At 33.8% G+C, this 72,089-nt stretch overlaps 2 protein-coding genes across 3 annotated transcripts; one reads left to right on the top strand and one right to left on the bottom strand.

Annotated features, from left to right (window-relative positions):
• Positions 1-24,372: 24,372 nt before the first annotated feature.
• On the bottom strand, positions 24,373-25,206 carry LOC149556584 (replication protein A 70 kDa DNA-binding subunit C-like). The gene has a single exon (XM_089829914.1). The coding sequence runs from the start codon at positions 25,204-25,206 to the stop codon at positions 24,373-24,375; it is 834 nt and encodes a 277-aa protein (XP_089686040.1).
• An 11,179-nt stretch (positions 25,207-36,385) lies between these two features.
• LOC149556583 (ZIP metal ion transporter family) lies at positions 36,386-52,027 on the top strand. 2 transcript variants are annotated; one of them, XM_089830974.1, is made up of 5 exons: positions 36,386-37,968; positions 39,987-40,271; positions 50,456-50,584; positions 50,682-50,779; positions 50,870-52,027. In XM_089830974.1, the coding sequence occupies exons 1-5, from the start codon at positions 37,495-37,497 to the stop codon at positions 51,684-51,686; spliced, it is 1,803 nt and encodes a 600-aa protein (XP_089687100.1). In that variant the 5' UTR covers positions 36,386-37,494; the 3' UTR covers positions 51,687-52,027. The 2 variants fall into 2 exon arrangements, with proteins under 2 accessions (XP_089687100.1, XP_089687101.1); XM_089830975.1 differs by having other exon boundaries at positions 36,458-37,968; positions 50,873-52,027.
• Positions 52,028-72,089: the final 20,062 nt, after the last annotated feature.

The raw sequence follows: 72,089 nt of genomic DNA, 5'->3' as shown, positions 1-72,089 counted from the left end.
CTTCTCATAGTTATTATCATCTTATAGCTTTCATTTTTTGAGTGCACAATGTCAATATGAGAGCCACATAAGTCTTTTGGAGAAGAAAGCTAGAGCATAATTGTCAAATTAAGAGAGTGTTTGGATTTGTTTGCTTTATTTTTAGCATTTTATCTCAATTTCTTTTATGTTTGGATAGGTTGATTATGCATATGTTTCAAGTTTTATGGTGACTCTTATTATGCATGTTTTAACTCATTTTCTCATCCTATAGGATTTATGTCAAGTGTCACTCACATATAGATACTTAAAGATAAAATGATATAAACATTTATGTATTATTAAAATCATCAAGTTTTTGCCTTCTAGAGAAATAAGTCTTCCATGTTTATTCACAATTACATTAGAAATTCAAGCAATCTATTATTAATAGTTGTTATACTTATCCACCCCCTTAAATATTGCACAAAAAAAAGAACACAACTACTAGTTTATTTATTGTTAACCTTCAAGAACATTACCCAAATCATATCTTGCTATCGACACAACCATTCCACCTAGTTGAGATTCAAGTGCTAGTATATCACGAATCAATTTGGATTTCAAAAGTCACCCTTACCTGATATCAAAATTTCCTAATTGAGATTCAAATGCTAGTATATCATGAGCTGAGGTCACCATTACCTGTTATAAGATTTTTCTTATGATGATCTGGTTATTTTAATGCCTTTCATTCAACACTAAAAATAAATTTTAGCTGTCCATTTTTTTCTAATGCACAAATAATTTAATTTTAATTTTAAAACATATAGTATTATATAATTGCTACATTAATTCATATGTTTTATATAAAAACGTTTATTTGTAATAAAATAATGTAAAATTAGAAAATAATTATAAATTTACTTTTGATAGGTGATAGGTCAAAGCCTAGATTATTTATTATTATTAGATAATTATGTCTTGAGATTAATTTAGTCGATAGGCTAAAAAGTTGTCAACCTCTATTTTGGCTAGAAAGTTGTCAACCTTTGACCGGTAAATTGTCAACCCTTGTTGTTAATAATTTTCTAGCCGATTATCATTTCATTCCATTTTAACTCTTATTTTTTTCTATTTATTTAATTTAATTAGCTATGATCTACACAATTAACTATTATTATTATTATTATTCACTTAAAATTTATAACTATAAAATAATAAGATATGTCATACATTATTTAAATATTTTTATTTATTTAGCATAATTAGCTATTATCTCTAATATTAACCCTTATTTTTAAATTTATTTATTTAACTTAATTAGTTATTATTGGTTGTTTATTTTTTTAAAAATGTTTTAATTTGAAATTATTTAGAATTTAATTTATTGAGATGAGATTTTATTTAATTTTTAATTTTTAATTTATCTCTAATTTTAACTCTCTCTTTTTGCCTATTTATTTAGAAACCTAATTAGTTGCTATCTCAACTTTTAACTCAAATTTTCTTCCTTTTATTCAACTTTTGATTTTTTAAATTGATTGAAGTTTTAGTTTTTTAATTTATTTTTAAATTAGTTTAGCTAATAGGATATTTGTGAGAGTTGCTATTTTTTTAGCCGATAGGCTATATGTGGGAACTTTGTAAATAAAAAAAAATTGGCCCAAAAATTGTGTCTTTGATCAGTAAATTGCCAGCCCTTGTCGTTAATAATTTTTTGACCGATTTTCATTTCATTCCATTTTAACTCTTTTTTTTTCTATTTATTTAATTTAATTAGCTATCAGTTACATTATTAATTATTATTTTATTCTTATTTTTTTCACTTAAAATTTATAACTATAAAATAATAAGATATGTCATACATTATTTAAATATTTATATTTATTTAGCATAATTAGGTTTTTTTTTAAATCAGTAAACAACTAAAGCCTAGATTAATTTTTGTTATTTATTTCAATTAATTATTTTTATGTGTTAGGCAAGAGCCTACAACACATCGATAAATTGTGAGCCTCTCATTAGGGAGGTCTTAGGGTCGAATCCACCTGAGATTAACCCATAATAATAATTATTCTAACAATAATGTAATATGAGTAATAATTAATCTCGGCTTTGGCTGATTACCTATCAAAAAATAAAAATAAAATATTTTTATGTGTTAAGCAAATTCGAACTCAAGACCACCCACATGAGAGGCTCACAAGTTACCATTGTGTTATAAGCTCTTGCCTACATAATTAGCTATTATCTCTAATATTAACCTTTATGTTTAAATTTATTTATTTAACTTAATTAGTTATTATTGGTTGTTTATTTTAAAAAACAAATATTTCATTTTAATTTGAAATTATTTAGAATTTTATTTATTGAGATGAGATTTTATTTAATTTTTATTTATTATTTTTATTTTATTGGTAAGAGGCCAAAGCCAAGATTAATTATTATGCATTATTATTTATTATTATTTTATTAACCACAGGTAGATTCGAACCTAAGACCTCTTCAATAAGAGGCTCACAATTTACCATTATGTTGTAGGCTCTTGCCTATTTTTAATTTTTAATTTATCTCCAATTTTAACTCTCTCTTTTTCTATTTATTTAGAAACCTAATTGGTTGTTATCCAACTTGTAACTCAGTTTTTCTTCATTTTATTCAACTTTTGATTTTTAAAATTGCTCAAAGTTTGAGTTTTTTAAATTATTTTAATTTATTTTTAAATTAGTTTAGCTAATAGGATATTTATGGGAGTTGTTATTTTTAAAATATATTTTAATATTTCTCATATTAATTTTTCATAATACATTTTTTGATGAAGATCTTTCAAAATGGTTATTTTATTTATATATTTAAGCTGGCAAATTTTAATTAGTTTAGTTATTTAATTTTTATAATTTTTTTATATGAGCTATTTTTTAGATGATAATTTATTAGTATATGATAAATTAAATAAATAAATGATATTTATTTAGTTTATTAAAAGAATTAAATATTATTTAATTTAATTTATGCACATTAAATTATATTTTTAAAAAATATTAGCAAAAATCTATCAATTGATTGTTGCAAGCACAAAAGCTTAGAACTGCTAGTGATAATTACTTCTGAAATTTTAAAATTATTATTATTATTTTATTTTATTTTTAAAAAGAGGGGTAAATATTTATTCAATCAAATCTAACATATAGAGCAAAGGCCAAATGTCCACAACAACACTACATATTCTTGTCTTCCGATAACAGCTGCTCAACAATCCCACAATACTCAAAAGGTAACTCATCCCTACCACTAATATCCCAACCATCCACATTCTCTGAAGTCCACTTCACCAAACAATCAACCACTTTGTTCCATTCTCTAGGGATATGATGAAAAGGAGATAGAGTCCAAGGAACTACAAAGACTTAGAGTTTGTCTAACTAAATAGGCTAATTGCCAACTAACATCCTCCAAACTTTGGTTATTCAGCATATCCACAATAATCTGAGAATTAGACTCACAGATGATCCTCTTCCAACCTAAAGAGCATCCTCTCTCAACAACAATCTTAATAAAAAGGGCCTCTACAAGATTATTAGAGTGTTGACCTTTCTAAATAGAGAAGAGAAAAACTATACCACCATCATTTCCTCTACCTATACCCCCAGTACTAGCATGTCCAGGGTTCCCCCGAGAAGAACCGTTCGTCTCAATCTTCAATATCCCAGCTGAGGGAGGAGTCCACCTCCCATCTTGAAAAACCCATTGCTTGACATGGCAAGGTCTTTTTCCAAGAGTGCATCTTCATCGATTATCACCCAGGCTCACATTCCTTACAATAGTATGATCACCAGAATCAATACGTTCAGACATATCACACTTTGCAAAAATAGTCTCTTGAAGCCTACCAAGAATCATCTTCCACAATTGAAAACTTCCTAATTTGAAGTCACAAAATATTATACGGTTCCTCTCCAGCCAAAGGTTCTAAAGAATGAAAATCAGCCCAATCGTCTAGGCTACTTACAGGAAAGAAGTCTTTGTCAGAGGTCTACCCAAAATTTCCCAAAAATTAATTAGAGAGGTAGCATGAATACAACCATGACACCAAGCCTCCCACCATCTATGCCATATCTCTCTCGAAAAGGGGCAGAGGAAAAACAAGTGAGAGGTACATTCCTCATTGTTCAAATAAAGGAAGTAAACAAAAGGTCCCTGAACACCTCATTTGCAAAGATTCTGCCAAGTGAGGCATTTCTTCTAAGCCAACAACCATAAGAAAAAATTACATTTGGGCCACAAAAAGTTATTCAAACCTCCTTCCACCAGTACACCTCATCTGGACCATGTAAGTTCCTGTCAAGTATAGCATAGCCGTGAGCCATAGTAAAATTACCTTTTGGGCTAGGACTCCAAGCCAAAACATCCCTCACATTAAGGGAGCTACAAAACCTACTCTCTAAAGCTTTAGAAAGAAGAACATGATCCTCATTAGAACCACCCACAGGCCACTCCTAAGGGTGCTTCCAGCAAATCACCTCCACCTGATCCATACGCTTGACAATCTTAAAATGCTCCACCTTAAACCATCCAGTATTAGTAAACATATGGAAAAGAGGCTAAACCTAAGGGAAGCTAGAGAGAATGGGAGGGTGGCCGTCCCAAGAGTCCTACCAAAATAGAGCATCTGAGCCTCTGTTACAAATCTAGAAGAGGCCCTCCTTAATAATTTGGGCTCTCTTCTTGAGAGTATCCCAAATACAAGAATATTTACCCACCAAAGCAAGTCATGTCACATCAAGGCAATCAGCACATGGAAAATATTTGTGGGCAAGAATCTTAGCCCAATCTTGATCCTGATCATTGAACCACCGTCAACACAACTTGGCAGCCAAAGCCATGACAACAAGAGCCATTGATCTAAGACCAAGGCCTCTAGCATGCTTCAGCCTACACAAAGACTCCCACTTGACTAAGCTCCACTTCGAGGATAGAAGACTACTAGACCAAAGGAATTTTCAAGATAAAGCATCAAAATCCATCACAAAATTAGAAGGGTGACTTGAACACAACACCTATAAATGGGGAGAGACTACACCACAATCTTTAGGAGAACTACTCTCCCAGTAGAAAATAACCATCTATAAGTCCAGTGACTAACCTTACTCTGGAATTTATCCAAAATCCCCTACCGGAAGTCTCTACGCTAAGATCCCAAGGACAAAGGAACCCCAAGGTACATCAAAGGAAGGGAATCGATTCGAAATCTAAGAATTCTAGCAATACTACTCTGAATAAGCCAAGGAGTATTAAAGAAATAAATGGAAGACTTATCATCATTAATTCTTTGACCTGAGGCTTTCAAATAGATATCCAAAGTTTTCTTGAAATTCACTGCCTCACTGATTCTAGCCATGCCCAACAACTCGGTGTCATCCACAAATTGAAGATGAGAGTAGGAAGGAAAATCATTTTGCCAACTCCAACCTTAGATAAGACCCTGCCTCACCTGAGATTTTATAAATCTGCTAAGACCCTCTGCCAAGATAATGAATAAATAGGGAGATAAAGGGTCCCCTTGCCGAAGTCCCCAAGAAGCAGTAAACAATTTTGAAGGTTCCCCATTAAATGAGAACTGAGAAGGAGGACGATGTCACATAGCTAAGAACCCAATTCACCCACTCCTCATCAAAACCAAAAGCCAAAAGAATTTTTCGTAAGAACTCCCAACTCACAGAATCATAAGCTTTAGCCATGTCAAGTTTAATGAACATAGCTTTCTCCTTAGATGTAGGCATAGAGTGAACAACCTTCATTGCTATCACAACCCCATCCAAAAAAATTCTTCCTTCAACAAAGCTACCCTATTCAACAAAGATCAAAGAACCAAGGAGTGGTTTGAGTCTCTCAGCAATCAATTTGGTGATGATCTTATAGATAACATTACATAATGCTATAGGCCTAAATTGATCCAACTGATTAGCCCCTTCCTTCTTAAGTATGAGAGCCAAGAAGGTAGAAGTCAAAGAATTCAAAGAATTCAGCATTTGTTTGTTTCTATGTGATTAGTGAACCACATCTAGGAGATCAAACTTTATTATTTCCCAGAATTGTTGAAAAAACTCAATCAGAAATCCATCTAGCCCAGGGGCCTTAACTTTTTTCATATTAAACACAACTTTCTCCAATTTAGGCAACAAGATGGGACTTAAGAGGGCCCCATTCATCTCAACAGGGACTAGCATGGGGGATACAATCCAAAATGGCCCACTCCTTGGTCCCAACAGTAAGATCCTCCCTAGTAAAAAGATTAGAAAAATAGTTGACAACTTCCCTAGAAATTTCTTCACAAGAAGAGATCCAAGCTCCATCAGTTGAGATAAGAGAGAAGATAGAATTCCCCTACCTCCGAGCCTTAACCGAGTTATGAAAGAAAGCAGTGTTCCTATCCCCCTCTTGAAGCCAATCAACACAAGATTTTTGCTTCCAAAAAATCTCCTTAAAAGCTCCCACTCTTCAAGTCCCTTAAGAGCGAAGGATTCAGCTTTACTTAGATCAGAAGTCAACCCTTGGTCTCAAATCTGACAAGTAATATTATCCAACTTGGACTGAGCAACTATCTTCTAAGCATGTAGGTTCCCAAAATACTATTTATTCCATCTCTTAAGCCTGTACTTCACATGTTAAAGCCTTTTACTGAAAGTAAACATGGTTGTCCCATGGGTAGGCATCCTCTCATACCACCAATCCAACATAAGGTATGGTAGAGACAGGTCTCTTAACCACATCAACTAAAATTTGAAAGAGGGATTTTTGGTGACTCTATAAGAGGTGATGGAGAGCTTAATAGGCTAGTGGTCAAAGCCTCTCCAGTCAAGAATTTTAGAACTAGTGATCCACCTATTGTTCATCCAATAGCTGGAAACCAAAAATCTATCAAGCCTTTCTGAGATAGCCTCAACACCACATCTTTGATTATTCCATGAAAAAAAACCTTTGGTTGGCTTCACATTAATGAGATTTAAGGAACCAATAATATCCTTGAGCAGATTTGAAGACGAGTCCAGCTTGGCTAACCCCCCTCATTTTTCATCGAGACTAGTAACATCATTAAAATCTTCAACCATAATCCATGGGAGGAATGGGTCCAGGGACTGGATGAATTTGATATGAGCCCATAGATGGGACTTACCTGAAAAGTTAGTAGGAGCATTAATATTGGATAAAAAACACCTTTCTCCAATCTCAAAACTAGAGGCGACCAATGAAATGGAGGACCGATGAGAAATCCACTGTAAGGGGGAAACTTTCCTCAGGTTCCAGAAGCAAGCCACCCCCCACCCCTCCCAACTATTCAAAGAACCCAACCCCTACCAAGAGCCCTGGGGCCAAATCCATGAAGCACAATTAGCCAAACAATCCATTGTAAGCTTAGTTTCCTAAATAAAGACCACATCAAGAGACTGAGATTCAATTAATCTACGAAAACCTTTTGTTTGGGGATTTTGTTCAACCCCCTTACATTCCATGACAAAACAATCATTTATGGGGGTGGGAGAAGTGAGAATCAATGGGTTTCACAAGCCCAAACTCAACCCAAGTATCACCCATGATCTTCACCTTCTCTTGATCAATCTTCCTACCACTCTTTACCAATTTATCTAGAGGCCCCTTTTTGAAGGATCTTTGTTGGATGCCTAAGATAGGAGGAGCTTTATTACCCTTTATATAATTTGAAGTCCCCTTAGGAGTAAGGGAATTAGGAGCCACCAAAATTGAGCCCTTCGTACCCTATGACCCCCAAAGGTCTCCAGAATCTTGAAGTTGAGGAGGCAAATCAATAGCAAACTATCCAGCCTATTGGTCCCTTAAAGATAGAATCTAATCCTCCTTCTGTGCATCTTCAACGTGTATCTCATGTTGACCTTTAGCCCCTGAAAAGAGCTCAACTAGAGTACCTTCCTCTTGGACCAAGTCACCAAGAACATCAAACCTGTTAAAGGTGCCATCACTATGTCTGCCCATCTAGGTTCTCTTCTTACCTTTGCCTTTGTTATGAGACTTAACTTGAATAAATCCCCCACTATCAATAGGTCCATTAGATAAAGGAGCCTTCCCCTTGTCCACCCTAGGAGGTCTGGGGACAACCAAGGGGGAAGAATTATTCCTGGGGCATCTGCAATGTAAATGACCATATTCATGGCAAATTTTGCATCCAAATGGAAGGGTCTCGTAATCTAGTTGTTGGATCTAGGAAGATGCTCCCATGAAAATCTCCATAGAATCTAGCAATGGATTATTTAAATCAACTTCTACACAAATACAAGCAAAAGAAATTACCTTACGATCCTGAGTTTGTGTAGCCAAACCCACAGGTTTTCCAAGAAGTAAATAAATTGAGTGAAGAATATCTTCCATCCAGAATTCCAAAGGAAGCCTCAGCAAGCAAAGCCATGCAGGAACTCATGAGGGGATCTCCTCAACAGAGTTGAAGCCCATGTGCCAAGGCTTGATGAAGAGCCCCACCTGGTTAAAGAAATAAGGGCCTCCTTCAAATGCCTTATTCCTATCCATCATGCTTGAAAAGATAACCAAAAAATAATTATTAGCCGCTAACAGAATCTACATGTCTCATTTTGGGTTCCACACATCGCGTGCCTAGGATTCCAACACAAGCAAAGAAAGGCGAAGGCCCAAAAATTTGCAAATGAGGGAATGATTGCACTAGTATTTGACATCCTTCAAAACTTGCACAAGTTGAATAACCAAAACTAGCTAATCCTTGGATCTCTGCAAACATCTGTTAACTTTTCTTAATCGAAACATCCCTTTTGAAGAGGAATCACCTTCCCCAAATTGGGATTTACTAATCAAATCCTTATCCTTGACATGTAATAGAGAAGATGGCTCACCCATCTCCATATCTTTGAATGAAATCTGAGAAGAGGCTATGCCTCGATCTCGCATGCAAATGAACCAAGATTCAACAAAATGAGAAAGAGATAGGGCAAAAGCCCCACAATTGCAGAACCCCATAGGCCCCCCACCAAGAACACACCTAGGGCAGGTCTCAGATTGAAGGCTCCCACCCATGTGTTGGAAAATGACCAAGACCATTGTCCGACTAGTGCACACCCCTGCCAACAAAAAGACTTCCCCCGAGATCAGCAAAAAAGCTCACTAGAGAGCTCAAACCCAAACACCAAATGCAGGTGTTGCTAGGGTAGGCAAGCCCTAGTGTAAACCAGACCACTGTGCAACTGCATTTTCCTCATTTTAAAAATTATTTTAATAGTTACTAAGCTCCACTTATTTTGATCCAAACCAAAAAGGAAAAAGGTAATTATAACAAACAAACAAAAATAGTTGTAGCTATGAGAAAATGGAAATGCATGTTCAAAATGGTGCTCAATGAAAGTTTGTCTCATAGAAGTAGCTGTGTTGATTTTATGCACTCTCCCCTGCTTCTTCTTTCTCTATCGCTTGTGTTATAAAAAGAAAATAAATAATAATAATTAAATATATTACATCAAATATAATAGAAATATTATTATTATGAACTAATACTAATATAAATAGATTATTTATTTATCTTTAGATTTATAGTAAACATTAACTCGAGTCAGCATGTAGGGACACAAGCCCAACCCCAAAACCTATAAAAATGATAGACTGCGAAGCTTCTTGCTCATTTTATATTCCATCTTATTTCAATCTCTACTGTTTTTTAATCCTGCAATGGCTAAATATGTGAAGATGGTCTTATTACTATGATTATTAGCAGCATCCCTCATGGGAATTCAATATCTAAATTCAACACAGGTGAAAGATTTTTGAACATCTCAAAATGAATGGGGAATGTGGATTCAATATGTTTTAATTTGCTACTTGGTTTTCTTAATCTTTCTCTTTTTGACCATTCTCTTCTATCTTGATCCTCGTTTCTATATTTTTCGAGAAAGTTGGCTTTGTACTGTTATTGAAAGCATGCTCTGTATTGTTAGTCTTGTTATTCTATATTTTTAGTAAAAGCTTGATCTGTATTGTTATTCTTTTGCAGTTGTTAGATTTCTAGCTCCTTGAGAGGCAAAATTTGTAATCTCACTTGTGAAGCTTTTGTTTTTTTTTGGGTTGCACAAATTGAACCATATTTGTTGATGATAATTTGACATAATTTCACTTATCAAAAATACCAAGATGATTTCTCATGTATTGTTCTTGATGCACTTTATTTTTTCTTTGCATGATTTTTCCCAGGTTTCATTTCTTGGTATATTCGTTTCTTATTAAGACAATAATATTTTGATAGATTGAAATAGCTAGACAAAATGATGCATGATTGTGAAAAAACTCATCAAAAAATTATTAAGAAAAATTAATAAAAGAAATATGAAAAAATAGTAACGTCTCTAACAAATATTCTATTACTAAATAAATTATAGAAACTTAAAAACAATATTTTAAAAAAAACTAAAGTAATATGAAAGATAAATTAAAATATAAATCAATTTTTTAAATTCAAATGTTAAATAAGTGGATATCACAAGTAATTGTTTTTTTAAATAAATAGAAAAAGAAAAAAATAGTTAAAAGTGGGGATAACAACTAATAAATATCAAAATAAGAATTAAAAGTAGAGTGAGATAAAAACTGGCCAATCAAGAAGGATTTACTATTTTTCAGCCAAACTAACAACTTTTCTGGCCAATTGACAACTTTTCCTTCAAAAATTCAATTATCGAGAACAAAGTTCCCACAAATAGCCTATCAGTTAAATTATAGAAACTAAAAAACAATATTTAGAGAAAAAACTAAAGTAATAGTGAAAATAATTTTAAATAATTTAAAAACTAAAATCTAAATCAATTTTAAAAATCAAAGTTAAATAAATAGAAATCACAACATGAGCTAATGTTGAGATAAATAAATTTTTTTTAAAAATAAATAGAAAAAGAAAAATAATAGTTAAATGTGGAGATAGCAAGTAATAAATATCAAAACAAGAGTTATAAGTGGAGTGAGATAAAAACTGATCGATAAATAATTAATGGGAAGGATTTACATTTTTTCGGTCAAACTAACAACTTTTCTGGCCAAGTGACAACTTAAAAACTCAATTTCAAAGAACAAAGTTCCAAATAGCATATTGGCTAAACTAGCAGTTGCACGTTTATGTATGTGCAACAATTAGCCGATAGTTAGTATTTGTTGAAATGATTGAAGTACTTTTTTTACATTTTTTTCATTTTTCTGTAACATATAGTTAAATCAAGAAAAACATCATTTAGTGAACGAAATATTTGAATAAATTTGTAAACATCATTGATATTTCAATCTCCTAACAAATTTTGTACACCATATAGAATATGCATATAGCTTTAATTGTAAACGAACTAAATTAATTAATGAGATTTTAGAAGCATGATTATCATGATAATAATATAAGAGTAGAGCAATTCCAGATCTAAAATGGAGCATTCATGAAATAATTCTAACATAATATAGTTGAATAAATATGAAAAAAGCTACAACTTTTTGCTTGTGTTAATTAATCTCTCATGTTCAATAAATGCAATAGACAATAGGTCTATTGTTCAAGAAGAATAAAGGTCAACATAAAATTTTCCTTGCATGATTCCTTTCAAAGGCAATGGAATACTGAAGCTGATCTTTATAACTTATTTAATAAAAGAAAGTATTCAATGCATGAAACATTAATCATGTTGAGTATGGATTGTGAGATGTAACTTGTATACAGGCCATAGAAGTACAAGTGGGTTAACTTAATTTGTAGACGATCTTTAAGAAGTTAAGTTTTTAGTCTTTAGTCCATCCACTGCAAAGGGATAATCTTCAATCGTTAGCTTTTTAGCCCATGAGGCATTGAATCATCCTTCCCTGTCATTCCCCTATTTCATTTCATTTTGTTAATGTGGGTCAGTAAACATGAAGACTAAAGAAAAATTTGGTGTTTAGTTAGTCTTGTTTGTGTGAAAATTTAATCTTGTTTCTTACCTTTTCAAGTGATATTCAGGAAGCGCTTTCGGATCAAATCTCCAGTCTTTGTATACTATAATAGACTATTCCATGTAATATTTCCCAATCTGTGACTAACATCCCATTCATAACAGCAAAGGAAAAAGACAAACAAAAATTTGAATGCTAATACACTCAAGTGTCAAAGGGACATGTAAACCTAAGTCAATTCAAGAGAATTATGCTACCAATTGTATCCATATGATGCGACTGCTAAATGTACAAATAGAGGATGTAAATTATAACCAAGAAAAAAATATTGGGTCACATGGAGGATCCATGAAGAAATGAAGTTAAATAATACCTATAAGGTCATTTCATGATGTAAATAAGGCTATTAAAGCCATACTCTCATACTGAGTTTTGTAACCGAGTGGGCTAATATTGCCATGATGGTAAAATTAGGTCTAATGGCCTAAGTAATTGTTTGAGGATGACTTGAAAGTAAAATTAGTTGTTTGGATTAATATATATGATTATAAGGTCATTGAGAGACTATGACAATGTGATGGGGAGTTGTCGTGTGTTCCAAAGTTGGAAAAGAGTCCAAAGTTGTTAAAATATCATTAAAATATCATTATATATAATAAGTTTTCCATGAAACGGACCAATCCAAAGGTAGTTATATGGGTGGTCATCACTTTCCATAGTTGGTGCAAGTTTATATATGTTGTAAAGGCCCAAGAATGAGGAGAGGAGTGGATGTAAGGAATATAATATTAATAAAAGTTTAATTTGCTGCAAAAAATCTAGGTATGATTATTGATGATAGTCTTCTTTTCAGTGTTTACTTAAGGCTTAAATATTGTCTTTGCAAAGATATTTTTAATTTGTTATATTAAAGTGATGAATCGGCCTTATTTTCACTTTTGTAGCATTTAATTTCATTCATTTTCAACAAAGCTATAGTGATTTCTTTAGAAACTGCTTAAACCCTCTTCCAGGGTAACCCAAGAGGGAAAATAATGTGATTTATTGCAATCCAATGTGGATATGGTCCCCAAAATGTAAAGGTTTATGGGGATAGACGTGTATTATAATTTCCCAAAGTGGTAGGTTGGCATGCACATGTTTTAGATGGAGAAAGAGGTTAGTTGGTTACAACTAAATGTGTGACTATACCAAAAAATACAATCATGGTGCAGGGGGCGTATCTCACAAATGAACCATTGGATCATGCTCAGGTTTGGATATGTCGTTTGTAGCCATGTTTTCAAAGACCTCACTGAACAGATTGGAGACATATTATTTGGTTCAAAAGTTAGAGATGCCTGAGTACTAGTTTATGAAAAAACTAGCAAGTTTCTTGTTGATGGTAAATTTATGTTGGAACAAGATGGGCATTGTTGATGGGACCAATAGAAGAAAATTATGGTCCTAGGTTGTTTTAGGAAATAGGTAATCTATCATAGGGAACCATTGGAAGATCTATAAGAAGTCAAAGTTCATGTGGACAGTGAGTCTCATTTGGTATTAATTTGATTGGATCATCTGAGTGAGTAGCTGAAACTAAAAATCATTTAACAAATTGAAATTCTGAAATGATGAAAAAATAAAGATTGGCTAGACTCATGGTGTCATTCAAATGCTTGTTGCTTATTTCATAAGGGAACAGGTGATAACATGGAGTTCTTTACGCAAAATGTATAATGTGCAAGTTTTTTTTAACATAAAATGGTGAAGCAGTTACAATTTAGAAATTAGACATTCAATGTGGATTAAGGGGGCTGGAATTATGCAGCCACTACTTGAGCAAAAATGTACTATATGTTCGACACATTTTTCATTTTTCATTTCCCCCTTACTATCAGAATAAAACAATGTCCACAATAAATAAATAAATAAATAATTCATTATAGCTAGTCTCTTTTGATACATAGAAAGAAGTGTATTAGAAACTTAAGTCCCCTTTATTAAATGAAACATGTCCATGCATTAGATTCAACTAGGAATGTTAAATGCAAAAAATTGTCCTCTGCGATAGAAGAATTATGAATAAAAATACCATGAGCTCATTAATCCATTAGTGAAGGCATCTTTGCATAACCAATTCCTATTGAGGTATTTGCAATACTTAAAAAATTAGGTCATCTTTACAAATAGAAGAATTCCATTTTCTTTTGATAGTGATTATAAATGAATGGCCTCTACATAGGCAGAAGAGTTTACAGATGACTGATTGAAAATATGATCAAGTTCTCTTTGAAGAGCTTTAATAAGCATATTTTCATAGAGATTACTCCAAACAAATTAATGTATTTTTTCATAACCAATATAAATCAAACAATTGATGAGAATTTTTATGATTTTGAACATAAATCTTCAAAGAAAAATTAGGAATACTCCATTATCTCACTGATAAGGGACAATTCATAATAATGAGAATTTTTTGTCTGTTTTGTCTCTTTAAAACTTGTTGATTCTGCTTGAGTTACCATTTGGTGTGCTTTTCTTAGTTGAAACAACACAACAGATTTTTCAGATTCCAGTGATTGTAAGTTTTGCTGCAAAGTCACAAGTTTAAGTTCAGTTTGATTTTCAAACTCCATCAAAGCGCTCTGGGAAGCATGACGATCATCTAGTGCTAGTAGTCATAAATTTGTGGCATTTTCCATCTCTTTATCTGCTACCTTTGTATGACCATCAAGTTCTCCTCTATCTTCATAAAGCTTCTGCTTAGTAATTTCCAGCTCATTTGAAATAGATGCCTTTCTTTCTGTTTTAGATTGAAATTGAGTCCTAAATTCTTCCAAGGTAGAAGCAACTTCTGACTTCTCCCTCTCCATGTGACCAAGTGCATGTTATAATTGCTTCATCTCTATAATCATATTTTCATTTTCCTCGGCCAATCCTTTATTGGCACTTTGGTTTGTTCTAAGGAAATATTTTTGCTCCTAGGACATCTGCAACATTTGTGTAGTGGCTTACCCACAAGGGGTTCCAAATGGCAAATAGGTCTACTACCTAGGCCAGGACAGAAAATAGTCATTATCCCCTTAATATACATCAGTATACACTCAAATGCTAATAGTACTCCACATTTATTTAGACCATTAATTGGATTTTCTCCTTCTAAAGTCAGAGCGGATTGATGTTGCCCAGATGTTGATGTTGCTGCATATCCAGTCAAACCATGATTTGGATTCCGTCCTTGTGAACTTGGAAAAGTTGGTTGTTAATTCTAAAATGTTGATACTACTCCATATCCATTCATGTGAAGATCAGGATTTCCTCCTTGTGGAGTTTGAAAAAAGGGCCTTCTCATTTGTGAGTGCCTCTATATTTGTAGAGGTGGTCCATTGACCCCTGAATTGTCTAGAAGAGATCTTTCCATTTGTAGATTGTTGTTTCTTTGGTAAGAAATGGATTGAAATGTCTCCATCACTTGATAAGTAGGGCAAGATGGATGTGTCTCCCTCCCTTGATAATCAATATTATGTCACTTGGTTTTTAGAAAATGCATGTTGTTGTTGGTTCAAATATGATGCAGGTCTAGCTCCACCCACATTCTAGTTTGAATATGATGTTGTTCTAGCAGCAGCCACATTCCGGTTTGAATAAGTTGACATTGAAGATGAATAACCAGCTTGAGCCCATGACTTGATTTGTGATTGACTAGACAAGCTAACATGTCCCTACACTCCTCCTGAGATGGATGAATAATTTCGAGGTGCTCTATATTGATTGGTAAAAAGTGAAAAGAATTTCATTAGATTATATTTGCATCCAAAATTTTACCATTCAACTAAAATAATTATGAGATCCCACCCAATTAATTTTTACCTTTGCAAGTTGATGTTGTCATTGGGTAGCCAATGTCAATGGTTGAAGGGGTGACAATAGCTGCAACCATGCTTCTTCCTTCTTCTTGGTACCTGTGTAATAATTATTTTTCATTTTGCAATATCTTTCAAAAGTGAATGGTGGATGTATTCAAAGGTCGTCAATAGATTTCACTCTTGATATTGTTGTAAATGTCAATCCCTGACATTCTCTTTTTCCAATGTCTATTGTAGCCTTTTCTAGGGTGAGTCCCTGGGATTTGTGTATTGTTATTGCCCAAGCCATAGTCAGTGGTAGTTGTGTATGATTCCCTCGAGTAATTGGTGTAATTGGTACATTCATTGGGTTATGTGTATCCCATGGTGGCCCAATGTAATTTTTAAAATTGACAATAACATATTTGGGTAGTTCCGGAGGTTTAGAATTTATATCGTAGACGATTGCTATTATTTTCCAAGTGATCCGTTTACTAATCCAGCTTGTATCCATAGGTTTTTTGTTAACATGATTTGTTGGCCGATGCATAGGAGAACCTCCATTTGAAGTTGATCATCTTTGTTATGCTCATTTGACCTCGGTGCAACAACTCTAGCTACAGAAAGTGTTATTGGGAGGTTCAATTGTTTTAGCATTTTTTTATTATGTAGTTTCACTAATTCATTGGTAGCAAATAAATGGGTTCCTATGTCGAATTCATCCCTCTGTTTGATACTTAAGCATTTGTTTGTTTGATTCATGAGTGTCTCCCAATCATCTTGCAAGGGTTCAACATTTCTAATATGATGTAGGATTTTTCAAAATTGTAGTTGTGATTTTGTTGTCCCTTGTTGACGAAAAATTGTATCCAATGTAATTGCAATATTGAACATTTGCCAAAGCATTATGGCCATAGAGGTTGAAGCATATATTGGCCTATTGAGTACTGGTGGTAGTTGGCCTAAGTCACCAATGAGAATGATAGAAATCCCACCAAAAGGTTGTTGTTGTCTTAATGGAAAGGCCTCACGTAAGTGATTGTCAATTTTTATGAGGAGTTTTGGTCCTAAGAAGCTCATTTCATCTATAAGAATGTATTCAATATGTTTAAAATCTTCTTGGAGGTTTGTTAATGATTGGCCTTGTAACGGATGCATTTCTTTTATTGGGATTCGAAGGCATGTGTGGATTGTTGATGCCCGTATGTTGTAAGCTGCAACTCTTATAGGTGCTAGTGCGATCAATGTTTTCTTGTTATTGTTTTTTGTCAAGTTTATGGTTTTCCTAATGCAGTAAATGAGGTAGGACTTGCCAGTTCCCACTGTTCCTTAGATAATCATTCGCAATGGCTCTTTTTCAAATGTGCTCGTGTAATGTTTTCTGATGACGTCTAAAGCTAATTGTTGTTTGGGGGCAAGAAGGTAGTTTGTTTGCTTTACTTCATAATGGAAAGCATTTTCATTTGTTTGTACTTTTCTCGTAGATATGAAATTTGTGGTTGATTCATGTATTGCATGACAAATGTTGTTTGTATTCCATTGGTGATTAATATCAGTGTCTCATTTTCAAAGAATGTCAAGTTTGTTGATTGTTAAGTTTTTTGAGGCTCCCATTTGGGAGAGCAGCTCCCATTCATATAGGTATGTGTTTTTTTGGACTTCAACATTCTCATTGTCAGTGTCATCACTTTCTTCATTTGTGGGCATGTTTATAATTCTATTAACGTGCCAAGGAGAGTAATTGTCGATTTGTATTGTTCTCCAATTTGATATTATTTCCTCTTTTGTAATGCTAATGTTTTTTAGGATGTTGCAAAATTTTTTGTAAAGCAACAATTTGCTCCAACAAAATGTTTCAAAGTTATCAGCACTTTCTTCGAGAATGCTCTTGAAAACTGGGTACACAGAGACGATTGCATTGGTTTTCCTCTTTTTCCATTGATTCTTCTTTCGGTTCTTAGAGTAAGTGTACATTTGAGTTGTTTCAATGAGTGATAAAGACTCTATTTTAGGGGGGTGTTCTATGTACGATTGGATATATGTGTTTCCTAATTCTTCTCCGTTATCTAAATTGTTGAGTCGATGTAGTACCATTTTGTTGACATTCAATGAAATGAAGGAGTGGCTGCAAATTACAAGAGTCAATTTTTGTAGCATGTGGCATGTCTCTTGTGCTCCAATATCACGATCTACAATGATTCCCATCACAAATTTTTGATATGCTAGTAAAGCATCATCTTTGTTTTCGATTGTATTTGCTATGTTTTGTAATATGGTATTGTAGGTTTTTGAATTTTTTTAAGCTTTTGATGCATATTTTGAGATATAGTTGAGAACTACTCTTCTTGACGTGACAAGTTGGCAATCAACATTTGCTCGCCAAATTGCAAGCATTTGTGGGTTGTGGATGTTTAGGCGACCATCATTTCTTGTTGCATTGTAAGTAATATTTTTTTCATCGTCACATGTTAATGTAGATGTTGGTTGCTCTTTCCACGGAGCTTTGTAGCAGCATTTTGACGTGTTTCCTTGTTTGTGTAAGTATGTTTGATCTGTGCATTTGGTATGCCTCTGTATAGTATTCAATATCTGTTCATAATCGAAGAGAGGATCTATCAATAATATTTGAGGAGTGTTAAGTAAGCAAGGATTATCGTTCTCCACGTGATGAGTTTTGTTTTTTCTTTCTAGTAGTTTACATGGATTCCATGCCAAGACGTAGTTGTCAAAGAAAGCTTTTGCTCAGTCAATGTCGAATTTGTCATTCCAATTAATTCTTTCCATGTTAGGTGCATTTGGAAGCCATATAAAGCCATGTATGTGAGTCGATCCTCTGTGTTGCCACTCATACCTATACCAGTAATTTTTTGCGTGTAATAGTTTTTCTATGACTTCTTCACGAAAGATTGTGAATCTTTGGTGAAGGTATAATGATGTAATATGTGGGTTCTAAACAATATTTTCTATCATGTGTTTTCTTGACATCTGTAATGTTGGGTTTGTATTTTGTGGGAACAAAGTATGTAAGTCTGCCCACTTTGTGTCTACTAAGCTCAAGGTGAAGAAAAGTATAGGTGTTCCTAGTTGGTGTATCATAGTTCTTAAGTTTAGTTGAATTTTATTCCAATAAGCGTGTATTCCTCTTAATGAAGTTCCAAAGTGCATTAGTTGATTGGCCAACTGATTGTTTGGGATGTTTTGTAGGTTGTGGTGGAGCGTTTCAATTATTTTTGGCACTTTTTCTAGAATGTTTGATTTGAGGAAAACAACAACTGTTTGTTGGCTACGATGTCTCATAATTAAATTATAAAGGTAATAGTGAAATCGGACATGGCTTCCAAACTTGTTGTCATAGTACCTCACTAGGTGCAATGCATATTCGTGCATGTGAATATGTTTGGTTCTTGGTTGAAGTGGGAGTGCACATCCAGTTGGAAACAGTGTGGGGAAAGCCATGCTGAATAGCCCCTCAGTGTTGTATTCATTTATTGGTGAGGCATATATTGTGGGCCATGGTATGATTTTGGGTGCATTGGTGTTCAAACCTAGGAAAGACTTAATGGTTTGTAGCTCACGTTCTCCATTAGGTAATTGTGGAATGAATGATGATGAAAGTTGTAATTCAATGTCAACATTTAATGTTGTTTCAATGTCATTAGTTGTTTCAGTGGCTTCAAGATCGATCTGATAGGAGTGCAACTTGTCGGATATATTAGTGGTTATTTCAGGCAATAAGTTTAGCGCATTAATATCAATTTCTATGTCTTGGTAGTATGGATCATTTTTTATTTTGTATTGTAATGCATTTAGATCATTGTTTTTATTAACATAGCAATCATAATTGTTTCCCAATAGATTTGTTCAGCGTATTATTACTAGTTCAAGGTCATCCAACCTTCTTGGTAGAAGACGTGCAATGCTTGAAACATCTTGGGGGAAACTTATAGTGTGTCCACTATATTTATATTGTCCTCCTCTTGCATGTGTGACTTGTAATACAAGGTTTATCTAGAAATTAGCATTTCTTCTACTTGGGTGAGGTTTTTTAGGACATTTGGTTGTTTTCCAGGGTCCAAGTTATTTTCTAGAGAGAAACGATGTATATCTTTTTTTGAGAAGCATCTTGAGCATATGTTGTCTGAAATATTCTTTTTTATTGACATACATATGTACCTTTCCTTACAACTGCTACATGTTATAAATTTTGATAATCCATCAATGCATTCTCGAAATTGTCTCATTGATTTGTAAAATTCTCCCATGAATTTTTGATTAGGCATAACAATAGGCATTGTTGGTTGTTGCAGGTTGATGAAGTTTTCAATGTTGTCTAAATGTGGTGAGAATGGTACTCCATTTTTTTTTTTGTCTTTTGAGTTCATTTAATCTATGTTGGTTAATTACAGAGGCACTATATTGTCCAAAGGTAATGGTTTGGCATTGTGTGAAGTCTGTATCATTATTTTCTGTTATTACAGTTTGTGAAATGTGAAGTGGTGTTTCTTTGTTTGCAGTTGACTTTTGATGTATTCTTTTGTGGCTATGTCTTGTAGAAATTTCTTGTTTGTTTTGATAGTAATATTTTTTATTATACTCTCTCATCTTCTGTTTGATAATTTTAGAATCTGCAAGTTGTTGCTGCATTGTTGAAAGTTTTTGAAAATAATAAAATATCAATTTTTTGTCATAAGTATACAAGATCTATAAAGCTTTCAATAATGCAAACCTTAAATTGATATAGGTAACTATGATAATGTGCATAATTAAACACAATAACTGTAAAAGATAGCAAAGTAGATTTCAATATGTGGATACATATGCATATAGTGAAGAATATTGAGAAGAGAAAGTAATTGAGAAATACAGCTTTATACATACATATATTGCGATGCACTAAAACTTTTGTGTGCACGAAGTATATTTGTTGTAGACTTATAAATGAAATTTTAAAAATGTAACAAATGATAACGTACTGCATTAGTACTCTCTCCAAGGTTTGAACATGTTGACCTCATTTCCTTTCTCATAGTATCTTGCAAATTTTTGTAAACATAATTGGGTATACAAAGTGTTAAGTTACATAGGTAGTTTAAGTTTCTCACATAACATATTATATATACATGTGTATGTGAGTATGCCATATATAAAAAATAAAGCCAACATTTGAATAGCAATAAAATAAATTTTCAAGTAACTAGATGATAATTTGTTGCAAGAATGAGTGATAACTCACAGTAGTTTTGAACCCTTCATCATTGGAAATTGTGGTCTAACCATGGTTGGAATTTTCAGATCTTGTTTTTGTCGACATAATATCCTATATAAAATAATTTATCTATTATAATCAATGTTTGAATCCAAACAAACAGGCCCAACCATTACACATACTGTCAAAATTTATATGAGATTTCTCGTAATCATTGTAGGCACAATCCATGAATACATTATACTAGATTTGGTGTGTATATAGCAGATATAAAAAGGAAGGAGTGAGCAACAAAAAAACCACAGTGATTGCCATAAATAATAAACATCAATACAAATATACAATCAGATTACGACACACCAATAATATATAAGCATTAAGGTGGACAAAATCAAGGACAAGCATTACCTAGTAAAGCATATAATCAAACAGCTGAACAAGAATATATCAATAAATAGTAGATTAAAAATATGTACAGTCAAAAAAGGAACGATCAAGCATCAATTAAAATACTTCATAAGGTATAATCAAATTGAATAGATCTTTTGCCCGACACTACAATGTTGAGTACATTGCCAAAAAGGACTTCTGCCAAAGAAAGAAAAATAAGATTTGAAGTTATGGATAAGATAGATATTTTATTAATATACTGTATGCATATTTAATATTCCTTAAAAAAATTCTTGAGAGTAATCTCGATAATTACTTGCAAGGACATATCCAGTATGGGTCAATCTTCTTAAATACTTCCAGTGAATGCAATAAATGTGAACTTATCGAAATAGAATCAAAGTTGGTTCTCCAATACTTAAATGTTGTAACCCCTACAAGGGATACATAGGATGCATATATATCATTTCAAATATTATAATAGGTGGTGGATAAGTTACATATGGACCAAAGTGAAGTAGGAGGTTTTGTGAACTCGGTCCTTGAAAAAGGATGCAAAGTATGAAAGACGAAAAAATGGACATGATTCAACAAGGTAGAAACTAAAAGTGTAATTTTTAAATATAAAGTAGAAAATGTAGCCACATATATGTGCATAAATGTTACCTTAGCTTTTCTAGCAATATTTGTATGATGGTTGGGAAAGTTGCATTTAGCCCAAAATCAAGCAGTAGACTGGACAGGTAGATCCTTGACAAAGGACGCAACAGATGAAAACCAAATTATGAACAAGGTTGAAGATGACAAAAAGGTATAATGTTTTCATTGGCTACTTTAAAGACAATCATATCAATTAAAAACTTACATGATTGATTTGTCAGAAATATGAACATGTATATGTTATACATAATACATTAATTATTATGATAATAAATGTATTATAGGTGGGAAGTTGCATATAGGCCAAAGACAAAACTGTGCACAGGTGAGTCATGATAAAGAATGCAATGGATGAAAGCTAAAATAAAGGAATATGATTAGAGAAGGAAATATGGTATGAAGTTTGCATATATAGCTGTATGGATAGCATTATCATTGATCAACTAAAGTGTTTACACAACAATTCAATTCCTAAGGTTCAAAATTGATGCAAGCCTATGAGTTTTCCTTATTAGCAAAAAAAATGGAATGAAACACTGTTCTAGTTGGACATAAGTGCTGATGGCATGAAGGAGTAAACTATTGTAGGCACCATCACCAATGATCATATTCATGGATGAGCTTTGTCTCTAGAACTTGATCAAGTGCGAAATGCTGCTCAAACTACTGCTAAGGAAACTTTGGCCATGATATCACGCATTCAAATTGAGAATAGGAGAGATTAGATAGAAGGGAAGGGGTAGAGGGCGTGTAGATGTTTACATTCTATGTGGTTCAGGGTCAGAGGATATAGTAAATGAATATATGCAGCAAACAGGGCTACTTCTGCTTCTAAAATGGCAGGCAATGAATGTCAAGGGGTACGCATAATATTTTTGCTCAGTTTTTCTTTTAAGCCTGGATGAGCATGGGCTGATTGCATCAGAGGAAGGAATATCTTTGCCCATGGACCATATGCTGCCCTTGTGAGAGGAAGGAATATATTTGGCCATGGACCATACGACTGTACTTGTGTCTGCAGAAGCTCTCTTGTATTTGTTTGATTTTCTTGTTAATAATATGCCTGGTTTGATTTTGGAGTTCTAATCTTGTCGCTTTTCCTGTCCACCGCATGTGAGTTGTATGGCTAATGTGGTCTTGTTGACTTTCCTGTGCTAATCTTCAAGTAGTACTTATGCCTAGTTTGGTTCTAAATATGCCATCCTATTGCTTTTCTTGTACATAATATGTACAAGTATTTTTGGAAAACCTGTGAATACTTTTGTCACTTGAACATGGAGGGGAAGGATATGGAACAACTAGAACCATCTTCTTTGTTTAACGATAGAAAGCTAGGAAAAAGGGAAATGAAAGGTTATCATCAACAAGGGCATTATAAAAAAATTCTCTCATTAAACTCCCTATGAGAAGCTCATTGAAAAAATGCATCTTAGTATAGAAATTAGAGGAATCCTCAGCACTGCTAATGCATGAAATGTTGAAAAAATGTGCACAACGAGAAAACTCAACTCTTTCAATTGGGGAAACCTGATTACCAAGGTTGAATAGACATGATGACGACCCCATTTGAACTTGCCAAATTTTTAGTTTGAACAAAAGAAAGGTACATGGGTGATATGTTTACTTGGAGATGTCGTTTTACATCAATTGTGAGCCTTTAAATTGTTTAATTTGTAAGGGATATCCTCAACAACCAATAACACAACAAAAAATACACAAGACACTGAAATTAACATCAAACAGAGACTATCTTATAAGATTTACAATGGAGAACAACTGTGGAAATTAATTGGACTTAAATATCACTAACCTCATACCAATAGCAGTAATGTAATGCTTCCCTTGCGTTAAATAAAATTATACATACATATGAATCCATGTTATACAATAGCTTTATTCCAAATAATTCATTCAATCATGTCCCACCAATACATCAAATCATCAATTTGTAAACCATCAATCATGAATCCATAAAAGGAAGGTATTAAATTATTAATCAATCTTAAATTGGAATAAAGAAAACAATTAAATAAACCAACAATCAATTATTCAAGTGTTAACAATTCAGATAACAATCACTCGAGCATTGACCCCTTGAAGCATAATGTAAGTATTCACTCATCAATTCTGCAAGAAATGATAATAAAAACAAAACATCTAATAAATTAAAATGTTAGCTCATATGTCCTATGTATAGAATTATTATAGAAATGATACTTTGAAAAATTGAAGTTCATAATATTAGATATTGTTTAAGATAAAAAATGGATTACATTGTTCTCCAAATATAGGTCATAAAAGAAATGAGTACCAAGTTTCTTAAGTAGTTATTTGTATGAATAGTTCTAGCCTAAAATCAAGGATAGTTCATAATGTGTTTTATCTCAAAGCAACAATATTTGAAATTTCAGAAACCAAACATTTGATTTCACCTTTGAAGTCCAATTTTGAAGCCTTTGCAATTGTAGTTTTAAATCTTGATTCAAAATTGTAGACTTCATTTATTATTGAAAGGGTGAATCTGAACTTGTTAAAAAACACAGCTTTGATGATGTCTTCAGCACTTGAATCAACTTCAGTGTCATACTGTAGCATATACAACTCTATGGCAGGCATATGCAGTAGGGTTTTCGCTACTTCATCGAAAACAACTACCCAAATATCAGTTGTGTGATCTTGGAGTTTTGCCTGCAAGAGGTATCTGTACTTGCAGTCTGGAATTGTCTTCTCGCATTTACAACAAAACCATGTCTTGTCTAGATTTTCAATGACTTTTTTCTTGCATTCTTTTCCATTCACAATTATTGGGCAAGATGGGTAACAAAATGTATCTTGCTTGATGGATTTGACAGTTGCTTTTATAATTATTTCCAAGGGTTGTTTCATTTGAATGCATTTCTCCAAGACACCTGCAATTGTGAGTGAAATTGTTGTATTATTATTTTTCAATAATATTGGCAATGATGGTATTACAAATTCTACTCCTTCCATCTTGGACCATAGGGCTTCAGCTTCTGGTATGAATGGATCTATTATCAATATGGTTGCTGCTGTAGCATTGATGACCTTTCCCTTGAATTCAAAAATACGCCCATTCCTTATAGCAAGGACAATAATCTTAACAGAATCTTTCAAACTTCGTATTTGTTCACCCTCATTTAGACAAATGGGTCCCCACAAATTGACATCTATTGATGCTAGTGACATGTCCATTAATGTGACACTTCTACGTTGAACCTTACTTGCATCCTTTCATTGAATTATTGAGATATCTCCAACACTGACTACAACCCCAATAATATCAACCAATGTATTGTTTTTTATGTTTGCAATGTCATTAATTGGCCTAAAATTGTATCCAACAGTCCCAATAGCCAACTCATCATCACAGTGTTTCAATATCGATGAATGGTCAAGAGTGATTTCCATGTGGCTATTCAGTTTGTTGTATTGTTTGTTTGCCTCTTTAACTGAACCTTTTGAAATTGCATAGTTGCCACCTATTTGCACTCTTTCATAGTGCAGTTCTGCAATTTTATTGAAGCAAACTATTCTTATTTATGTGTCTTCGTTGTCCAATATGTCAAAGCTAAAAACTTGGCCACTACCTCGATTGTTACTAAATTGTCTAAGCTTCTTTTTCATTGTAACCCTCCCTTTGATAGTCCATCTAGTTTGATATGGATTTAAATCCTTTATGGGACTGATACACTCAGGTATTGGTAGTTCCCTGCGAGGTGTATGGATGCCAAATTTTGCTCTTTTGTTGGACGTGACAGTTGTTTTCTCTTCCACCATCTGTTCCTCTTGAGACTTATATAGATACCTTGGTTTCTCAATGATTTGATTGTCTCATTGGATGATTTGTAGGCTGAAGATAATTATGGTCCTATTAGAAGAGGTTGCAATGATATAGGATTAATTATATATATTATATGTAAATAAATGAAAATGTGTATATAAGTTAAGTTTGAGAATTGGTATGTCTACCTGGAATCTCCTGTTGCCCGACAAACATAATTTGTCAATGATACTATAGATTGTATTTTCAGCGTGTCTGAGAATAACAGGTCATTGGATTTTTCTGGCAAAATTGCAAATTGCATGTGTTTGCCATCAAATAAGACAATCTTGCATTGATCTTGATCTTCAAGGATGGAAATCCTTTTGAATGATAAGATTTGCAAGATTGGATTTGTAACAAGATCTCCAGCATTGATCGACAAAATCGCATTGGTAGTCAATAGTGCTTCTAGTATAGGTTCCTAAAACCAATAATTTGAGTTATATAATTTTTGTTAAGGTGAGATATTGTTAGTATATTACCGTTATAAATGTATAAAAATAATCATTGTTACAAATAATTTCATATTGTTAAAGATTCATATTATTATATGCATGTACAAACATATGCATATAGTGAAGAGTAATGATAAGAGAAAGTAATTGCGAAATACAAACTTATACATACATATATTGTGATATACTAAAACTTTTGTGTGCACAAAGTATATTTGTTGAAGGCTTATAAATGAAATTTTAAAAATGTAACAAATGATAACTTACTCCATTAGTGCTCTCTCCAGGGTTTGAACATGTTGACCTAATTTCCTTTGTCATAGTATCCTACAAATTTTGGGAAACATAATTGGGTAGAGAAAGTGTTAATTACCAACTTACATAGGCAGTTTAAGTTTCTCAAATCAAAAAAAATATTTAAATATATATCTATATGCTATATAAAAATATTAAAGCCAACATTTGAATAGTAGTAAAATAATTTTTCAAAGTAACTGGATGATAATATGTAGGAGGAATGAGTGATAACTCACAGTAGTTTTGATCCCTTCATCATTGGAAATTGTGGTTTGTCCATGGTTGGAATTTTCAGATCTTGTTTCTGTCAACATAGTATCCTGTGTAAATGTATATTAGTAACAAACCACTACAAGTCAATGAATAGTAATAATTTCTTTTACATTCATACAAAAAAAACTCATCAGCAAACTGAACATTCAATTGAACGTATATTTAAATACCTTGAAAATAGAGGATAACAAATTAATTGAAGATCGACTGTAGTTGTTTATAGGGTCTGACTATAAATTGTCAAACTTTAGTATCATATTGAGCCAAGAAAATATCTCATATTGAGCCTATGTCATAGGTACAGTAGTAATGTGTCATAACCCTCTTGGAGCAAGGGTTAATGTAAGGTTGGTCTATAGAGAAAACTTTGTTGAACCATATATTGGACTTGTGTCGAGGAGTTGGAAAATTGTGTAAGACTATTTGAAGGTTGTTAACCTATTTTGTGCTACTATTAATGCCATTAGTAAGGAGATGGCAAAGATTATTCAAGCACTTGCTTCAGATGATATATCCATCAGTGAACAGTGAACAAGAAGGAAATCTGGAAGAGTTGATGGTGTACCGAGTTCATTTTTGGATTCAAAAGACAACAATGCACGACTAGTGGGATGTTTGGGATTTTCCTTAAACTAAGCAGTATCTAAAAAAATCAGTTGTGTTCGAAGGCCTCACAAGTATGGGTCTACTTCTACTGACTATGTGTCAATTCTAGAAGAGAAGGAACTAAAGGATTCTTTGAATGCTGATAATAATGTCAATGCAGAATCATCAAAGGTTGTTGTTAAACATAGGAATAATTTGCAGCAAGACTCCTCCAGGTACGTTGGGCCACCACAACCAAACAATGATGTTGTTGGTTTTGAGTTGGTCGAGCAACATGTAGAGCTTTGTTTGGTTGAGGGGGGAATGGTCAATAATGATGATGGTAGCAATCGTAAATTAGATGGGGATGATTGTTGGACAGTGGAACAACAACATATTCCTCAGAATGAAGATAGTTTGGATTGTACATATGGTGTTGTGGGGGTTAAGGTTGCCAAGAAGAATGAAGATGAAATTCTGGTGGTGAAATCATCAAGGAAAGATGATAGCTTTTGACACAATGGCAATTGATGTTTGCAACAATGATAAGGAGAAGGAAGTTGGAGCTAATGATGTGCAAGCCTTATTCAAAAAAAGAAAAAGAAAGGATATGATTCTATTACTTACTTGGTATCCAAATACATTCATGCTAGATTCGTGTTAAGGTCCTAACTATTAATTCCTTGCTTTTAAATTTGTTAATGTGAGTCGTGCATGTTAGCCAACTAGTGTATGTTGTAATTTCAGAAAAAATGTAACTAATGTTTGGCCCTTTGGATTTTTTCCTCTACTATCCATATGCTTGTGTAGGGTGGGAGCATTTTCTAATAATGCTTTAATATATATTGCTCAATCCATTCATGTCGGATGAATTGATAATAAGTGCCTACAACTTTCCTTGTCAAAGTTTTGAACTCCTTGCTGTCATTTGCATTTTCTGTAAATAAATGATCTACGATTGGTCCATGTTGGTTGTATTTTTTTCAAATTGAGTATGGCAGAATTAATCATCACAGGTGATTATGATTTTTCTCTCTGTATTGCAAAATATAAGTGCATTACAAGTCATGTTATGGATTCAACTTTTTTTGTAGTTTAAAGGTTTATGTGGTCTTTTTTCTCTCTAGGTTCCTCAAGAGACCTCCAAACTATATTTTCCCTTACTGTATCATATTATTATCAAATAAAATAATTATAAGAATAACTATACTATATTATAATTATAACAATATATGTCATCTGGTCAGAACTGGTCATTTCTTGATGGATGGTGGGATGGTCTCTTGGGCGTATTGTCCAAATGGTTGGTCATATACAGCTAGATAAATTGGCCACTTTGCTAGAATGCTTCCAGTATGCTTGTTCTGACAATGGCTTCAAATTTCTTGTTGTATTTGTTGAGGTTACCCCTCATATAGGGACACTGCTTCCGTTGGCTACTGCAAGAATCAAAGAGGGTCAAGCAAAGACCTCTAATTCTCTTTACCTCAAATAACCCTAGGGATCTAACGTAGGAGCATTCCTAACAACTTAAGCTGTGCCCGATTGCATTAGTCTATTGAGCATTTCCAAACCTTGCAGAGCAAATAGCATGGCAGATATGAAGTAGAGCAACATCAAGAAAAAGGCACATGACATCCAAATAGTTCCACTCCAATATTTGGACCCTCGTCACGAAGCGATGATCAAAACATATGTTACACCAGCTTGGGACTTTGGAGGCTAATGCGAACCACTGCAAACCATCAAATATGATATATAGGCATGTTGAGAAACATAGAAGATCAGTAATACTTAGGGAATAGTTAGGGAGCTGTAGAGTAGGAGGATGGAGATTCAAGAGCTTTACATTCTAATATTTTTTTGTAATAAGCCCATGGCAACTATAAGCCTACATGTGGGGTCTATGGGCTAGTTGTAAGCCTAAAAGCATGTTGGTTTGTTTTCTTCAGCATTCAATTCTGTGTTATGTCTTATGTGATTGGTTGCAAGGTTGGACTGCCCATTTTGAACCCTCTAACCTTAAATGCATTAGAGGGTGATCTTAAAGAGTCATGTCTAAGGGAATCCAATCCATGTAACTAGGACCTTGGTGCCCCATGGTTTTGAAAATAATTTATGACAAAGGGCTTAGGATTTTGAATCCTCTTATGAATCTTCATCTCCCATTTCAATTAAGAATGTCCCTAAATCATTCTCCATTAATCATTATGTGTGCCTAGGGTCCCAGCAATGAGCTTTTAACTATGAGGGAAATGGCAACATTATGTTCACCTTACTTCTACTCTTTGCATAATTTTTGGAGGTAATGAGATGGCTCGTGCATTTTAATTCTCTTTGACTTTACTTTTAAATCCATTATTGATGATTGCTAAGGAGCCATCAAGAACCTATTTAAGAAGGCAGATGCATATTCCAATGTCCATGGATCACATTGAAGTGGAGAAATTGGAGGTTGGAGGTTGGAGGCTGTTCATTTGTTGTGAGGTGGTTTGCTAGATGTGATTGAGTGTTGTGTCCCCTTTTTCAATCCTTGAATATTTGGTGAATGGACTTTTATCATAGGATTACAATAGATGAGTTAGTAGATACTTCCATTTTTTAGTTAGAAATTTATGTTGCATTTGATGGATATGGCAGTTGATTCTTGTGTTCTCCAAATGAGCAATGGTAGGGTATTTTAGCTCTGCAATTATGCAATGGCTAAGTCTCCAGTATGACTCAAAGAGTCACCACCAGTGTGTTTTAGGAAAAGGAAAGTTAGTTATTTTAGTATGATATTTCTATTTTATTTTATTTGTAAAGAAGTTAAGTGAGGTTTCATTTTTTTACCAATCTTTCTCTAGCCAAATAAGTACGCAGCGAGCCTTGCACCACCTTAATCAAATTACACACTTGAAAAATGTGTACCTGCAAATAACAAGTGATCATCACAGAGTCAATTGCCAATATTAAAATGAGATTAAGAATTATCCCATCATGGTGAAATATGTATCAATTAATATTGTATATAATTTTTAAGATTACAAATTAATAAAATCTATGAAACCAGCAGTTATGAACAATAAAAGATTATTTTTCTTCTGTAACAAGTCCCTCTAATCAAATAAATAATCATTTTGACTTTCTTAAAATGTTGATGCTCGAGAAAAATTCTACAACTAACTATATATTTGAGACAGGTAAATCCCCTTAATTATTAGTTAGTATTTTTAACAGTTCAATCATATCCATTGTAAATGACAGTCAATGAAAAGGCAAACAGAAAAGAACCATTTTTCCATGGAGTTTCCTTATGGAAAGTAGGGGATCAGGAGAGCCAAGAGCCTAGGTCTATGGGTCAGCATATTGCTTATAGATTGAAGTAAAGGCTTGGCTTCCTTGCCAAGGATAAAGCTCTACTTCAGCAAAGTTAAAATTTTGAACATAGATATATATGTTCTTAGTTTACCTTCTAAAAACAAATATAGAGGTATGACTCAGAGAGTCCACCACCAGTGTGTTTTAGGAAAAGGAAAGTTAGTTATTTTAGTATGATGTTTCTATTTTATTTTATTTGTAAAGAAGTTAAGTCAGGCTTCATTGTTTTACCAATCTTTCTCCAACCAAATAAGTATGCAGCGAGCCTTGCACCACCTCAATCAAATTACACACTTGGAAAAAGTGTACCTACAAATAACAAGTGATCATCACAGAGTTAGTTGCCAATATTTAAAATGAGATTAAAAATTATCCCATTATGGTAAAATATATATCAATTAATTTTGTATATAATTTTTAAGATTACAAATTAATAAAATCTATGAAAACAACAATTATGAACAATAAAAGATTATTTTTCTTCTGTTCAACTGTATGAAACAAATATGGATGTTGTTTAAGAAACACATGACTGGAAAATGCAATGGTTATGGAATGGACTAGTTCCATATAAAATTGATGGAAACAAAATATAGTCAAATGGGAGTGATGATAAAAATCTAACTGATACAAGTTTTGAACTGAATGTAATGATTGAAACAATGAGCTTATGGTAAGGTTTACATATCAATAGTTCACATTACCCAGTTTATGTCTCCAAATGTGAGAATTATTTTTTAAAGCTGAGCATTGGCCGAAGACTTTCCATACCGTTCTGAAACTAAAACAATCCATGGACTTTTTATGCCAAAAAGACTCACAAAAAAAGACCCACAAGAAAACAACTTTTAAAAGAAGAATGGGATAAGTTTCAAAGCCCACCCACTGTTCATTCAGAGGTAATTTGAGAAACCTTACTGAGAATGTTTCAAAAGGATTTAGTGAAGGATGTAGATTCATGGGCTAATAATGTAGATGAGATTGCAAGGGCTGTGTAGACATTGAAACAATAATTTTTAGGACTTGATTGATGACACTATTAAGGAAATGGGTACTGTGGGAAGTAAAGGCTTGGCTTCCTTGCCAGAGAAAAATTCTACAACTAACTATATATTTGAGATAGGTAAATTCCCTTAATTATTAGTTAGTATTTAACAGTTCAATCATATCCATTGTAAATGATAGTCAATGAAAAGGCAGACAGAAAAGAACCATTGTTCCATGGAGTTTCCTTACAGAAAGTAGGGGATCAGGAGAGCTAAGAGCCTAGGTTTGTGGGTGAGGGAACAACAAGTTTAACAGTAGAGTGGGTGGAAGTGCAGTGACAATGTGGTGGTAGGAAGGGTGGTGAAAGTATATATAATACTTGAAAAAATAGTTATGAAAATATGTGTAAAGAATAAATGTATGAGTTGCAAATGTAGCTTTGGCATACTAGGTAAATACTAAAGTTTATAGCAATGAACATTGAAAACATAGTCATGATTGCATTGAACACATTAACAATAATAAGCAGAAATATGTATTAAGAATTACAAATGAAACGCAAACTAAGAACAATTGTTAAAATAATTTTTTTAAATGTGAAAATTACATTCACCAATATTGACTTAAGTGGCGAAGGTGGGTCGGCAAGGAGATGTTTTCCCCAATCCTTGCATCCTGTAGATGTCCCCCATCCCCAAAAAAATGGAAGATAGTTTTATTTTAGGTGGGTGGGAGGTGGGAGGTGGGTGAGATGTCCTTGTGGAATTCTAGAAACAGGCAAAGTGCAGGGAAAGTTGAATATAGATCGAGGGCATATAAATTATTACTTAATTATCAGAAATTTCATTGGATTCAAACCTAACAAGAGAAGGATAGAAATATCAATAGCGCAAGAACAAAATCCACCAGCTCCACAGTGAAAGGATGGATGGGACAAAAGACTCTATTCCACATCAACAAATTATAGAGAATTTTATTATTAATTGATTTCAATATCAAGAGCAAAAGTGTTAGATACTCAAACACCAAAAAAGTTGTCAAAATAAACATCTGAACTACTAACAAGGCGATAATTTGAAAGTGAGTGAACCAAGAGAACATGTAAAACAAATAAAATGCAATCATTCTAAATTTTTATTCGGCAGGAAGGCAAGTGTGCTAGTCTCCAGGGTATATCTTAAAAAATTCTAATTGCAAAACAATAATTAACTGCAACACAATAATTAAGCCTCTTCTCATGGACATGCTCCTCAGTGGATTAAAACTAGAGTCTAACTAGTAAAATGCATCCACTAACCACCAAGGCACTGAAGTGAAGCACATTTATCACCAAGAAGCTACTCTTACGCATAGAGGATTTTGATTTAAGTCAAACTGAGGCCGGAGATGTACAAAGTTGAAGTATCATAGAGAACAACCACGGCTGTGTTTTGACATTGATGTTTTGTAAAACCCATCTTGGTATTCAATGCAATGGAGATTTCAAAAGTTCCCATAAATAATTGACGAGGTACTACTCAATCCAAAATTAACTATATGGCCACTTGTAGTAATGTTACACATTTAAGTTGAAGTATTAGGATATGAATAAGTCACTAAGTACAGAATGCTATCGCCTACGTGATAATTAAGTAGTCAAGAGCAACAGCCATGACTAAATTGAAAAATGAGTGATTCATGTAAGCATTTATGATGATTTCCCATACAGAGATGATAAGGAATGTCCCAACCAGTATTAACTCTAGCCATTCTTATAGTTATTTTGGGTTAAGTTTGGAGCAAGTTCCATTTGCATAGATTTGGTTAGGGACAACAGCAGACAACTATCAATCTGAGTATACCCATTTGATAATTAAGTCACCAAGGCTCATGCAGAATGGTGTTGGGTGAGGGAAGAACAAAGGCTATAATGCAACAATGGAGATAAAATAGTAAACAATCAAGACAACTTAGACGACAACAATAGGATATCATAATAAGAAACCATATGATATGCAGGATGAGAAGGCGAGATTGGCAATGGAAGTGACTCAATTTAAAAGAGAGGCTCAGGAGGAAATCAGTCATGCGGAGACCACTCTGACCTGTTATAAGGATGTGTGCTTTAGAAAAGATACGGAAGTCATGGCTCTCTAGTGTGAGATTGAAGCCTTTAGGCATAGGTTCTTGAGTTATGGCGTCTATGATGATATTGGGTTCAGGTTAAGTGCTAAAAATGGCTATGTGGGTATGCTTAAAAATGACCTTGCAAAGAAGAATTCTTTTAATAACCAAGATGAGTTAGGTGGCTTTCTAGTACGTCATTTTATGGCTGCTTGTGAGAATAGTAGTGACCTTAAGCCTCAATACTCTACCTCCAAGGAAATAGGAAAGGCAAGAAGAATGAAGATCTTTAAAGCTATAAAAATCAACCACGGTGATCAAGATAGTCAACTTAAAATATCAATTCCCTCTTTTCAGGCTAATTTGATAATTCTATACATCTTTGTCAAATTAGACTACCCATTTGATAATTCCAATAGCGCTACCTACTGTTCTGGAACATGGCTAGAATGGTGTGAAGTGCTCTATCTATGATCTTACCTCAGAAGATTCTCTAAACAAACCCATCAAATCTTTTACATACATAGATAAAGAAAGGTCTATTCCATTATTGTTCTCTACAAACACAAAATTTTAGATATAATTTACAAAGCAAATAACATACAACAAAAAGAGTGACACAGATGAAAAACCCAGTTTTCCTTCGCTCAACAAACTGTGTTCCAAACCTTTTTGTTTGATTGAAAACAAGAAATCCCAAGAGGTCCTCCTTAAGAGTTATTACGAATCAAAAACCCTAATTAAATGTGAAAAATTAATGAAAAACCCAGTTTTCCTTTGCTCAACAAACTGTGTTCCAAACCTTTTTGTTTGATTGAAAACAAGAAATCCCAAGAGGTCCTCCTTAAGAGTTATTACGAATCAAAAACCCTAATTAAATGTGAAAAATTATTCAACCTAAGCTCTACTACCAAATTACAGAAGGCTTAGCTAATTGATTCGCATACATTTTCGTAAAACTTTGCAATGCAAATGAATGCATGATCTCTGCTCTCTCAGTTATTTTAATTATAAAGTTTTAGATATTTGTTTTCCCCTGCCGTATTAATCATTTTTTCCCCTGTCGTATTAATCATTTTTTCCAAGATTTTAGGGCATGTTCAACTTCCTTGTAGTTTTTAATATGTAACTAAAGAATACTTTTAAGAAGTGGTCATAAATTTAGAAGTCATGAAATATTGACAAATTTATCGATAAAAGTTGCCAGAAATTGAAACTAAAAAAAGTTGTCGAAAATTGACAAAATTTTTGGCGAAAATTAAAATGGGAGCTTTTGACAAATTTACTGATAAAAGTTGTCGAAAATTGAAACTAAGAAAAGTTGTCAGAAATTGACAAAATTTTCGGCGAAAATTACACATAGCCTATCGGCTAAAAAATATTAAAACTAGTAGTTGCACGCTTTTGTGCTTGCAACGATAAGCCGATGCTCAATAATAAAATTATTTTTAAAAATATAATCTTATTTGAACAAATTAGATTATTAATAATTTTCAATTGAAATAACATAATATTTACTAAAAACTTTTAAATAGATTAATAAATATTATTTATTTAAATTCAATTTATCAAATATGAAAAAAATAAAATTAAAAAATCTCTTCAAAAAACATATTATGAAAAATCAATAAGAGAAATACAAAATAACCTATCCAACAAATATTCTATTGACTAAATAAATTATAGAAACTAAAAAATAATATTTAAAGAAAAAATTAAACTAATATAAAAAATAAATTAAAATAATTTTAAAACTAAAACCTAAATCAATTTAAAAATCAAAAGTTAAATAAATAGAGATCACAAATAAATAGAAATAAAAAAATAATAGTGTGGAGATAAAACAACTAATAAATATCAAACAAAGAGTTAAAAGTGAAGTGAGATAAAAACTAATCGTAAATAATTAACAGAAAGAATTTTTTTAAAAAAATTGGGCCAAATTGACAACTTTTCCACCCAACTCACAACTTTTCCATCAAAAAAATTCAAGAAACAAAATTCCCACAACTAAATTAATTAAAAATTTCATAAGATAATTTAATTTTTTTATAAATACATATAAATAATATACTACTATTTTACGAAAACAACTTTTTCTAAAATAGTATCCAATAATAATATTACTCCAAAAAGTGGGAAAACAACCAACCTATCAAATTGGAGGCTTAGTTTGGTAGATAGGGACAGTATACAAAATGGTGGAGATAGGCAATTTTGGAACGGTGGGCTCAAAATGGTCCCTTCAACCAAGTGTGAAGGAGATCTTGCCAAAGAAGAAAAATACTTGTACCCTATTTTGAGCTGAGAGAAGATTATTCTATAGAATATGCTTGCTCGAGTTTTCAATGCATGTTTTGAGTTTTTATTATTTTTATTAATTATTTATGGGCAGCTCTTATTCCTAGACTTGTTCCTATTTGCTGTTGAGGGCTCAAACTCAAAACATGGACAATACATATTTATCTCCTTTCTGGTAAATAAAATCACATGCTACATAAACATTATCGCCTAGACCTCAGTCAAATCTGGCTCCTTTTTTTTCTAATCTGGTTTATGGCAGATTTCTAATTTAGTTGAATGAAAAATGCTTCTAGATGAATGCAAAAAGTCTACAATTAGAAAAAACTGAAGACTTTACCAAAACATCTACGAGGTTAAGTCATGGTTAACGATTTTTCCATTTGTGCTGGGTCCCTTGATCTTGTCTAATTCTCTCCCCTTTCTAGGCCTGGATTTTGTTTTTTCCTACCAATGGTTTGATTTATGGAGAGGAATCCCTAGTTTTAATTCCATTCCTGGTTTATGGTTTTAAACGTAAAAACAGCAGGAACAGTGTTTGAAACACCCTATGAAATTTCTGCATATTGCGTACATAGAGAGAAGTAGTGTTTCAGGGATTTCTTGTATGCAATTGTGATGTTATATTAGCAGAGAAGCTATTTGCGCCCATGTGGCTGGAATTTATGATGAGGGTACATTGATATACGAGTTTACAACGTGGATTTTTCTGCATTGGTGGTTTCTGGATTAACTATAAGGTTTCTTGCTAAATTTGTGGAGGGTTTGAATTGATTAGAGGATCATTTTGGTTTTAAGATTCGACAAATATTGGTATAGTTGAATGTAGAGGCTTATTTGGAAGTTGAATGTACAAGATCCAAATTTTGCCTATTTTTGGGTTGCTGAGGAAGTTTGGGCTTTTTTTTCTAGAGTGGGGAGCTTAAGAAGAATTCTAGCCATCTGGGTAATAGTCAATTGGAGAAATTCCGTTGGAGAAATAGGAATTTTGTTGTTTTGGGAGGGAACTTAGAATTCGTGTTATTCCAGTTAATTTGGGTATTTCCAGGGTAAGTTGAGCTGTAAGTTTTGCTGTTCAACAATATCTGGAGGGTGTAATTCGGTTCTATCGATTACACGTTAATGATTTAAATTGGTGGCCTGATTGGTCGAACTATGGACAGATGACAGGAAACATAAAATTGTGATTATCGAAAAGTCGTTGCCTCAGGAGGATTAATTGTGTAATGTTAATGATCTTATGAGAATTTACTGGCTACGGTGATATTTTGAGGCCTGCTTTGACAGTCTCACACCATGATCCGAATTATTAATACAATTGGGGTGTGCTGGTTGCTGCTGTTGGTTGGTTTAGGGGGCTCTGCCTTTGCTGATCCAGAGTCCAATGACTTTGGAACAAGGCAGCACTCTGAGACCGAAGTATCCAACCAACTTGGTACGGAACCCAATATTGGTGGATCAAAGGTAGAGGTTTTTACTGACCAGAAAGAGGAGCTTCAGGGAGGCAAGAATGATGGGGAGAGAAGGGTGGCAGTATCTACCGTCGCCTTGTGTACATTGGTAATGGCAGCTGCAACGGGCTTAGGAGCTGTGCCTTTTTTCTTTATGGATTTGGAGGCACAATGGGCTGGAATATGCAACGGGCTTGCAGCGGGGGTTATGTTGGCAGCAAGCTTTGACCTTGTACAAGAAGGGCAGAAATATGGAGGAGGAAGCTGGGTTGTATTTGGTATTTTGGCAGGCGGGATCTTCATCTTATTATGTCAGAAGGTAGGGAGACTGTTTATGGTTTTATTTTTCCCCATTCTTATCATAATAATGTAGTTAATGCTTGTTTCAAAATGAACTATTGGAACTGTTTAGAATGTCAGCTTAATTATGAGTTGTCTTTAATTCCAGTCTTAATATAGGAGTTTTTAATAGCCCAAATTGTCTGGTGCAACTCCTCTTTCAAGATACAAAGATGTGATTATTCCTCCTCCGAATGTGCAGACAAAATTTGTAGAATTTTTCATAAAACAAAACTATTGTAGAAATTATCTTCCATGAGAGGGTACATTTTCACAATCCATAGATGATCTTTGTATGTTTCTGGATTCAATTGTGTAGTTGGATTTTGCATTGAAAACAACAACACAATTGAATCCAGAAACATACAAAATTATCTTCCATCTAAGTAAATGATATTTCATAGGGCAAAGGATCAATGTGGCCTAAAGGATGTTAAAAGAAGTCGTCATGATCATCACCATTACCATCAGTATCATATGGTCTATGTGATTGCCTTTGTTCCAGTACCAGTGCATGTGCTAATCAGTACTATCTCTGCAGCCAAGCTTTGAACTCACGATCCTGATGAGTATGGGTTGGTAGGTAACTTGAAATTCCGACCATAAAAAATCCTAGTGAATCCAAAAACAGGGGACAATCAAAAAAAAAAATTGCTTATTTTTCGAGACCCTTTTATGGGTTCTATGGTGTTTAAGACCTGAGTTGTAACTGCTGAAAATAAAATATCATTTAATGCTGTTTCTAGTTTTAACATCTTTTTATCTTTAATTCTTGTTTTACAGCAGATCAAACATTCACCTCTTTCAATTTTCTACAAGTCAGTTGATTTTTTTGTTTATATGAAATGCTGGTAGCCATCTTCAATAGTTAGCAGTAAAACTTTGTTCTCCTAGCATGATATATATTATATTTGTTGTCCCGTCTTCATTCTTTCTTAACCATACATTTCCAAGACACTCTCTGTGTCCTTTTTTTGTTAATGTGACTAGTGACACTAGCACAACATGCCCTCTGACCCCACGTGAAACATCTTTTACCCAGAGATATGAGCCAGAGAGGTCACAGACAGGGACCTCATCCGCATTTGACAAAGTTGAGGCTCAAACTTGTGAGCAAATTGGATCAGGGAAGGCATAAGCTTACAATCACATTGGCCTAGAAGGTTTTTAATACATAGGTGGACACAGCAACAACTACCACCACAACCAACACACTAAGTGGTGAACCCTATTCAAGACACTCTTATATAGCCCAGTGTTTCTAATTATTATTTGGCTATTTTTAAAATGCTTAGGTCGTATCTGCATTGCATTTTTCTAGTGGTCAGGTCTCCTGAAATTGACTGGCTCTCTGCAAAAATGAGATGAGTCAATACTTTATCAAGATATTCTTAGATTTTTAATCATATTGACCGTTGACATCTTTGTCAGGCTTTGGTCGCTAATGGGTTAACTCCTTGTGGGTTTATGGTCTAATTTTTCACAAAATGTTTCTGGGTACCTTTCTATCTTTAAATCTTGATTTTTAAGTTATTTAGCAGAGATGCTGCTCAATAACATTACTTTCTGAAATGAAATTGCTAGAAAATATCAGAGGAAATTCAAAATTTCTGCTTTTGATGTTATTCCAAACACATTAAAAAAGAGCTTTCACATACAGTCACAGTTACCAATTTTTTTTGTCTTTGTTAATTTTGTCTCCTTGAACTGTATAAAATCGATTGAAGATAAAACAATTTGTCATATAAGTTCTGAAATATTTTCCCTTCAATTCATTCAATCAAATACTTTTTAAAATTGTATCTGATTTTTCATAACTGGCAGATTGCATTGCCTGGCTCTCGTCACATAGTTATGGGCGTAGCCATGTCTCTTTAGTTAATAAGAATTCAAAGAGCTATGAACATTATGTTTCTTTATTTGAGTGATTATGTGAAGCTCGTCTCTTTGAAGAAAACCGTCATGTCATATTCTTGCGGCTTGCCTATGGCTGTGCAGTATCTTGAGCAATTCGGTGAAGTTAGCATGTTGGACATAAAGGGTGCTGATGCCCGGAAGATGGTGTTGGTTATTGGTATAATGACCCTTCATTCATTTGGAGAAGGCTCTGGTGTTGGGGTCTCCTTTGCCGGCTATAAGGGACTATCACAAGGCATTTTGGTAACCATAGCCATTGCTGTACATAACATTCCAGAGGGCTTAGCTGTTAGTATGGTGCTATCTTCACGCGGGGTTTCTCCACGAAATGCAATGATGTGGAGTATAATCACATCTTTACCTCAGGTATCTCTTTTCTTCAAAAAAAAAAAAAATCCTTTACAGCCACATGTTATGTAGACTTAGCATCTTTGCATATGTAGTGTATTTTGTTACTTTTTTCAATATCTAGGAAATGTTCATGGCTTGACATGGGATGTTTTAAAGATTTACATATTTATTGAGGCACAGCTTCTATTTTAAGGGAGTAAAACCAGTTACAGTGGTTCTTCTAGATGGAACCAAGTTAGCAATCAAAATGTTAATTTGTGGTTACTTGACTCAGAAAATAAAATTTTACTAAAAGTAGTTTACTGCAGTTATTAGAGGTACACAGTAATTCATTTAAAGTGATACAAGTTCACATCGTATTTGTATCCTCACTAGTTATGAGAATGAAAATTGTGTCTATTTTGAATTGAGTTTGAGGGAAAACTTACAGGAAACTATATCAATTTTCATGTATTATAGAAGGAAGCTACAGCAACTGGTGGATATTTTTTCAATAAATCATGTGAAAGGAATGCTAGATGTCTGAGAATTTCAAAATAAATACATAGAGATCATATGAATTAAGGATAGAATAAAACACAATTTTCCTGTGTATTTTACTTTAGGATTTTTTATTCAAAGCAGATGAGACTGCTACCTAAGTTTTGGAAATATCAATATGCATTCTAATCATACAATTCTGCAAGGATTGCTTGAACAAACTACAAATACCATTAAAAAAGTTATTTGTAAAGTTTGAGCTCATTAATAAAATGCCTAAACAGTATTATTTAAGTAACATGAAATAGTGGGGAATCTTGTCAATAATTTTGATTGGTGATCAGTACTTGTTGACCTATGCCTTAAATGCCATTTTTCTCTTGCTCTGGCATTTTCTCACAAAATGTTATATTTTCTAATCAGCATTGCTTTGTCTTTAAGGCTTTTAAGCTATGCTCCATGCATTTTCCGGTACGGGATGTGTTTCTGGTATAATTTTTAGGGGACAGAAGAGGATGGCTGGTAAAAAATAGGGGAATTTTTATATTTAGAGAGAGAATTCAAATATGCATATCATAACATTGATAAACCATTCACCATAGACATTTTAGAAGCTCAATACATAGAATGTTAACAAAAATTCAAATACTTCCGTTTTAAAAATATGGCGTACATATTGCAAAAATGCCCAAAGGCTCGAAGTTTCATGTATGAAATGACATGAAGAGAAGTCCAACTAAAATACTAAATAGTAAACAATAACATAGAAGTTCAACTCCATAATCAGTTGTCCATAATAATCAAAATCAATAATGTACCTGCAAATAATATATGCCAAATATATGGCTGAACATAAATAGCACATGGTAGGTCTAGGAATCTAAATCATCATCAAAGTCTGTCTCTATGTCATTGGTAGGCCAAGGGTCTCATTCATCCAAAGAAACCCCAAGCAATTCTGGAGGTGTGTCATCCTCCTCAGCTTGCATAGGATTCTTGGGATTAACATTCCAACGCAATGCTAGAGTCTGACAATACTGAACTTTCTGTCAATCTTGTAGCTGCAATGCAACGTGAACACCAACTAACTTCTTCGATCATCTTGAGGTAAGGTTGTTCCTCTTAACTGATTAGATGAAGCTATACATGGACCAATTCCTATCTGCACTAGAGGAACTCGCAACTTGTGAAAGAAGATGAATGACAAGAATTGTCAACTCAAGTGCATCCCTACCATGCCACGTCCACCATCCAATAGGTTCCCTTTGAGCTAATGTAGCTCTATCAGTCCTAACCTAAAGGTTGGACTTGGAAGATTGGCAAAGTCAAGCCACTTTTCAATCTTTACCAACATCACCTCCATTGTACATGTTTGAAAGGGCCTTGAAGAAGCCCTCCTTCACATTAGTTGAACAAATACAAAAAATTAAATTATGATTAATAAATATTGGAGATTGAAGAGATAATCATAAGAGATCTACTTTGCGGCTTGCTATTTCAAATTTAAATTGAAAACTTGAGATTTCAGATTTGAGACTCACCTCTTCATTCCTAGATGGAGACACTCTCCTGGGTCTCAGTGCACGCCATTTAAGATTTGACAACATAGGCTGCCATATGGAGTGGGGTTTTCATAGTGTTTGACTATCACATCACAATGGGCCTAAGATGCACCTCATAAAATCTTAAAGTAGGGTCTCTGCTATGAATAACTTGATATGAAGGAGAAAATGTATCTGCAAATGCAAGCAAGGTACAAGTTAGAAACACCTAAAATTTTCAAATTCTCAATTCTTAAATAATAAAATCAGCAAATGCCAAAATCGGAAATAAGTTTATTAAATCAGCAATGACAATTTTCTAAGCTTCTTACCTCACTATGGACCACCGGTTATGAGCAAGAATTCTTTGCTCTACACTTCTTTTGTCAGGTGTGCTTGATTAATGCCATCTACTCCACTTTGCATTGACCACCATGGATTACAGACTCTCATGGACCTTAAACATTCTCTTCATCAAAATAAAGTAGCTAACATATATAGTCTCCACAACCTTGAGGAATTCTTCCTTGTAAAATGTCCTATATAATGCAAGAGATATGTGTTGATTGCAAATAAGCATTTGCATATCTCTAGCCTTGCACACCATAGCCTTTATCCAATCAATTTTTCGAATGCCCTTCAAAGTGTTGTGCAATGCATGTACACAACATGGAATCCAAATTTGTGCTTATAAGCACCTTTCTAGCCAATTTGTACACCCAAGCTAAATCAGTGAATACCCTGCACAACATTTGCAGGTTCAACCTCTTCTATAGCATCTTTCAAAATCTAAAATTGGAAGGCTTCATCCTTTCTTTTCCCTGAACAATCTATAGCTCAAAGACAATGAGAGCCTGCTGTGCCAATGACAGTGAGATTGATCAGTAGCCGGTGTTTTATTTCAGTCTAGTTATCCATGACGATGGAGCATCCATCCCTCAACCATGACTATCTCACATCCTCCATCAAAATGCTTCACTCTTGAGTACTCTCTATCAAGAATGGTGGTGTGTATTTTGTTTCTCTGGGTGGTATAAATGAGGCACGAACAAGATACATACCTTTGCACATTTGTTTAAAATAGGATGAACGTGTCACATGGAATGGTATAGCATGAGAAAAAATAAATCTACCAATAGATGTTTCGACCACGTTGTTGCTTGCAAATTAAATAAATTAGCAATATTGTTCTCTCTTCCCCTTCTTCCCAGTTAGAAGGTTGAGTCAAAGCTTGCATACTAGCTTGCACATCCTCTATTTATGTCCCTAATTTTGCTGCTGCCTTCTCTATGTGCAGTCTAGTTGTCTCAAGTTGTTCTACTTGTGTTATAGCTTTGCAATCTTTGACCCCATGACCACAAAAGATGGTAATAAATTCTATTGTAGTTGCCATTATAATGTTTTTTTTGCACAAATGACACTCCCATTCCCTACTACCCTTGGAATTTTTTCTTATTCTTGTCCACTCTTGTAGAAAAAAGAAACAGGGGTTTCTTGGGGTTGAATGGGCCTTTTACATACTTTTTGTGGTGTTGACAAGGGCACTCAAATGGGTTAGAGGTTGCTGCCCTGCTACATTCAAATTCGTTGAAGTTGAAGATCTGCCTATAGCTGTCCTAGTACTAGGTATTTTTCTTTGTGTTGAGATGTTCAAGTTTCTTGAATTTCCACATCCATGCTATCATTACTAGTACTCCCCTCACTCTCACTGCTGCTGCTCATGATTATGAAATATTAAACAGTGCTGCAAGTTCAAAAGAAAAAAAAGAACTCACTCAACATGCCCTCCCTATATGTTGAACAACGCAATAGAAATGGAAAATGATGAAAAATGGCCATAAGCAAATGGAAGATGAAAAACATATCTGGAATGAAGAAGATCATATGGCGAACCCTCCTCTTGAAACTCAAAATTGAAAATTTTCTTCACTAGTTGCCAAGCGTTTACCTTTTTGGTCTATTTAGCCCCTCAAATAGGGTTTCTTATTTTTTAATTGTCTTTTCTACCCATGTGGGGCCCACACAATCAAATGTGCCTTTTTAAGTATTTGAAGTTCGTTAGACATTTTTGTATGGCTGGGAATTTAGGGACAGCGTGCCATCCCAGGGGTGATTAGGGGATTGTCCTTGGGATGGAATTCCAACCCCGAGACCCCTCTTGGCATGAAAATGGCATTTCTGGAACAGCTCCTTTTTTCAGAAAAAAAGGAAATGGGTTTGGGGACAGGAAATTCCTGTCCGTGTCCCCATGCCATCCTTGGGATGGATGGCAGAAATTTAGCTGGGAATGCATCCCCATGGAGCATAGCTTTTAACTTTTATGTCCTCCCTGTTGAAAGTTGAAACCAAATTTATCATCCGCATGTTTTTACCTTGCTCTGGTTTCGTGTATTTTTCTTGCAGTTAACTAATTGGACCATCCCTTCCATCTGCCTTACTGGATAACATATCACAGAGAGAGAATGGTTAAAGAAGAAATGTGATGTATGAAATACGAAGAAGACAATACTCAGGTTCTCTCTAGGGTGATATAATATCATTGAATGTAGTCCTTCATGTCAATACTTCTCATTCCTCTTCTACATTGCTGACATTTACATTTGCACTCACTCCATCAATTCACCTTGCCTTTTCCATCGTATTGCCACATTCATCTTAAAGAGGAGAGCAGGGTTTCCTTGAACCTTATGGAAGACATCATTTTCTTAATAAAGGGTTGCATCTTAGGCTTTGCCTTTGAATAAAAAAAAATTCTTAATGTAGGCCCTTTCATCACATGAAAGCTATAGGACTTTGAATCGTAGTCCAAAATCTTATCCACCTAACTTGTGACTACTTGCAGGTTGAATTGTAAAACAAGTAAATCACCCATTTACTCATTGTGCAGTGTTCTAAACTTCTACATGAACCAGACATGCAAACTTTCTCTGAGTGCTCAGTGAATAGCACTTGATGGATGTGGGACTTACAATCTAAAAATGCTATATTTGGACTTTAAAAATGTAAAACCCATCTGATCCTCCTATTTTCCCTGCATTGTGTTTGCTGTTTCCAAGTACCCAGCTGCAACCTTATTTAAAAGTGGTGTGTTACCTTTCCGTGTTCCTATCCAATAATAGTTCCCACTGCTAATGTTTTGAACCAGAACATTATAAATGTAATAATCAAGAACCTTTCACATCAAAGCACAAGAAAACCAGACACAAATTGAGTCTCAAAACAATTACAGTAGATGGTTGCTTATGATTGAAGATTTAAAAACTTTCAATCAATAAGCCATGTTCCTCTTATCTTCAAATTTGACACTTGATTATAATGACAGAGAAAAACAACCAATACGAGTATCTCGCAGATGCTTACTGAATTGAACAGCCTCACATAATATATCTGAAAATGATCGATTACATTCAGACCGAATACAGATAAGGAATAGTTCCTATACACTACAAAAGCTTTCCGCCAAGTAATGACCTCATATACAGAAAAAAATCCTCTGCCATGTCTTTTGAGTAAATTGTTTTCCATTATATGATCACCGAAGCAACACAAAGATGAAGAATCTCACATGAAATGAGAAAAGATAACACAGTTACAATCACCGCTTACTTCACAATTTGCACTTATGATGATTGAGTGCAAAACTAATGGCATACTTGAAGACATGAACCATCGTCAACTATCCACGTTGAATCCATGAGCCAGGTCATACGGTATATGATGCCAACATTGCCAAGTCATCATGTACTCAGCATTAATAAAAGATCAATAAAGTGGGAAATAATATATCAACGAGAGCTGAAGAGAACAAAATGGCTTTGGTCATGAATAACAACCGCACGAAGACTCTACACAGAGCGGAAGGAATAATTGAAAGGTGCTGATACAAATTTCCAGCCAATATGAAGCCTCAACCAGTAAGAATAATAGAAAGAAGGAATTGCCATCACACACAATCTCTGAGAATTGCTGACAGTCACATGTAAATGTTATCTCTTGCAGCTAAACAATTTCAACGCTCCCTCTTAGCAAGAGATAGAACATTAACATGTCATCAGATGACAAGTCCAAATTGCTGCAACCGAATAAAAAACAGTCCATAACTAAATCTGCTCATAATATTGTTGTCTCAAGATGACATTCACCATGGCTACTCCCAGAGGGTGAAGAAATAAAAAGCTAAGTCGATGAAGAATGCATTAGCAAGGTATTGCATTGCATACTTCTCCCTCACAAAGAAGAACTCATTAACAAGGGATTGCACCTCGAACTTCGTCATCATGGAGAAGAATTCATTAACAAGGGATTGCACCTTAAACTTCTCCCTCACAAAGAAGAACTCATTAACAAGGGATTGCACCTTGGACTTCTCCCTCACAGAGAAGAACTCATTAAAGCACATCAAAGTTCATCTGAATGCTGAGACCCCCTCTTAACAAGGACAACATACTTTCAACTTTGATTATTGCAATACCATGAAATTGGCTCCAATGTTTGTCCAACAAGGAGCTTTTGTAATCACATCGCTACACAAGCTTGCTGATCCTCTGCAAAGGATTTGGCATTCTACATCTGCCACTCAAGATCTCTCTGAATCTGGTTTCTGCAGCTGTCCGCAGCTGAATATTCTCCCTCTGAATGCCATTTCTTTGTCTTCAAAGAAACTAATTGCAATGATAATCTGAATAGGTTCTTTCTCTTAAAGATGCATCAACATGCAATTAGCTAGAATTTCTCGGTATTTAATAATCCATCGAAATACATATTTGATATCCATTAGTCATCACAAATCTTCTAGAATCAACTTTTCCTATACTGGTACGGATCTTTTTCTTAGATCTTGCTCTTATAGCATCCTAATGTTTTGAAGCAGAAAATTATAAACGCAACAATTAGAACCTTTTACATCAAAGCAAAAGAAAAGCAGGCACAAATTTATCCTGGGAAAACCCTCCTAGCTGAGGGAAAGACTCAGCCACACCCAGAAGATAATCCAAAAGATAGTCGTTTCTTGAGTTCTCAAAACAATTGTAGTAGCTCCTTGCTTATGATTGAAGATATAAAAAACTTCCAATCAATAAGCCATGCTCCTCTTATTTTCAAATTTAAGACTTGATTATAATGACAGAGGAAAACAACCAATACAAGAATAAGCCACGCTCCTCTTATCTTCAAATTTAAGATTTGATTGTAATGACAGAGAAAAACAACCAATATGAGTATCTGTCAGATACTTATTGAATTGAACAGCCTCACATAATATTTCAGAAAAGAATCGATCACAATCAGATTGAATTTACATAAGGAATAATTCCTGTACACAACAAAAGCTTTTCGCCAAGTACCAACCTCCTATGCACACAGAAAAAATTCTGTGCTGCGAGTGTCTTTTGAGTAGTTTGTTTTCCTTTATATGATCATCAAAGCAACACGAAGATGAAGAATCTTGCGTGAAATGAGAAAAGATAACAGTTACAATCACCACTCGCTTCAAAATTAGCATTAATGATGATTGAATGCAAAAACTAATGGCACACTTGAAGACATGAACTGTCTTCAACTATTCATGTTGAATCCATGAGACAGGTCATACATTATATGATGCTAAGTCGTCACATACTCAGCATTAATAAATGATTAGCGAAGTAGGAAATAATATGTAAACGACTGCTGAAGAGAACAAAATGGCCTGGTCACGAGCAACAGCTGCACGAAGATTCTACACAGAGTGGAAGTAATAATTGAAAGGTGCCGATACAAATTTCCACCAATACGAAGCCTCAACTGGTAAGAATAATAGAAAGAAGGAATTGTCATCACACAGAATTTCTGAGAATTGCTGATGGTCAAATGTAAATGTTATCTCTTGCAGCGACATAAACACTCCCTCTTAGCAAGAGAGAGAACATTAAGATGTGATCACATGACAATTGCAAATAGCTGCAATCAAATAAAAAAATTCAATAACAAATTCTCATCATAATATTGTCATCTCAACATGACATTTGCCATGGCTACTCCCATAGGGTGAAGAAATAGAAAGCTAAGTCATGGAGTTTCACTCACAACTTCCATCAGAGGGAGGAGCAAGGGCTTTCACTTCAAAGTTCAAACTTCTTTCACAAAGAAGAATGCATTAAGGTATTGCACCTTGTACTTCTTCCTCACAGAGAAGAACTCATTAACAAGGGATTGCACCTTGAACTTCTCTCTCACAGAGAAGAACTCATTAAGAAGGGATTGCACCTCAAACTTCTCCCTCACAGAGAAGAAATCAGTTAAAGCATATAAAAGTTCATTTGAATGCTGAGACTCCCTCTCAACAGTGACAACATACACACAAATTTGATTATCACAATAAGAACTTGGCTCCAATGTTTGTCAACAAGGAGCTTTTGCAGTTACATTGGTACACAAACTTGCTGATCCTCTGCAAAGGACTTTGGATTCTACATCTGCCACTCAAGCTCGCTCTGAATCTGATTTCTGCAGCTGAATAGTCTCCCTCTGAATGCCATTTGTTCCTCTTTGAATAAACTAATTGCAATGACAATATGAAGAGGTTCTTTCTCTTAAATTTGTGTCCTCATGCAAATAGCTGGAATTTCTCAGTATTCAATAATCCATCGAACGACATATTTAACACCCATAAGTCATCACAAGTCTTCTAGAATCCAATTTTCCTATTCTGGTTGAGTTTGTTTGCGTAGACTTGCTTTGATAGCATGTTAATGTTTTGAACCAGAATATTATAAATGCAACAATCAAAACCTTTAACATCAAAGGAAAAGAAACCAGACATAGATTTATCCTGGGAAAACCCTCCTACCCGAGGGAAAAACTCAGCCACACCCAAAAGATAATCCTTTTTTGAGTTCTCAAAACAATTACAGTAGATCCTTGCTTATGATTGAAGATATTAAAAACTTACAATTTATAAGCCACGTTCCTCTTATCTTCAAATTTAACACTTGATTATAGTGACAGAGAAAAACAACCTATATGATTATCTCCTAGATACTTGTTGAATTGAACAGCCTAACATAATATATCTGAAAAGAATCTATCACATTCAGATTGAATACACATAAGGAGTACTCCTGTACACAACAAAACCTTTCCACCAAGTACTGACTTCATTTGCATGCACAGGAAAAATCCTGTGCCACGTCTTTTGAGTAATTTGTTTTCCATTTTATGATCACCGAAGCAACTCGAAGATGAATAGTCTAACGGGGAATGAGAAAAGATACCAGTTATAGTCAACTCTCACTTCACAATTATCATTTACGATGATTGAATGCAAAAACTAATGGCAATTGAAGACATGAGCTGCATCAACTATCCTCATTGTATCCATGAGCCAGGTCATACAGTGTATGCTGCCAAGTCATCACATACTCGGCATTAATAAAAGGTTAGTAAAGTAGGAAACAATATATCAACGAGAGCTGAAGAGAACAAATTGTCTTGGTCATGAACAACAGCTGCACAAAGACTCTACACAGAGCAGAAGTATTAACTGAAAGGTGCTGATACAAATTCCCAGCTAATACAAAGCCTTAACCAGTAAGAATAATAGAAAGAAGGAATTGTCGTCAGACAGGCTTTCTGAGAATTGCTGACAGTCACGTGTGATTTTTCTCACTTAGAGCTATATGCTTACTTTAACTAGGGTGATGTATAGTCCCCTTGTGTATTTATGATCTTCATGTTGGAATCTAAGAGCTTGGGGTGACAAAGTGCTCTTTTCTTTGAAAAATTTGCAATGCTGTTTCTGGAAGACAAAAACATTTTTTTGTCTACTCAAGATGGTACAATGCTGACCTACAGGGATAAACCATGGATTTACATATCAAAGGGTCTCAAATGAAGATACGTTTCTAAGAGAATATTATTCAATTAAATCATACTCCTAATGCTAAAACTTGGTTGTTTACCAGAAACATAACTAAATTATTGGTAAAACAATTAATTTGTGAGTAGTAGAAATGCTGAAGAGAGCTTTTGTCTATATATCTGTGGCTTTAATCAATCGTAAAATCTGGCATTGGTATGAAAATCAGCTGTTCCTTAGGCTTTGCCAATATGTCCATCATTGCATAAACCATATTTATTATTTATATTAGTCACTTTAACAGTACTTAAATCAATTTTTTTTGTCATCACTTGTGGTTGCAGCCTTTGGTAGCTGTTCCAGCATATATCTGTGCAGAATCTTTCCACAAGTTCTTGCCATTCTGCACAGGTTTTGCTGCTGGATGTATGATATGGATGGTGATGGCAGAAGTTGTGCCTGATAGCTTCAAGGTAGTCTTTCATGTTCATATAAATATATGCTGATCTATCTTGTATATTTTATCAATAGTGAGATGTCTTAATTAAGTTCATGTTTGCTTGGTCATAGGAAGCATCTCCATCACAAGTTGCAACAGCTGCTACATTGGCAGTAGCATTTATGGAGACACTGAGTGCAGTCCTCGAGTCTGTTGAACAGGGACACAGGTAGATACTGGTTATTGACTTGTTCCTTTTGTGTATATCTACCTTTTGTTTAATTGTACTGAATGTAATTTTTGGAATTTAAATGTATAGCAGTTGGGAAAATATGTCAGGCTTCTTGATTTCACTTCTTTTTGGCCTTGGACCTTTCCTCGGAGGTCTCATTCTTGTAATTTTTGCAACTGCGGTCAAGATGCAACATTCTTTCCTTACTGGAATAGCTTCAGGCATAGCTATTGTTTTAGCAGCATGGAGACCATTGCAACTATGTATGGGGGGCAAAATGGGCATATCATATGATATAAGTTTGCTGGGTGGAGGTGCTCTTTTCTATTATGTGATAAGTGTCATGGCAGATTCAAAATTTTCTCAAAGAAGAGCTGATGGAAGTGATGTCATTCAAGAGACAAGATTTGTAAGTCCTCTTGCCTTGAAGGCTTTTTTAGCTTCTGGAGTAGTGGCCTTACATGCATTTGCAGAAGGACTTGCTTTGGGTGTTGCTGCACCTAAAGCTTATGGCATGGGCAGACATATGATGCTACCTGTCTCACTGCACGGACTTCCCAGAGGTGCTGCTGTAGCCAGCTGTATATATGGTGCAACAGACAGCTGGCGTGGTGCTCTTTTTGCTGCAGCCTTTACTGGGTTTGCTGGTCCAGTTGCTGCAATTGGAGCTATTTTGGCAGGAATTGATTACACAGGGCTTGACACATGGATGGTTTTTGCATGTGGTGCTTTGCTTCCTGCGTTTGGAGGCAATCTTCTCCATCGCTTCTATAAGTTAAGTTCAAAGCATGCATCATATGGGTTGGTAATGGGTATGACATTTGCATTCATATGCCTTACTAGCACAAGACTGGTTTGTTTGCATACCCCATATTGTAATTCAGCTCCTGAAGCTGTAACATAAACATCATAACCTAGTATGTCATAGCCAGTAAGTTTATAGATTTTTCCCTGTTTTATAATGAAATGTTGTGGGTCTCGTAAGGCCACAGAATAACCCATTCTTCTGATGTCTGATGGCACTGAGTGCTACTGATTTCTGACTATGTTCCACTTCCAACCCAATTACTTTTCACTCAAATTTCATGAGGTCAGGTGAAATGTATTCTCATGCAAATGCTGTCATATTGAGCTATCAGGTGGAGATGCTAGATCACTTTGGAATTTGGGTTGGTGGTTTACAAAAATCACAATCAAAGTTGGAAAAGTGGGATCTTAATTTATTCAGAGAAAATATTCTACTAATTGAGATAGTGATCACATCTTTGTTCTAATTAAAAATTGGGCCTTATCTATTTTCTAAATTCATCCTATGCTTAACCTGCCATATTGAATGTTACTGACCAAAATCCTAGAGTACACATAAATCATAAGCGAATTTGTATCCTTTAATTTGTTCAATTGTTGTGGGTGCTTGAAGAAGACATAACAGTCTCTTTTGAATGTTTTTTAATGTTTTTCAATGTATGGCCTCATCTAATATCAAGAAGAGATTCTTCCACTCATCTTATCTTTCATAAGGGAATGTTCACTGTTACAATTACAGACTCTATAAGATCTCTGTGAAGTTCAACTCTATTGAAGATTTCATAGCAGATTGGTTGGACTGTAATTATTTATAGGAACTTAACTGTTTCCTGCAACAATGCTATCCATTTGTCGGTTTGGAGAAGCCTCATACACTACACTATAACCTTTAAGATTGTGTTGATTAATGTTTCTATTTCTAGAATAATATTTGCAATCAACCACTTGACAGCCTTTATTTTTCAAAAGTGGAGATACATCGATAATGTCTAACATGAGAAAGATTTTAGACGTTCACAGGGCATAGTTAATGTGCCAACTTCTCTAGACAAACCTGCATGGAATAATAAGATCATCGACAAAGGTGCACCCTGAAGAAATACATAAAAGAAAGTTTTAACTAAATACTAAATACATGTTTTTAACTTTAGGACAGTTAGACTCAGCCTAACAATTGAAGTCCCTGTTTGTGTAATTACTAACAAAAAAAGAACCATTTTTAATGTAGATAAGAATAAGGCAACAGTGAATGGTCCTGCTACGAGGTGTTATTCCAAAGTTTTTTAGCAGATGCTGCTAAGAAAAGTTTATCATTATTGTAACACTGTGCAATAAACATGAAATATCTGGCTTTCACATGTTTTGGATTCTGAATTCAAACTTATACACGACAGTTTCTTGGGAAGTAATACTGCTTGGTAGAACCTGCTACTTGGAGAATGGCACCCAAAAAATTCTTAGCATTTCCTGGAATTTACTGTCCCTTTAGTTTGCTCAAGCTTGTCCCAAGAACATATGGCCAATTCAAGATTTTAGTGAAATATTCTTACTCACGAATTTTCTGGTCTTCGAGAAAAATGGAGTATCTCCTTGGAGGAGCCCACATTCAAAAACCTTCATAACACAGTAACATGGGCCATTCTCAAGGAAATTAGGATTAAATCAAATTTTGACATGGCAGCTAAGAGGCACTTTATTTACAAAAACAGCACTTGCCAGTTCTGGAACTTTTTTATATTTTCAAGGTGAAGATTATGTCGCTAAGAAGGCAAGGAGAGACTCATTAAAAGATTAACATATTCAAAGTGTTGAGATTGTTAAAGGTTAAAGGTTAAGATATGAGTGGGTAATCTCTCCTACTCTGAGTTCAACTTAAGACAGGTTAATTTAAAAGGTGCTCCTGAATAATCACTTAAATCAAACAGAATTGAAAATTATGCAACCAACAACTACCATACCAAAATGTAAACTTCAACCCAATAACTGTCGCTAAATTGTGTCTGACTGGACTAATCACCATCTACCTGATTTGAGCTTATTGCCAATGTCACTAAATTACGTCTGACTGGATTTACCACTACCTATCTGATTCAAATACACTACATTTGTTGTGGTATCAATGAAGTATTAATCTCTTGAGATAATTTCTTTTAAACTTTTTAACATTGACCAGAGTACAAACATGCTGTAAATAATTTACTGGTGATATAAAACTTACAGTCTATCCAAGATTTATCCTAGGATCAAGGATGTAAAACTGAGTCGTAAATATCTATTCCTCCACTCTCTATTGCTAGTGAATGATTTCGATTACTTATTGACAAGTAAAACATTCTAAATAGTAACAAATATGTAAACAGTTTTATCTAATAATACTTATCTGAACTCACCGATATACTTCTTTAACAAGTAAGAGATCGTTACAAATACCAAGAAAGCAATAGACTATATCCATTATAATTTCACGAGTGAATGTGGTAGAAGTTTAAAGATGAGGACTTCCTCAACCCTTACAACAGAAACAAGCGAAAATATCATCAGCTAGTGAATTTGACAATTGTGAACATATATCTGCTAACATAGCCACCTCCTTGCAACTTGGAACAACTCTACTGGTGATAAATTATCCCATATTGAAATCGCAAATATTTCTACCCATTGTCCACCAAAAATCCATAGAACCAATCCGTTGAATAAATGAAGAATTTGCACAGATGACAATCAAGAAAATCAAGCATTGAAGGGGAAGAGATACGGATTTGCTTTCGCAGAGGTTGCCTATGTCCAAACCGACATCAACAAATGTTTTATCTATAAAACACACATTCGAAATTCACAAGCATATGGAACCGTGAGCAAATCATTCCCTCTAGACTTGCCATGCTGCCTTTGAATATCAATTGCATGAGAAATCATGTGCAATTGTAAGGAAATTGCCGTACTAATATGTTGTAAAAGTGGCCTGGAGATAGTGTCTTTGTTAGGCTCTGCAATAATGAATATGGTATGGACCGAATGCCTTATTCTTTCTATATATCCATGCAAATTTGTATATGAATGATTTCTGGGTTTTGTCAAAATAAACATGGTAGTGGCAGGACCAATACAGGTCTTTAATTTAGCAGTGTCGTTTAGGTGGAAGCCACATTAAGAATTGGCAGGAGTTTTTAAGGGTGTTAGAGAAAACTCATATCATATCCAAGTATCAGGGAATTGAGGAAGTTGTGTTTACAAGAGATGAGGAATGAATGAACGGATGATTTTAATAAAGCCTGCAAGGCTAAAGCAGCCAATAGGGGAACGTGACAAAGCTTAAGCTTTCAGAATGTTGAAATTTGGATTCAAGGGAAAGCTGGAGTTTGTAACAAGTTAAGGCCTAGTTTGTTTGTTGGCATAGGAATAGAAAATTAGAATGAAAAATTGGAATAGGAATGGGAATGGGGAGTGAATGTAAAATAGCAATCCCATTCTTGTTTGATTCACTTGGTATTTGATTGGGAATATGTTACTCCCTCGTTTTGTTGTAGAAAATTGGAATTGGAATACAGTTATGTTTATATTTTAATATATTTAAATCTGTATCTAAACTATTTTTCTTCTTTACAAGTTTTGTCTACACACGTTAAGAGTTTCTCCGGTACTCTGCCTGCATCCTTTGGCCAACTCTGTGGATCTTCAGCTGTTGGATTTGAGAAGGAATCATTTGGGAGGTGACCTTCCTTTGTATCTGCTGATTTTTCAGAAATTGAGTCTTGAGCCTAGGGTATAATGAACTTCATGATCATCTTCCTCTGTCCATGGCAAACCTCACAAATCCACGGGTGCTAGATTTATTGAACAAGTTTGATGGAGGAATACCCACTACACTTGGCAGTCTCCAGGGATTCAGAAAGCTAGGAGATCCGAAACTGAGTGGAAACATGTTGTATGAGGACTTACCCATTATAATGAAAGGAAATGAGTACAAGGTGGAATATGTACTGACCTCAAATACCATACTTGATTTATCATGTAACAATCTCAGCAGCAAGATACCAAAAAGCGTGGAGAATACAAGCAGCCCGAGATTGCTGAATCTCTCTGGAAACCATTTGGAAGATGAGATACCAGGTTCCCTTGAGCAAATATCAACTCTGGAGTAGTTAGATTTGTCTAAAAACAGGCTAGAGGGGAGAATTCCTGAGGATCTATCTGTATTGACCAAGGTGGCTTCCTTAGATCTATCTTAAAACAGACTTTGTGGACGGATACCGAGAGGAACGCAGCTACAGTCATTCAATACCACTTCATTCCAGAAGAACCTTCCATGCTTCAGCGGGCAACCTCTACAAGGTTGCAGTCCAACGAATAAAACTCCTCTACTCCCATTGACATATATTGGAGTGATCATACGCGTGCCAATGAGTGGACTTCAAAAATTATATATTTTGGAATATTGTTATTGAGAATAGGAATGGCCTATTCCAATAACAAATATTTTTTAGAACAAAGATATGCTCATTTTTTGGGGCAAAATGAGCATGTGTATTCTAATTTTGTGCACTAAACAACAAATATAAAACCTTTTCCTATTTTCATCTTCCAATTCCAACAAACAAACGGGGCCTAAGGGAAGGCTAAAAGTTCACCTCAAAGAACTTGAGACTTTTGATGGCAAGAGAAGGAATGGCCAAAATTTTTACTCCAAAAGATAGCTAATGTTTGGAAGAAAAGGTAATAGGGGATCATAAACTCTAGAGGCTATCAAGACGATGATGTTGTGACAACAATAAGTTGTTGATATTAGCATGATATCATTAGGGTAGTGTGATGATTTCATCACAACAATTTTGGTGATATTAACATGACATCATAAGAGGAAAGGTGGGTCTTTAGGACGATGAGATTGGAGGGTAAAGTATAGCAAGATGGAAAGTTGCAAAAGTTTGAAAGAACTGAGAAATTTTAGAAAGGGACTAAGATGATGTCATTGTGTTGGATTAGGGAAAATGTAAGGCTATAGGATTTTTGGAGAAGAGACAATTTAGACAAGTCCAATGTAGGATGAAGAACTCTGACATGTTAAACATTTGGATGGATTTTCACAAAGACTTCAATAGGGTTTCAAGATCAATAGGAAGACATGTAAGGATGGATCCCCTTAAACTCCAACAAGGTCATGAATACATCAAGACTAAAGAAAACACTGAAAGTATCCAAGCTTTAACCTTATAATGTAATTTGGGCATCAATTTACATTTTGAAAATTCAATTAAAATATTTTAAATCAGTAGTTTACAAACAAATCAAATGCGAGTTTGACATAGAGGAAAAAAGAACTCAAAGAGAATTTAACATTAGAGATTTGAGTCTGAAAGAAACATGATGACATATACAGTACTTGAATTTATGGTTTTTTTAAGAGACCAATTATATCAATGTGTGTTAGATTTAGTGATACTAATTCTATATATTTTCACCCCTTTTAAACATACATGATTATATTATTTTGATCTATTTGAAATTCCTTGGTACTTATATTCAAAGTCTGAAAATGAAGACTTGACACTAAACATTTGAAGAAACTTTCTTATACTGCTTAATAAAAATTAAAAATCAATCAGATTTCAAGATAGTTTCCAATGCACAATATGTATTTTTTCAACCAAGCAACTACTATATAGGGTAAAGGTTTGTAGCATTATTCTTGTAAATATTAAGAGGGCATTGTTTACTATTCATTCTTCCTCTCTATTAGCAGTACTGTAATGTTCTCCTTTTGCATTAGGCAATTTAGTTTACATGTTTTCTTTCTTAGATACTAAGGTACTTGAAATGAAAATACAAACCATCATCTAAGAAATATTTATCAATAGGCTTATAAGTCAAGGTTTTCATTATAACCAATAAACTTATTAACTATTCTAAACTAGAACTTCACATTAGTTACTCAGAAAATAGGTGCAATAACAATATTATCCATAAAGGTCTCGACACTATATTCAGAGAAGGGCTCCCGCTCCGGCTACTTTTCAAAATCTTGATGCTTTTGCTCACCGTTATGAAGTCCTTCCTGCTGTTGCAATCCCTGTTATTGCATTTGGAGGTGTTCTGCCTGTGACGACTGGTCATGGGAAGTCTTCTCGTGCTACTATGTCTAGAGGTGGATTGCTAGGGTCTTCCCAAACGACCTCTCAGGGTCTTTGTTAGCTAAGGGGAGGTCAATGATTTCATATGCGAATGCAGCTACTTTTGAGGTAGGTGTTTGTGGTCTTGCCTCTGTTGGGAGAGGGGGGTCTCACCCTTCGGTGTTGCCTGTCTTTGTAAGTAGCCCCATCATGATTAATCTTGATTCAGATACTTTGGATGAGATCCTCAAAAATGCGGAGGATTTCTCTTCTATTGCTACTAATTTTTCATTTTAGGGGTTTCTGACTCACTCTTTTGGATTTACATGCTTGGATTTCCAAACACTGGAAGCCCATCATAACAAATGCACTTTAGATTTACCCTATGGCAAGAGGGTTTTTTATTGTGAAATTTGAAAATGTTGTAGATAGGAACACCATTTTGTGTAATTGTTTCTCTTGGGAGGAGTGGTTTCCCCTAATAGCCAAACCCTAGTATTAGGGGTTTGATCCTCTTCCTAAATCCTTTAATAAAATACCCTTATGGGTAAGATTGTTGAATCTTCCCCTTCATCTTTAGTTAGATTCAGTCTTGGAGTCTGTGGGGGAGGCCATTAGGGATTTCCAGATGGTTGATACAGATTCTTCTGATATTTTTAAGATGATGTATGCTCGTATTCTTGTGGAGATGGATGTTTCTAAGGGTCTCCTTAAACAGATTACTCTGGCTTCTTCAAATGGTTCTTGGACCCAAAATCTTGACTATGATGGTATTCCATTCAGATGCAGGAAATGTCATAAGACTGACCATCTTGTTGACAATGTTCCTCTAATAAGGTTAGATCAGATAAATCGCCTTCTTGGTGGTTGGGGGTTTTGGACCATCATTATACGGTTCAAAAAGTTTCCAAGGAAGGGGGTGTGGCAGATTGTTCACCTCAGAGTGATCATTCTTTGGCAGTTGCTACTACTATTGTCTCTAAGGTGATTTTTGTTTAGAATGTTAAGGTTGTCCCTTCTATTGTTGATGTCCCTGTCCAGAACACTATTGCTGGTGCTAGTTCAATTATCTTATCTCCTGTTGTTGTGGGTTTTGATGTCCATGTTTCACCTGGGAAGGCTTTGGGAGTTAGTTGTAGTGCTACACCTTTCCCTTCTTCTCTGGATTGGCAGATGGTTGCTTAAAAGGTGGAGGATGGATAGATATCAATTAAAGGAAGAAAAAAAGTCAAATCCTTCAAACCTTCATTTGATATGTCTTTAGTTCTCATATGATTGGGCCAAAATGATTTTGTTGGTCCTTTGTTCTGTCTAGTTGGGTGGGTTTTTCGCCCTCTTAATAGGAACTATGGTCTGTTCCTCTAGTTTGTTGGGTGGTGTTCCATAGTTGTTTTAATATCTTTCTTTGCTATATCTTTATTTTCTCCTTGTACAAGGTTTTGGGTCCTTACAAACCCCTTTTTTACTTAATCAAAATAATATTATCCATAAGCGGAGTTTTGCAATAACTAGAACACAAGAATTATAATGCATCCTAATAATTGTGAGCCTTTCTTGTATAAAATTTATGGTTAGTGTAGTAGGGAACTTACCTATAGTTTATTAGGCCGTATAATGAATAATTTCTATGGTTAAGGCTTAGAGTATCAAACCTATAGTAGACAATCAACCATAATTGGTGATTTATGGCTATTATAGGAGTTAGCTTATGCATAGTTTTAGCGGTATGTACAATTTTTAGTTTTTGTGGTCAGGGTTAAGACTTCCAAACTTATGTTAAGCACCCAATCATGGTTAGTGATAGATCAACATTGACGTTTCTAATGGGAGAGTCAATTTCATGTTTCTTTTTAATTTGTTAAAGTAAATATAGTAATGTTTTTATGGTTGACTAAATGGGGTAGAAATAAATTCAATCACAAGAGAGTTATGAAGAGGAACAAGCTACCCAACAAAGAGCATTAAAGGACCATGACACTACCCACTAAATGATCCATCTTATGACTTATGTTAGTAGGCAATTGTATATGAACAGAGGCCCATTTAGCAAAACAACCAACAATACTATTCCACTCTCTACGAGTGTACGTAAAAACAAGAAACTTGAAAGAGCCACACAACTGAAGAATCAAAAAGCCTAATAATCAAGGCTAAAAGCCAACTAGCACCACTAAGCTATTGCCTTCTCAACAAAGTAACCACCACATGAGAGTCATATTTACAAATAATTAGTTGCCAATCGAGAACACAACTACGGTCAATATTGAACAAAATTCCCAAAGCTTCCATAAGCTTATTAGTTTGGAAACATTTGTATAGAAAAACAAAAACAAAAAAACTAAATATCACCAAAATTATCATGAACAACTCCTCCAATACTGCTCATGACCAGGATTCTCTTGCGATGGGCCATCAATGTTTATTTTTAAAATACCTTAAGGTGGAGGGGTTTAATGACCCTCCAAATTGATTCTTCACAATGAATGATGTCTGCATCTATTTCTTATAACTTGGCCATTGAAAAATGAAGCACCTCCTCGAAGAGGAAAATTAGACAAGCATAATTAGCACCGTCTCCAAAATCCCCTCCTCTAGAGAAATCACATTTAGCTAAGAAAGTCTCACAGATAGAGTGAACAAATTTTCACCACAAATGTTGTGGCACCAGTCAAGCAACCTAGAAAATTCTTCAATTCCTTTCCATCCAAATTTGGGCCAAATGATAAAAGAAAGTCCCAAGGCCCAAGCCACTAAAGGAAAGGGGTCCACATTGGGGCTTTACCCCAATGAGCCTAGAACTCAACCAAAGAAGAAACATGCCCACATGATTGACCCCAAACATCCCATCAATAGTGGTAGATCTCTTTGGCCAAAAAATATTGAATGAAAATATAATAAACTATCCCACATCAGAGTAACATAACATGCACATTGATGGATCCTAAAAGCCTCACTTTCATAAATTGTCACAAGTGAGACATCGGTTATGATCTGCTAGTTAGAAAAAAGAAATTGTCGTTAAGGAAATCTACTTCCACCAAGGCACCTCCATGCCTCCAAGGAACTATTTGAGGGAGCAAGACATTAATTGATGTTATTATGTTATTCTTTAAAACTTTTTAGTATTAAAACTTCTGTTTATTATGAAAATTTCATTATGTTACATAAGATATTAGTTAAAATAATTTTTATTTGTAATTTAGTATTAGATATTATATATTTAATGTTCATTATATAAGATATATAGTATTGTTTTTTTATTAAGGTAAATAGGGATTTTGAAAGGGATACGTCATTTGTAAAAAAGTAAGAAAACATAAGTATTAAGGAAATGGACAAGGAGGAACGTAAGAAAACAAAAAAACATATTGAAAAATACCACAAAATCTTATAACCCACCAACCCAAAATCAAACTACTTGGAAGTCACATTGATCCAATGATTTTTTTGCTTCCTTGATGTATACCATTGCTATACATGATAAAGATAGTTATAGATAGTTTACTGGATACTTATCTGCCCTACTCTTATACATCTTTTTCTTCTCAAATATTAGAATTTTAATCTCAAGTATTTCTACTTTGTAACTCATGTGTCTTACTCTTTCACATCTCTTTCCCAAATATTAAGATTCTCATTCAACAAATTTCTTTCCTCTAACTTATCTGCACATAATTTTAGTTGTGAAATTAAGAACTCCAAAATACTCTTAACATCTTAATTTTTAGTTTTGAAATTAAGAACTCACAAATATTCTTAACATCTTAATTTTAAAAATATGAAATTAAAAAAAGAGACAATACCCTATTGTTTTAAAAACTCATATACACAAAATCAAAAACTTTTTAATTAAAACTAACAATAAAATTTTCAACATACAAAATTTTTCATATAATTCTAACCGCCCTTTTTTTAGATATTTGTCTGCTACTTATTTTTCATATAATTCTAACCTTTGTGCATGTTACTTGAATCTTTTATTCATTCAAACCCACACTATGTCACACAAACCGTTGCAGGTAAGTGGATTGTTAGGTTAGATCAACCACCTAGTATTGCAAGACATGTGATACTAATATTGTGGATGATAGATTGGCAGCGGTTCCTACAATATTAAACTAGTAGTTGCACAATTTTGTACGTTGAAGTCGATAGAAATTTTGATTTTTAAATTATTAACGATATATAGAAGTAATTAAAAAAATGTTAATATATGTCAACATTAACCATCTTATTACGCCGAGAGGCGTTCTATACAATGGCAACACAAATGCCCAACACAGGAATATGCCAAGATTCCTTGTCAATAAAAAAGAAAAGGCAAGAGTTACAAACTTCTAAATTAAATATTAAATTATTAAATCATAAAATAAAAAATACACCCAAAATAATAGCTGGCCGAAATAATAGGATGCCAAATGGAGGTCGAAATAATAGGCCCGAAAAAATAGAGCCCGAAAAAAGTAGGATCCGAAAAAATAGGCTGAAAAATATACCCCTAAAAAATAGGACTCGAAAAAATAGGGGCAAACCAATTTCAATATGATTTTTTTTTTGTTAAATATAATATTGCATGCAGATTCGTGCTTTTTTTTTGTGCGGAGTGGGGGAATTTGAAATAAATTTGTGGAATGTGAAGAGATGTCTGTTGGGGGAGATGAGGAGTCTCTCACAAGCTATAAAACAAAGGCTCCTCATTTCATTTTCATTTTATGTTTTTGCAGGAAGGAAGAGATGGAGATTATTGGAGGATTAGATTGGAGTTTTTGAACAGGAATAGATTGAAGTTTTGGAGTAATTTTTTTGCTGGTGAGATTTCTATTTTCTATTTAGATTTAGATGTAGACATAGATTCAGATTTAAAATTAGTTATAATATTCTACTTTGATTTAGATTTCAATTTCAATTAGTTCCATTTAGATTTCTAGAATTATATTCAAAATTGTTTACGCTTACATTTAATAGTTTAATCTCGCATGTTTGATTTAGATTTAGATTTGCATTCAAAATCTTTTGAGTTATATATTTTATAATACTTTTCATTTGCATATTTTAAAAGTGCATGTTTCAAATTAGTTTTAAATTTGCATGTTTCATATTAGTTTTAGATTAACATATCTCAAAATAGTTTTAGTTTGCATGTTTTAGATTTGAATGTTTCATAATTACGCAGAGAGGCGTTCTATACAATGGCAGCACAAATGCCCAACACAGGAATATGCCAAGATTCTTTGTCAATAAAAAAGAAAAGGTAGAAGTTACAAACTTCTAAATTAAATATTAAATTATTAAATCATAAAATAAAAAATAAACTCGAAATAATAGCTGGCCGAAATAATAGGATGCCAAATGGAGGCCGAAATAATAGACCCTAAAAAATAGGGCCCGAAAAAGTAGGACCCGAAAAAATAGGCCCAAAAAATATGCCCCTAAAAAATAGGGCCCGAAAAAATAGGGGCAAACCAATTTCAATATGATTTTTAAAAAATATATATATAATATTGCATGCAGATTCATGCTTTTTTTTGTGCGGAGTGGGGGAATTTGAAATAAATTTGTGGAATGTGAAGAGATGTCTGTTGGGGGAGATGAGGAGTCTCTCACAAGCTATAAAACAAAGGCTCCTCATTTCATTTTCATTTTATGTTTTTGCAGGAAGGAAGAGGTGGAGATTATTGGAGGATTAGATTGGAGTTTTTGAACAGGAATAGATTGAAGTTTTGGAGTAATTTTTTTGCTGGTGAGATTTCTATTTTCTATTTAGATTTAGATGTAGACATAGATTTAGATTAAAAATTAGTTATAATATTCTACTTTGATTTAGATTTCAATTTCAATTAGTTCCATTTAGATTTTTAGAATTATATTTGAAATTGTTTACGCTTACATTTAATAGTTTAATCTTGCATGTTTGATTTAGATTTAGATTTGCATTCAAAATCTTTTGAGTTATATATTTTATGATACTTTTCATTTGCATATTTTAAAAGTGCATGTTTCAAATTAGTTTTAGATTTGCATGTTTCATATTAGTTTTAGATTTACATATTTCAAAATAGTTTTAGTTTGCATGTTTTAGATTTGAATGTTTCATAATAGTTTTACATTTGCATGTTTCAAAGTATTTATATTTTCATGTTTCAAAGTATAATTTTATCATTTATGTGGATGACAATGTCACCATATCAATACAATTTATATTTTATTAAAGTTAATGATTTATTTAAAGTACATGAATCATATATTTAGTATATATTTTATCATTATTAGATTGTAAAATATAGAAAAATTCTCCAAATAATAGCTGGCCAAAATCATATGAAGCCAAATGGATGCTGAAATAATAGGGCCTGACAAAAGGGGCCAAAAATAGGACCTGAAAAAATGAGGCCAAAAAAATAGGACTGAGATAATTTCATTAAATTTTTAAATATATAATATTTTCTTTTTGTTAAATTTATTTTTGCATGCACATTCATGCTTATTTTTCGTGGAGAGTGGGGGAATTTGAAACAAATTCGTGGAATGTCAAAAGACACCTATTGGGGGATATGAGAAGTCTCTCATGGGTTATAAAACAAATGCTCCACATTTTATTTTCATTTTGTGTTTTTATAGGGAGGAAGAGGTGGAGATTATTGGAGTGGATTAGAGTTTTTGCAGAGGAGTAGATTAAAGTTTTGGAGTAATTTTTTGCATGTGAGATTTCTATTTTTAATTTAGTTTTGCATTTAAATTTAGATTTAGTTTTGCATTTAGATTTAAATGTAGATTTAATTTCAAAATTAATTATAGGCATGGTTGATTTAGATTTAGAATTGAAATTGAATCAAAAATCTGTTTGATTTAGATATTTGATAATACATTTCATTTGCACATTTTTAAAGTGCATGTTTCAATTAGAATAATATTTGCATGTTTCAAAATATTTATGTTTTTCATGTTTCATAATTAAATTTTATCATTAATGTGGATGGCAAGGTCACCTTATCAATAAAATTTGTATTTTATTAAATTTAATGATTAATTTAAAATAAACAAATCATATACTTAGTTTATATTTTATCATTATTTAATTAGATTAATTATGTGTTTTATTTAAATATTTTTCACAATATATATTATTTTTTATTAATATTTATGTTTGTAATGTTTGAAAAGTGGAAGACAATGCCACCATATTTCAAGCATTACAATCAAACTATTTCATTTGAAATAGTTTTGATTTTTATTTATGTTATTTTAAAAATTATTCATTTGAAAGAATTTGTGTTAATTATGAATACTTTTTTATTCTGATAATTTCTATATGTTGGTGTTTATTTATAAGTTTGCAGGTTACTATTTGAGTTATGGATGCCTCGAACAAAGAATCAAACATTATTTGATACTAGCCTGACTGCTTCAATAAACTCAAATGATTTCTTTGAGACCGAGTTTGAAAAATGCCTACAAATAATTAAAGAGATGTGCACAACTATAATTAAAGTTAAGAAGAATGCAATATTTCCAATTGACTATGTTGGGGAAATAGAAGTAATGCATATGAAAGATGCATAAAAATTCATATGTGACACATCTACAAAAGTGGATGGGTTTCCCTCAATGATGAAAGAAGTCTTTCATGATCATTGTTCAAACAAAAGAATCCTAATCATTGAAGAATGTGACATGTATTTACGTCATTACAAAGATTTTTATTTTTTGTATATGGTTCATTCTTGTCTCCAATTTTAGAATTTTACTTCTAATTAGTTGTATTGGCAGTTTTGTTTCCACATTGTTCTATGTAACTTTCACGAAGAAGAGAACAAGAAAAAATAAATTTATTATTGTACAAAATATTTTCTTTAATGGATGTGGCTACTAAATATGTTAATTAAGAAAGAAAATCATAAGTCTAAATAGATGTCCTTAATGATAAGTATATTTATTGATTACTATTCTTAATCATTGCAATAAAAATTGCATTAGCATTATTAAAAATTCAACAATATATAATGTTCTCACATTATCATGCAAAAATAATTTCCATAAAATTGATTCTTATATATTATTTCACACTTCTTACATCATCTAAATAGTTGTCTTGGGACTTATAATTTCCCTTTCATGAATTTAAAGGTTTGCACTATTTGAGTCATTTGTATAACATATATCTCAAATTTGACCATAGTTGTACTCCAAATACTCCAACACTACACCTAAATCTCATACTTCCCTTAACCATGTCCCTTATTTTAGTGTAACATTTAACCACTTACTAACCTTAACCATAACATTGAGTGTCATATAAATGAAACTATAAACCTTGGATCCTAACTCCAACTCTTACTCTATATATGACTATACTAAGCATTTAGTAAATTATATACCTTAACCTAACCCTATATGTACTAGAAACTAGAAATAATATTATATTTTTTATAATTGGAAATATATATATATATATATATATATATATATATATATATAGAGAGAGAGAGAGAGAGAGAGAGAGAGAGAGAGAGAGAGATTAGGGGGTTTATCTAGAGAGAGAGAGATTAGGGGGTGTATCTAGAGACAAAGAGAGATTAGAGGGGGTATTTAGACAGGGGAAGATATTACTAGGTGTAGTTAGAGAGTAGGGAGAGAGAGAGAGAGAGAGAGAGAGAGAGAGAGAGAGAGAGATAGAGAGAGAGAGAGAGAGGATGGGAGAGGGAGGGATTACATTATTAAAAAGATTAATAACTTGTATCACAATAGCACTAATCATGGGCACTACAATAGAACTAACCCACATAAAAATTTAACCTGACAATTACCCTAACGCTAAGATAAACTATAATAATAGCGCTAACATCAACTATAATATGATTAATTACCTAGAAATAACCTTAATCTTAATAATAACACAAATTCTAACTCTAACTCTAACTCTGACTCTAAATCTAACCCTAACCCTAACCCTAACCTTAACCCTAACCCTAACCCTAACCCTAACTCTAACTCTAATTCAACCCTTGACCCTAACCTTAACTCTTTATAACCCTAACTCTATACCTAATTCTAACCCTAACCCTAAGCCTTACTATAACCCTAATTCTAACTGTTATTCTAACTCCAATGCTAATTCTAACCCTAAACCTAACCATAATTTTAACCCATATTCAAACTCTAACCCTAACTCTAACTCCAACTCTATCTCTAACCCTAACCCTACCCTTAATTCTAACCCTAACACTAACTCTAACTCTAACCCTAACTATAATTATAACTCTAACTCTAATTGTAACCCTAACACTAACCCTAACCCCAACCCTAACCCTACCCCTCATCCTAACCCTAACACTATATATAATGCTAATCCTAACCCTAACGCTATATTTAACTCTAACCCTAACACTAATTCTAATCCTAACCCCAACCCTAATTCTAACCCTAAATCTAACCCTAACTCTAACCCTAAATCTAACCCTAACTCCAACTCTATCTCCAATTTTAATTGTAATTCTAACTTGATCCCTAACTCTAACTCTAATTCTAACCCTAACCCTAGCCTCAATTCTAGCCCTAACACTAACGCTAACACTAACATTAATTATAACCCTAACCCTAATGCCAACCCTAACTCTAACTGTAACCCTTTTGCTAACCCTAACTCTAATTTTGACCCTAACTCTATCTCTAACCCTTCTTCTAACTCTAATTCTAACTCTAACTCTAGCTCAAATCCTGACTCTAAATCTAACCCTAACCCTAACCCTAATTCTAACCCTAGCTTTATTTGTAACTTCAATTCTAGCCCTAACACTAATTCTTACCCTTACCCTAACCCTAAATCTAACTCAATCTCTAACCCTAATTATATTTGTAACCATAATTCTAACCCTAACCCTAATCCTAACTTTAACTCTAACTGTAGCTCTAATTCTACCCCTAACCCTAACCTATATATCCCTAACTCTAATCCTAATTCTAACCCTAATCCCAATTCTAGCCCTAACCCTAACCTAATTTTAACCCTAACTATAACTCTAATCCTAACTCTAACTCTGACAATAACTCCAATTCTCGCCCTAACCCTAACCCTAACCCTAACACTAATTCTAACCCTAACTCTAACTCTAACTCTAATGCTCATTCTAATCCTAACCCTAATTCTAACCCTAAATCTATCTCTATCTCTTACCCTAACTCTAACTCTAACTCTAACTTTATCTCTAATTCTAACCCTATCCCTAATTCTAACCCTAACTATACCTCTAACTCTAACTCTAATTGTATCCCTAACCCTAACATTAACCCTAACCTTGACTCTAACTCTAAACCTACCCCTAATCCTAACCTTAACAATATATATAACTCTAACTCCAACCCTAACCCCAATTAAATCCTAATCCCAACCCTAACTATAACCCTAACCCTAAATCTAAATATGTAACTCTAACCCTAACCTTAACTCCAACTCTTTGTCTAACTTTAACTCTAACTTGAATTGGGACTCTAACTCTAATTCTAACCCTAACCCTAATCTTGTCCCCTATTCTAACCCTAGATCTAACTCTAACTCTAACTCTTATACTAACACTAACACTATCACTACCTCTAATTTTAATTCTAACTCTAATTGTAATCCTAACCCTAATGCTAGCCCTAATGCTAACCATAACCCTAACACTAACCCTAACTCTAACTCTAACCCTAATTTTAACCCTAACATTATTCTAACCCTAAATATAACCCTAACCCTAATTGTATTTGTAACCCTAATTCTAATCCTCGCCCTAATTCTTACCCTTACCCTAACCCTAACTCTAACTCTAATCCTAACTAAATCTGTAACCCTAATTCTAACCCTAACCCTAATCCTAATTCTAACTCTAATTCTAAACCTAACCCTAACTCTAACCCTAACCCTAAGTCTAGCCCTCACCCTAACAATAGCTCTAATTGTAACCTTAACCCTAACAATAACCCTAAATCTAATCCTAACTCTAATTCAAACCCTATCCCTCACCTTAATTTTAATCCTAACTCTAACTCTAACCCTAACCCTAACCTTTACACTATCCCTAACCCTAATTCTAACCTTAACCTTGACCTTAACTCTAACTCTAACCCTAACCCTAACACTAACACTAACCTTAACCATAAACATAACTCTACCCCTAACTCTAACCCTAAATCTAACTCTACCATAATTGGACTCTAACCATAACCCTAACTCTAACTTTAATCATATCTCAAACCTTAACCCTAACCATAACTCTAACCTTAACCTTGACTCAAACCCTAACCCTAACCCTAACCCTATCCCCACTATAACCCTACCCATAACCATAACGATAACTCTAACCCTAACCTTAACCATGAGCATTACTCTAACCCTAACCTTGACCATAAACATAACTCTACTTCTAACTCTAACCCTAATTCTAACTCTACCATAATTGGACTCTAACCCTAACTATAAGCATAACCCTAACCCTAACCTTAACCATGAGCATAACTCTAACTCTAGATCTGACTCTACCATAATTGGACTCTAACCCTAACCCTAACCTTAATTTTAATCTTGACTCAAACCCTAACCCTAACTCTGACCTTAACCTTGATTCAAACCCTAACCCTAGCCTTACTATAACCCTAACCCTAATCATAACCATAACCATAACTCTAACCCTAACATTAACCATGACCATAACTCTAACCCTAACCTTAACCATAAACATAACTCTAATTTGAACCTTAACCATAACTCTAACAATAACCATAACCATAACCATAACTCTATCCCTAACCTTAACCATAGCTCAAACCCTAACCCTAACTTCAACCCTAACCCTAATGCTAATTCTAACCCTAATTCTATCCCTAAGGTTAACATTAAGTGTAATGGTAACTTTGTCCCTAACCATATATCTACCTATGACTATAACATTTTACATTACAATATCCCAAAATAATTTTTTTTTAAAATCTAAATTAAACTCCTTATATTAAATTTAAAAAAATATTTGACTCAAATCCTAACCCTAACCCTAACCCTATCCCCACTATAACCCTAACCATAACCATAATGATAACTCTAACCCTAACCTTAACCATGAGCATTACTCTAACCCTAACCTTAACCATAAACATAACTCTACCCCTAACTCTAACCCTAATTCTAACTCTACCATAATTGGACTCTAATCATATCCTTAACCCTAACTATAAGCATAACTCTAACCCTAGCCTTAACCATGAGCATAACTCTAACTCTAGATTTGACTCTACCATAATTGGACTCTAACCCTAACCCTAACCTTAATTTTGATCCTAACTCAAAACCTAACCCTAACTCTAACCTTAACCTTTATTCAAACCCTAACCCTAACCCTAACCCTAGCCTTACTATAATCCTAACCCTAATCATAACCATAACCATAACTCTAACTCTAACCTTAACCATGACCATAACTCTAACCCTAACCTTAACCATAAACATAACTCTAATTAGAACCTTAACCATAACTCTAACAATAGCCATAACCATAACTCTATCCTTGACCTTAACCATAGCTCAAACCCTAACCCTAACTCCAACCCTAACCTTAATGCTAACCCTAACCCTAATTCTATCCCTAAGGTTAACATTAACTGTAGTGGTAACTTTGTTCCTAACCATATATCTACGTATGACTATAACATTTTACATTACAATATCCCAAAAAAATATTTTTTTTAATCTAAATTAAACTCCTTATATTAATTTTTTTAAAATATGACTCAAACCCTAACCCTAACCCCATCCCCACTATAACCCTAATCATAACCATAATGATAACTCTAACCCTAACCTTAACCATGAGCATTACTCTAACCCTAACCTTAACCATAAACATAACTCTACCCCTAACTCTAACCCTAATTCTAACTCTACCATGATTGGACTCTAACCCTAACCCTAACTATAAGCATAACTCTAACCCTAACCTTAACCATGAGCATAACTCTAACCCTAGATCTGACTCTACCATAATTGGACTCTAACCCTAACCCTAACCTTAATTTTAATGCTGACTCAAACCGTAACCCTAACTCTAACCTTAACCTTGACTCAAACCTTAACCCTAACCCTAACCTTAGCCTTACTATAACCCTAACACTAACCCTAATCATAACCATAACCATAACTCTAACGCTAACCTTAACCATGACCATAACTCTAACCCTAACCTTAACCATAAACATAACTCTAATCTGAACCTTAACCATAACTCTAACAATATCCATAACCATAACTGTATCCCTAACCTTAACCATAGCTCAAACCCAAACCCTAACTCCAACCCTAACCCTAGTGCTAACCCTAACCCTAATTCTATCCCTAAGGTTAACATTAACTATAATGGTAACTTTGTCCCTAACCATATATCTACGTATGACTATAACATTTTAAATTACAATATCCCAAAAATAAAATATATATTTTTAATCTAAATTAAACTCCTTATATTAATTTTTTTAAAAAAATTGAAGCATAATTTTATAGTAACTTCATACAACTCTAATTATAAATTAATTAACAATTCTATAGTAACCTTATCAAAATAAAAAATAATAAGTAATATTTTCCTATTCGACTGCCACTATCTTATATATACCTCTATATATATTACGCCGAGAGTAATCGTTCTCGAGGCGCCTATTTTTATTTTCATAAATCTCAACTTCGATTAAAATAACTTTGGGATTAAATAAAAATAGGTGCCTCGAGAATGATTACTCTCGGCGTAATATATATAGAGGTATATATAAGCTAGTTTTAAAGATGTGTAAGATGGAGATAAGATTAAGAAAAATTGAAGAGGATCTTCAAACTTGAGAAAAGAAACTATCATTAATAAGATAAATAATTAATGATACTTATCTTTTCCTCAACTTTTTACTTATGAAAAATCTTAGTTGGGTGAATATTGATTACACTTTCATTTGCAATGCATGAATCTCATTAATGACATTTGAAAATTGTAGCAATCTATACAATTTTATCTAAGAATAATAATTTTTTTGTGAGGATGAGAAATATAAATAAATTTAATTATAATAAAAATGATATCTCTATAATAGTTAATATAATCTTAAAAATAACATTACTGATAAATTAATGTTAGTTCAAAATTAGGATTATAATAGTATTATTAACATTTTAAAACAAAATTTATACTATTTAATTAATATAAAACAATATTAGTGAATTTTAATAACATAATAATATAATATTAATATAATGTATTAACATTTTCTTATTTAAAGAGAGTTTTGCTAAACTAAAAATAAAATAAAATAAATAGAGAGTTTTCATAGAAGTTATCGTTTTACCATACCAAAAAATTTAAGATATGACTTACATCCAAAATAAT

This window comes from Cupressus sempervirens, chromosome 5 (assembly GCF_028749045.1).
Source record: "Cupressus sempervirens isolate cs-2001-9-10 chromosome 5, ASM2874904v1, whole genome shotgun sequence".
Taxonomy (NCBI): domain Eukaryota; kingdom Viridiplantae; phylum Streptophyta; class Pinopsida; order Cupressales; family Cupressaceae; genus Cupressus; species Cupressus sempervirens.
This window is presented reverse-complemented; position numbering and strand designations above follow the sequence as displayed.

Coding starts and splice junctions, on each gene's coding strand:
- LOC149556583 (XM_089830974.1), top strand. CDS start 37,495: ATGATCCGAATTATTAATACAATTGGGGTGTGCTGGTTGCTGCTGTTG. Junction 50,585..50,681: donor TTGTGCCTGATAGCTTCAAG/GTAGTCTTTCAT, acceptor GCTTGGTCATAG/GAAGCATCTCCATCACAAGT. Junction 50,780..50,869: donor TCTGTTGAACAGGGACACAG/GTAGATACTGGT, acceptor TTAAATGTATAG/CAGTTGGGAAAATATGTCAG.
- LOC149556584 (XM_089829914.1), bottom strand. CDS start 25,206: ATGGACATGTCACTAGCATCAATAGATGTCAATTTGTGGGGACCCATT.